Source organism: Gigantopelta aegis, chromosome 6 (assembly GCF_016097555.1).
Source record: "Gigantopelta aegis isolate Gae_Host chromosome 6, Gae_host_genome, whole genome shotgun sequence".
NCBI classification, from domain to species: domain Eukaryota; kingdom Metazoa; phylum Mollusca; class Gastropoda; order Neomphalida; family Peltospiridae; genus Gigantopelta; species Gigantopelta aegis.
The window spans coordinates 85,720,124-85,792,212 of NC_054704.1; the positions used below are offsets into that span (position 1 = coordinate 85,720,124).

At 36.7% G+C, this 72,089-nt stretch overlaps 2 protein-coding genes across 4 annotated transcripts; one reads left to right on the plus strand and one right to left on the minus strand.

Annotated features, from left to right (window-relative positions):
* The first annotated feature begins 5,597 nt into the window (after positions 1-5,597).
* LOC121374761 (protocadherin-9-like) lies at positions 5,598-15,804 on the plus strand. Its single transcript, XM_041501870.1, has 3 exons — positions 5,598-8,159; positions 10,007-10,216; positions 15,118-15,804. Exons 1-3 carry the CDS (start codon positions 5,598-5,600, stop codon positions 15,802-15,804), a joined length of 3,459 nt encoding a protein of 1,152 aa, XP_041357804.1.
* An 11,869-nt stretch (positions 15,805-27,673) lies between these two features.
* LOC121375976 (protocadherin-11 Y-linked-like) lies at positions 27,674-55,521 on the minus strand. 3 transcript variants are annotated; one of them, XM_041503721.1, is made up of 5 exons: positions 55,441-55,521; positions 52,510-55,286; positions 46,186-46,392; positions 35,606-35,638; positions 27,674-28,796 (listed from the first exon to the last, which is right to left on the minus strand). In XM_041503721.1, exons 2-5 carry the CDS (start codon positions 55,081-55,083, stop codon positions 27,849-27,851), a joined length of 3,762 nt encoding a protein of 1,253 aa, XP_041359655.1. In that variant the 5' UTR covers positions 55,084-55,286; positions 55,441-55,521; the 3' UTR covers positions 27,674-27,848. The 3 variants fall into 3 exon arrangements, with proteins under 3 accessions (XP_041359655.1, XP_041359656.1, XP_041359657.1); XM_041503723.1 differs by having other exon boundaries at positions 28,631-28,796; positions 35,623-35,638; XM_041503722.1 differs by lacking the exon at positions 35,606-35,638.
* Positions 55,522-72,089: the final 16,568 nt, after the last annotated feature.

Consider the following 72,089-nt stretch of genomic DNA (forward strand, 5'->3'; position numbering starts at 1 on the left):
ACAGTGTGTGTAGTTTGTATGAATGTCATTTATTCATCACAGTGTGTGTAATTTGTAGGAATGTCATTTATTCATCACAGTGTGTGTAATTTGTATGAATGTCATTTATTCATCACAGTGTGTGTAATTTGTATGTTAATTTGTTCATAAAAACTTGAGCCCACTGAGTTTCAATAGTTGTGAAGTGTTAATGTTGTTTCAGTATTATAGCATGTTTCTCTGTACCAGATTATGGTCCAGGATCAATCCCCGTCGGTGGACCCATTGGGCTATTTCTCGTTCCAGCCAGTGCTCAATAACTGGTGTAACAAAGGCCGTGGTATGTACTATCCTGTCTGTGGGATGGTGTATATAAAAGATCCCTTGCTGCTAATCAAAAAGAGTAGATAATGAAATAGCGACAGCGGGTTTCCTCTCTCAATATCTGTGTGGTCCTTAACCATATGTCTGATGCCATATAGCTGTAAATAAAATGTGTTGAGTGCGTCGTTAAATAAAACATTTCTTTTTTTCTTTGTACCAGATTTATTTAACACTCAGCCTGTGTGATAACAATATTCACAATAATATAACTGGGTTGTGCAGACTGAAAGTGTTATTATATGAAATGTTGTTTCACTGTTTTTGTTTGTTTGTACAAATGAAGTCTGTATCTCACTCAGTCTGTGTTGTGTATTTGTGTAGTGCATCTCTGCTCCGTTAGTCTGCATGTGTAACACCAGTGTTGAGTGTAGACGGAATATCAATAAGAAACAGCTACAAGTAAACACTGGATCCTGCCTGGCGCAGAGTGACATGTTCTAAAACAAACCACATTGTGAGGATTCGGTTTCTTGGTGATTCCAGGCTGGTCTTCTGTACATAGACCATGTTACGCTGATTAGTACAGATTTGAATTAATCACTATGTTAATTGTTTATGTTAATCTGTGTTAATGAGATCAATGGGGGGCTGTCTGGACTTGTGGCAGTAAGATGTTGAAAAGAAAAGGAATGTAAAAATACCTCAGCACATTTTAAATTATGGTTATTTGGTGTTTAACACATAAGAAAGAAAGGAAAGAAATGTTTTATTGAATGATGCAGTTAACACCTTTTTATTTATGTTTATATAGCATCATATTTATGGTTACCACACAGATAATGAGGGAGAAAATCTTCTGCTACAGTTCTATGGGCTACTCGTTTTCAATTAGCAGCAACAGATTTTTAATTTTATGCACCATCCCACAGACAGGATAATACACACCATTGTTGGAGAACTGGTTGGAACAAGAAATATCACAAAGTTACTTCAACACATGGTCTAAATTATGTACATCACAAGGGGGTGGGATGTAGCCCAGTGGTAAAGCATTCACCTGATGTGCAGTCAATCTAGGATCAATCCCATTGGGCTATTTCTAATTCCAGGCAATGCACCTACAGGTATATCTTAAGTCATGGTATGTGCTGTCCTGCCTGTGGGATGGTGCATATAAAAGATCCCTAGCTACTAATGGAAAAATGTAGCGAATTACCTCTCTAAGACTGTTAAAATTACCAAATATATGACATTCAATATCCAATGATTAATTAATCAATGATCAAGAGTCTTTCATTAATTTTTATCTCTTGGTTTTTTCACTGTAAAATTATTAGATCTTAATTTTGCAAAAAAATATACCTGCAGGTTTATTCTTGCTGATAGGTTTCTATTTATTATTGTTCTTTGTATAAAAAATACCTTTCAAGTTGTTGTTTTTTCTTTAAAATACTGTAATAACTAAATCTAGTTTCATAAAAAAATACAGCTGTATTAATTTTGTTGTCTAAAGTTTTTGTACATGAAAAAATACCTTCAGATCATTCCCTCTTTCAATTAATCTAATTTGTTAAACAAAACAAATTTTAACTTTTTATAAATTTTAACTTTTTATAAGTGACAAAACTCACTGCTAACAGCCTTTGGTAAACAAAAATTGGTATATTCCTGTCATGGGGTACTAGTTGAGACGGCTTGCTTAAGGTATTTGCATTGTAGGATCGAACCACCATTCTCTGATTGGGTTTTCCCCATCCCAACCAGTACCCCATGACTGGTATATCAAAGGCTGTGGTATGTGCTGTTCTGTCTGTGGGAATGTGCATGTAAAAGATCCCTTGCTGCTAATGAAAAGAATAGTGGGTTTCCTATCTAAGTCAGAATCACCAAATGTTTGACATTTAATAGCTGATGTCATTAAACAAAAAAAAAATTTGTTTAAAGTTGAGACAGGAGAAAATGCATTGGGGTGGACCCTACAAGCCATCAGACATCAAGCCATCACATCAGCTAAATGCTGCTTTTTTCTATTTTCTTTAACAAATTACACCTTTTAATCAAATTTTGTTTACCCATATTAACCTGTTTATTTGTACAGTAATTTACAAACCATGACTGTGTATACCCCAGATATGATTCGTGTTTATACCTAGAGAGTGTGTGCTATAATCTAGAGCCTATTCCCTACACGGTGCTCGTCTGTGAATGATGTATGTGAAGAAAGATGCAGTAAACTTTCGACTGTCAGTAATTATGAGCTGCCATCTTGGAATTGGCTACTTCATCATTGTGACATTTACGCCTGTCTCGTCTGTAAAACCCGACAGACAGAGAAACAAGCCAGTGTGGAACATCTTGTAGTTACAAGCAGCAGAACCATCAAAGTCAGACACTGTTGTAGTTGGCACTTTCACTGAACTAATAAAAAACTGACATTATTCAGTTAAGCATATGACATGTACATAACATATGAGTACACAGATGCTTGTGTAGGAGTTTTATCAGGGGGGGTCTAGACTGTGGTGACCAAAGTTTATAGAGGGGGGTTGAGTTACACTCCCCCCCCCAATATATTCAAAAAAAGAAAATTTGCTTGAGCAGGCAGGGCCATAGCTAGGATTTTGTGTGTGTAGGGGCAGATGAATTCTTGGAGTGAAAGAGCATGGAATTTGGGGTCCAGGGGAAATACCCCCCCCCCCCCCCCGGGAAATTTGTAAATCTACAGGCTCTGAAATACCATTTTGCAGCCATTGCAGGGAGGTTACATACTTAAAACATCAATATCAATAACCAGTAAGATATTGCCCCCCCCCCCCCCCCCCCCCCCACTAGCTATGGCCCAGGCAGGGAGACATTTTGATCCCTGAAGCCTTCCCCCTGCGTATGTGCCTGGTAGACAAATAAAAAGTATATCTTTATGTCACTGCAGGGGCTACTCCTACAGAATAGGGGCTACTCCTACAGAATAGGGGCAAGGAGATACATGTGATGATCATAAGACCAATCTCCTTTAGTGGACGTATTGTTTTCCCCATTCCATCCAGTGGCTGTATTAAAGGACACATAAAAGACCCTTACTGTTTGGCATGAGTAGCCTATATCCTATATTGCAGCAACAGGTTTCTTCTCCAACTAGATCCAGTGTTACTTTCTTACTGATTAGCAACAAGATGCTGTTATATGTACTTTAACATAGACAGGACAGTGTTCCAGCCAGTGCACCACAACTGATATATCAAAGGCTGTGGTATGTGCTATCCTGACTGCGGTATGGTGCATATAAAAGATCCCTTGCTACTAATGGAAAAATGTAGAGGGTTTCCTCTCTAAGACTATATGTCAAAATATCCAAATGTTTGACATCCAATAGCTGATGATTAGTAAATCATTGTGCTCTAGTGGTGTCATTAAAACAAACAAAAAAACAGACAGGACAGCACACAGTCCTTGTTATATCACTTGTAGAGCACTGTGTACTAATGTTTATGTATTATTTATTTCAACACATGCTGTCTCACTTTATAAGTACTAACAAGTTTTTCAAAAAATAAATTTATTAATTACTTTCATGCTTATATCTAGTTAGGTTTAGGCATGCTACCTTGCACATGGGTACAAATGTCAACTATCTGGGCTGCTAGGAAAGGGGATTAGTGGAGAGAGAGAGAGAGAGAGAGAGAGAGAGAGAGAGAGAGAGGGGGGGACAGAGAGAGAGAGAGAGAGAGAGAGAGAGAGGGACAGAGAGAGAGAGAGAGAGATACAGCACCTACCAGCCTTTTAAGTGCTTAACCACTGCACCAACCTTGAATGTTCCAAGACAATCTCACATTCGATTTCAAGTACAAAAATGTAGTAATAGAGCTCAGTATATTGTAGTATTAATGTGACTTTGAAGTCAATGAGTAAAAATGAATATTATTGATCACCGCTGTATGCGTTGATGAGTTACATAATCATAGGTGAGGATATTGGTGAGTCATTAAGTGGTGCGTATGGATTGTAGCAGCACAAGTAAATACATGTATCAGAGTCACTTGTATGTCTCACTCTGGGCGTATTAGAGGAAAACGCTGCACACTTTTATTGCTTAATAATAAAACTGTTTTGTGTGTCTCGGCAATGAGACAAAGCCACTTGTACAAAGCTGTATACGAGAATATGTTCGGTTTTTTTTGTTTTGTTGGGTGCACCTTTCAGTCACTTAGAAATCAGTCACAGTTGGCTGCTAATTCCCCATACAAATATATCACTCTTACTGTTACATGAAATCAGCTTAGCTTGAATCACGAGAACAGCATGGGAGCGTCTGGCACATTCTCATTCGTCTGGTGGTCTCATGCTCCTCATTTTAAACCTTTTTTATATTCAACAATTACATTAATTTTTACATCTTAAAATTCCATTTTGATTTAATATTACTGTATTTTAGAAACATATTTAATGTCAGTCACAGTTACAATGTAAATATTGTAAATGTAACAAAATATAAAAAAAATTGGATCATGAACATTCAGATGTTTATGTTAATCCCATTATCTGGATAATCTATGTTACCTAGTCTTTACAATGTGGCAATCAGTGCATTTTTACCACACAGAGATTTTTATTTTATTTTACGTTACCGGTATTTCCACCTGGCTTAATGTCTCTGCTTAATTCCGTTTTGTGGGGAGGAGCTGGGTTGGCACTTGTGTGAAATCGATTGTGGGTAAGGGGATCAGTCAGCTGGGTCTGTCGGACAGAAAGGGGAGACTAACAATATACCGGTCAGTTTGTTGAGGCCTGGATTCACGATTCCAGTGTTTTCCTTCCCTTTAGTGGACTTCATGGGATTTAAGTGTGATTTGTTCAAGTGACCATCTCAAAGACGGTCAATATTGTTACAGACACAATACTTCTGAAACACAGGTTTTTATCTCATTACTGACAAAGGTTTCTGAACGGTAAATAAGGAAAGAAGGGATGATCTGAAGGTATTTTTTGTGTGCAAAGACATGTACAAAAACTTTTAGAGAACAAATACATCTGTACTTTTTGTGAAACTAGATTTAATTACTAGTATTACAATATTTAAAAAAAAAAAAAAAAAAAAACTCTTGAAAGGTATTTTTTATGCAAAGAACAATAATAAATAGAAATCTATCAGCAAGAATAAACCTGCAGGTATATTTTTGTTGCAAAATTAAGATGTAATAATTTGACAGTGAAAAAAACAAGAGATAAAAATTAATGAAAGAATCTTGATAATCAACCCTAAAAAGAACAGTATTTTAAAAATAATAATCTACAGAAATATGGAGAGCTATTATTTACTAGCCGTTTTAGTAATCCTAAGATGTGAATATGAAACTGTGAATGCGAAAGACATTTCATACATGATTAAAGAAGAACAGCCTCTGAACACCCTGGTAGGAAACGTTGGTGAGGATCTTCAAACTGTTGATATACTTACATCTGAAAACACCAACAGTCTGAGCTACAGCATCCTGACATCAGGGAACCAGCACGCCAAGCTCTTCAACATCAGCTCCAGCGAGGGACAACTCCGAATAGCCAGGAGAATTGACCGGGAGACTCTCTGTCCTTTCCGGTTGGTCTGTGGTCTTCATCTACAAGTTGCAGTCCACTCCGATGCCTCAGTCTACAGCTTCACGATCAAACTCACCATACAGGACACAAACGACAATGAGCCAACGTTTGGTAACAAGACCATCTCATTACAGATTCCAGAGTCATCACCAATTGGAGCTTCGTTTCCTTTCACTGGAGCCGTGGACAGGGATATTGAAGAAAACTCTTTACACAGTTATGAAATTATCCCTAACAATGCTCCTTTCAGAGTTAATTTCACCAAAAACCTTGATGGGACATCAACAGTTATTCTTTATGTAAAAGAGGAACTAGATAGAGAAACACAAGAAGGATATTATTTGACTTTGTTAGCAAAGGATAACGGTGTACCTCAAAAGAGTGGAACCACAGTGTTGAAAGTGACTGTTCTGGATGCCAATGACAATGCACCACAGTTTACATACTCAGTGTATAATGTGACAATTAAAGAAAACACACCATTAAACACAACATTTATTCGAGTATCGGCACAGGATGTTGATAAAGGAATTAATCGAGAGCTCTTCTACAGACTCAGTAACCATCAGGCTAGAGAAATCATGGAGTATTTTGCCATTGATAAAACAGTGGGTGATATCAGTTTAAAGAAATCATTGCCCAGTGGGTTTAGACGTATTATTGTCGAAGCCAGTGATAAAGGAACCCCTTCAAAATCTTCTCAAACATTTGTGGACATAACCATACTGGACACCAACAACCAACATCCTTCCATTACTGTTAATCTATTTAATGGGATTGAGGTAGCTCATATTTCAGAAGCTAAAAATGTTGGCTATCCATTTGCTCATGTCAAAGTCTTAGACTCTGACACGGGAAGTAATGGCGATGTCCAATGCTACTGTCCAAACATTAATTTTGATTTAAAACAGCTGGGCATCAAAGAATATAAAGTAATTATCGCTAAAAAGCTTGACAGAGAAATTGCCACTCACTACACAGTGGTGATTTTTTGTGAAGATTTAGGGAAACCTAAACTGACTGCAACAGCAAGTATTGAAGTTGAGATAGATGATGAAAACGACAGTGTGCCTTACTTTGTTCAAAAGTCATATTTTCTTAATATCCTAGAAAATGAAGATATTGGGGGTATTGGAATCCAGGTATCAGCCAAAGATAAAGATACTGGTACAAATGCTCAGATTACATATAAATTATCTGATGATGCATGGCCTTACTTCAGACTTGAACCAGGAAGCTCGATAATAAAACCCATTCGACCGTTTGACCGCGAGGAGAAGTCAGAGTACAAGTTCCAGGTTTATGCTATAGATGGAGGTGAGTCTCCAAACACTGCCAGTGCACTGGTTACTGTTATCATAAAAGATGTAAATGATGAACATCCGACATTCAATTCTTCATCATACACATTCTACATCCGTGAAAACGTCCCATCTAAGACTGTAATTGGGACTATTTCAGTGACAGATCAAGACACAGGATTTGGGGGAGTGATTTCACTTCAGCTGGTCACATCTAACACACAGACAGTATTTCCTTTCTTTATCCGTCAAAACGGAACTCTGCTGGCAATGTCGGACATAGATGCTGAGAGGCAAAGTAGATACAACTTCAAAGTTGTGGCTACAGATCAAGGGGAGAAGCCGTTAAGCAGCTCGGTTGATGTCACTGTAATTATTCTGGATGTTAACGACAATAAACCGATTTTTGATTTTCCCAGAAGCTCTAATAACTCGGTGACTGTCTATACACCTCAGACAGCTGGGTTTAGCATCTCTCGGGTGATAGCTCATGACCCAGATATTAGTGATGGGTCTAATCTCCTGTATTCCTTGTTTGATAAGAATAGGTCTTCAGTGTTTGAAATTAATAAAACGTCTGGACATGTATATCTTTTGAAAAACATTGACATTAGTCATGTTGGGTATTATGAATTACTGATAACGGTGATGGATAAACACAGAAATCCATATTATGAAATGGAAATACTGCAAGTTTTTATCAAGTACAAGATCATGGACCCACTGGACTACAGACATGAAGAGTATGTCTTGATAGTTGCCTCCCTTGTTTGTGTCACCCTCGTGGTGGCAGCAGTGGTTCTTGGGGTGCTGTGTTTTCTGTGGAAGCGGGACCAGGACAATGATTCGGACCAGGTGTTGTCTCAGAGTTCAGGAAGTCTTGGAATCCATAATCTTGGGATGGATGCGGACACCTCTAAGAGTGAAGTCAATATGGAGGATTCCCTGGACCAGTTACATGACAAGGTGACTTTTTGTTTTTCGTTTTGAATTTTTGTTGTTGTTATAAGGGCTGTTTCACATCTGATGCGGGTGGAAGGCAATTGTTTTGTACAGTACATCCACAACCCATAAAAGAAACATTTTATTTAAATCAAGTATGCACAGAGAAAATACTACAACAGATCCAATAAAAATTAAATAATTATGGTTCCACCTACACTGTACCTGCCCCAATTTTGGAACTGTCTAAAACAAATCACAAAACAACAATATACATTTTTGCCAGCACAGCACTGAAAAATAATGAAATATTAATGAACATAAAAACTGAGCAAATTTTAGAGAGACTGTATAAAACAGAGACACTCTATTATGCCACTATCATAAAATTCTATATTTAATTATGATTAGTATTGAATACAAATCAACTAAGTTAGCAAAATTTTATGTCATTAATAAATCTCTAATGTAATTTCTAATGTTTTATGGTTTACAGTAATTAACACATAATTATGAAATTAGTATTTAATTATCCCATCAGAAAAGACAAAGATTACATCAACCATCAAAACATCTAAAACTTTCAATTAACTCCTATATACTGGTACAAGCCTGATCCCAGTGTCCAGCTACTTCTTTAACACACCATCTTTTATAGACTGTACAGTTAAAAACAAAGAATTCTAACAAAAAATAGACTGTGAACTTTCAGCCCTGGCACCCTGTCATGTTTACCTAATATGTCTTTATCGATACTATAAAATCCATGGCTGGCATCAACCTTGCAGTCCGTAGTCACGTGTTTGGGTCACAGAACCCTCCTGTCCCATGTTCCGCTGGCAGTTTACACCTGAATCCAGCCCCAGATACCTGATACGGACTAATCCCACATCAAACCTGAATGTCTTGTAAAGATCTCAATTTTGTCATTATGCTGGAAATGTGAAGTTGGTTTTACATTCAACATTAAGAGGTTAGGCCCTCCCCTGTGTGTTCAGAGTCCCATGTAGTTTGTCATCAACTAACTCATGTCCCCCCACAGCTACATAGTTATGTGAATTGTCCTCCAACCCTCGCGTATCGATTGATACAAGTTTTTACAAAAGTATAAACACTGACTGCAAAACAGGAAAGCTACAAAGAAAGATTTATTTTTTTTACTTTCAAGGGTGTGTAAATTGATGAAATAAAAAAAACCCCAATTTTGGGGTATATCAAGGCCAACCACGGTAGCCCCAATAACTGGTCTTTATAAATAGGTGTCCTGTATGTCAAGTTAAACAAATTTAAGTTCTGTGAAGATAAAGTAAGCTTAAAAGACTAGGGGTTTGCAAGGGATGAATGGTTGCAGGAACAAATAAATAGGCAATTAAATGAAAGGACTATTTGTATGACACCTCAGCACATTGTAAGATATAGCTATCTAATGTCTGTGGTGCACAGTAGATCTACAATATAAGAGCAGATGTGGGTAATTAAATTAAAATGTTTTTGAAATGAACAAATATGTGAATAAATGTTTTATAATGTTGTGAAATTTTAAAATATGTACATGGTAGCAAACAATAAATGTATGTTTGCAGCTACATATGAATGAATAAATGAATAAATGAATGAATGAATGAATGAATGAATGAATGAATGAATGAATGAATGAATGAATGAATGAATGAACAAAAGAATGAATTAACTTATAAACAAATGAATGAATGTTGAATACAAACATATATTGGTCATTGGGTTTCAAATGCTTTAGCTCTGAATGACATTCATGTAAGATTTTAAAGCAAAATTTTCACATTATTATCTAATAAAATATATAGATATATATATATACATATGTGTTATTTTTCTCTATTTTCTTAATACAGTCTTTCTGCAATGAGAGTCTGGAGGAGAAGGTGATGTTCCGTGTGGCGATGTCTGATGTGTTGGAGGGGACGGCCACCGCGGACCGCGCCCACCAGAAACTCAACCAGCTGGCATCGTTCAGACTCCACCAGGCCCTCAGAGAGATGAACTCCGACCCAGCGGAGTTACAGGTGTCAACACCCCGGGGTGCAGCCCTACCAAACAGAAAGGTGTGGACACACTGTTTAATTATTAATAACATTTAAGCATCAATGTTTAATCCTTATAATTTTTTATTAAATTATTGAATGAAATACAGTCAAACCTGCATTAAGCTGCCACCAAAGGAGTATTAAAAAGTGGTCTTTCAAGAGATTGGTTGCTTAATGCAGGTCAGTTTATACTATATTAGATGATTTGGGAGACTAAAAATGTGCCTGCTTAACACGGGTGGCTGCTTAATAAACGTGTTCACTATAGCAGGTTTGACTGTAGTCCAGTATAAACTTGACAGCAACATAAACCTTTTCCAGTGGTATACTCTACAGCTGATGTTAACATGTTTCAGACTATTCAATTACTGTAGGTAAAAAAACAAAAAACCTAACTCAGTCTGCTTATGTTATTTGTGTTAGGGTGAGATGACACTAAATAGGATTTGGTGTTAGTAGTTCGGTATCTTCACTACCCTTGGTATCTACTAGCACTAATGACACAGCACAAATGCTAGTATGGTTTGATGCAAATATTTACAGTTTAATTTTCTTCTCTGTTTTTTTAGTTTAGTTTTTCTGGTTATTTATTAAGGTTGAGGTATACCACCATGGGCACATACCTCAGCTATTTGAGCTGTGTGTCCAGGACAGTGGATTAGTGGTTACTGGCAGAGAAGTGTATTGATTGATTCATTCATTTCAACTTATTTTCAAAAACAAAAGCACAGTATTGATAAGTAAAACAGGAATATGTAAATACTCGCTACAATGGACAGATGACGTTCCCAATTAACACAGCTTCTTGAACTGCTCATTTAAACAGCCTCTACCAGGGCCATACCTTGTTCCCTATCCTCCACCTCCTTATCTATCTTTAACTTATTTTCATGCTTATATCCAATTAACACAGCTTCTTGAACTTCTCAATGAAACAGCCTCTACCAGGGCCATACCTTGTTCCCTATCCTCCACCTCCATATCTATCTTTAACTTATTTTCATGCTTATATCCAATTAACACAGCTTCTTGAAGTGCTCAATTAAACAGCCTCTACCAGGGCCATACCTTGTTCCCTATCCTCCACCTCCATATCTATCTTTAACTTATTTTCATGCTTATATCCAATTAAGGTTCAAGCTTGCTATCCTGAGTTTACATCTCAGCTATCTGGGCTGTCTGTTTAGTACAGTGGGTTAGTTGTTAGTTGTTATTGGTTAGTGAGAGAGAAATCGGTGTAGTGGTTTAACACCAACCCATTGAGTCATTAAAACTCGCTTTGGGTGGGAGCGGTACCGGGCTGCGAACCCTGTACCTACCAGCCTAATGTCTGATGGCTTAACCACGACACCACCAAGGCCAATGCAGTGTATTGGACCTAACTGATTCCAGTTTTGTGTCATTAGCAGAAAGTGAACCCACCACCTGAAATCACTTGGCCTTGGCCTTGTAACTCCAATTACAAGCTTATATCAATTTAATGTTCAGGCTCATCTGTTCCGGGTGCACCTTCTGACACTGCTAACGGCTGGATCCCAGACAAAGGCTAATCACAATGGCAGAGATTAATTTGTATCCATTTCTTATTACTTACCTGAAGGTGTATATATTTTTGTCCCTCACAGTTAATTAATTGGATCAGTTTACCGAATCAGAAAATGCCCCAGTGAAACAGCGCTGGCTGTTTTCAATAGGATACCTCCCACCCCGATTTGACCATTTTGTCATTTAATTTATACCCAGCATTTATCATCTGTTTATCCCTCCCACCATTGTACTTGTTAAACACCTGGCCTATAAAACATATACACCTGAATGTGTGTCATGGCTCGGATTAAATTAATGAATCAGTGTTTAATGATACTTCATTATAAACCAAAACACTTGATATTTTGAGGTAAAAGTTTTATTAATTAATTATTACAGCTTATGTTAGAAATAAAATCTTTCATACGTTTGACGTTGCAACAAAAAAACTATACATATATTTGCAATAATGAAAACTGTTAACTTTCTTTTCATAATTCTGTGCATTGACATTATTTTTTCAAAGACAATTTACAAAAAACCCCACCTATTTCACATACATTTTCATTCAACACCAGATGTCTGCATTTTTCAAAACCTTTCTTGTTTTATACTGTAACTAAAAAAAGTAATTTGCTGTAAAACTGGCTATAACTGGGTGAGTTATTCCCCTCCCTATCCTCCTCCCACCAGATGCACAGTAATGAGAGAAGGACACCGGGGGAGGTTTATGGCCCTGGTTTGTGGCCAGTGATAGAGGAATGTACGAAGAGTGATCCTAACCACAGGTACTGACTGTAAAACTAGAATGGGTCATTACTGCGAGAGATTTACATTGTAACCAGGCACGAATAATAGTTCTCGAGCATGTCACAAGAAATTTAACATGACAAGAAAGTCGGAAATATAAAACCAAAGTGGAAAGAGTTGCCAAGGTGTGCTGAATTCCTTGGACCTGGTTTCTGTGCCAGTCAAGGTTATGTTGGTAATAAAGACTGTGTGTAGAAAGAACTGTGTCGCTAGACGGTGTGAGCGAGAACAGTATTGTACTCTTTGATTCAGTGTCAGTAATCAGTATTGGTGATATTACTGATATCAATACCATATTCATATATTGATAACTTGGGATTAAACAGAAATATTATTGTATTGGTAATTACTAGCTAGCATCAATACCATATTCATATGTTGATAACTTGGGATTAAACAGAAATATTATTGTATTGGTGATTACTAGCTAGCATCAATACCATATTCATATTTGTTGATAACTTGTGATTAAACAAATATATTATTAATAGCCCAAACTATCTAATCAAATTGATAATGAAGTCATATCACAGAATTTGCCAGGAAAGACAAGCGGTCACTCCAGCTCTCTGCCACACCTGTGTAGAAAGAACTGTGTTTTGAGAGCATGTGAGTGAGAATAGTATCGTACTCTTTAATTCAGTGTCAGTATTGGTGATTACTAGGATCTATACCATATTCATATAGTAGTATTAATAACTTGGAATTAAACAGAACATTATTAACAGACGAAACTATCTAATGAAACTGATAATGAAGTCATATCACAGAATTTGCCAGGAAAGACAAGCGGTCACTCTAGCTCTCTCCCACACCTGCCTGGAAAGTTTTAGGAGAGAAACAACTTGATCACTGTGCAATAAAAAACTGCAATAAATTCTATTTAAAACTTTATGTGATTGCTCACCTGGCACTACTTAATTTTGCTTGTAGCAAAGACTATCAACATCAGTTTCAAGAAAGTCTAAATATTACAAAAAAGGCAAATGGTACTGAAAATAAAATGAGAACCTATCAAACTTTCCAACATGAAATGTACTTAGAACCCTATTTAACTGATTGTTTAAACACAGATCATAGAAAGGACTTTTCTTAAACAACCACAGTTTAAAAATTGAAACTGGCAGACCATCCATATGTGCAGGTACATTGAAACTGGCAGACCATCCATATGTGCAGGTACATTGAAACTGGCAGACCATCCATATGTGCAGGTACATTGAAACTGGCAGACCATCCATATGTGCAGGTACATTGAAACTGGCAGACCATCCATATGTGCAGGTACATTGAAACTGGCAGACCATCCATATGTGCAGGTACATTGAAACTGGCAGACCATCCATATGTGCAGGTACATTGAAACTGGCAGACCATCCATATGTGCAGGTACATTGAAACTGGCAGACCATCCATATGTGCAGGTACATTGAAACTGGCAGACCATCCATATGTGCAGGTACATTGAAACTGGCAGACCATCCATATGTGCAGGTACATTGAAACTGGCAGACCATCCATATGTGCAGGTACCTTGAAACTGGCAGACCATCCATATGTGCAGGTACATTGAAACTGGCAGACCATCCATATGTGCAGGTACATTGAAACTGGCAGACCATCCATATGTGCAGGTACATTGAAACTGGCAGACCATCCATATGTGCAGGTACATTGAAACTGGCAGACCATCCATATGTGCAGGTACATTGAAACTGGCAGACCATCCATATGTGCAGGTACATTGAAACTGGCAGACCATCCATATGTGCAGGTACATTGAAACTGGCAGACCATCCATATGTGCAGGTACATTGAAACTGGCAGACCATCCATATGTGCAGGTACATTGAAACTGGCAGACCATCCATATGTGCAGGTACATTGAAACTGGCAGACCATCCATATGTGCAGGTACATTGAAACTGGCAGACCATCCATATGTGCAGGTACCTTGAAACTGGCAGACCATCCATATGTGCAGGTACATTGAAACTGGCAGACCATCCATATGTGCAGGTACATTGAAACTGGCAGACCATCCATATGTGCAGGTACATTGAAACTGGCAGACCATCCATATGTGCAGGTACATTGAAACTGGCAGACCATCCATATGTGCAGGTACATTGAAACTGGCAGACCATCCATATGTGCAGGTACATTGAAACTGGCAGACCATCCATATGTGCAGGTACATTGAAACCTGTTTTAGACAGCATGTAGCTCAGTGGTAGAAAACTCACCAAACATTTGGTGGGTCATAATATTGTTCATCAACAGTGGACCCACTAGTCTCTGTCCAGGCTTACCTAGTGTTACGTCACTCACATATAAAAAAAAAACTATGGTATGTGTTGTCCTATCTGTTGAAAAATGCATTAAAAAAAAGATATCTTGCTTCTATTTTTTTTACATTATTAGGCTAGTAATTATCCATGCAAGGTCTAGTTATGTACATCATAGCTACATATGACATTATTATAGCATGTATGATATAAGATATTTATATTTTTCAACATTAATATTCAACCATATATGGATTATAACTCTGTATAACACTGTTAATATTTTATTTACAGCATGGAAACTTCCATGAAGTATCTAGATGGATGAGAGGTTTCCACAGCAACAGCCTGGAAAATATCCGAACCCACATCCACGACGATGACAACAATGATAATGATGATGACATCATCAGGCACAACAATGTGACAACGTACCCACACAGAATAAAGCTGGGTGTGAGAGACATCAGACGCAAGCCACTCGACCCGGCCAGGAGTGACCAGTTCTTCACCCAGACCCTCCCATTTGACCGGCAGAGTCGCGGCCGACAGCAGATGTCTCACATCACCAAGAGCAAGTCAAACGACCTGGTGAGCAGCAAGTGTGTGCCGTTCAGCATAGAGAACGGACCTCAGCCTCAACAGAGGCCAGTGTCCGAGGAAAGTGATTCAGAAACACGTGAAGACTTTCTAGACTCTCTAGCTGCTGCGTCTGCTTCTGCTGTTGGTGCTGGGCAGACAGAGAGTGTTGCCAGTCATATGACATTCTTCAGTAAGCCAATAGTGCCAAGGCTGCCGTTGGAGAAGCTAGACATTTCCATGATGACGGAAAGCGAGGCACCTCCATCGTATCGGTCCACGGTTCCTAGTTCAATCCTCAGCAGCACCACCACCTCGGGCAGTTACAGTATCTCTCTGGAGGACATCAAGCCCAATATCTCAGATATCGTGTTTGCCAGGGTGACAGATGTGTATGTCTGAGTAGTGGTTGACATCAAGCCCAATATCTCAGATAACATGTTTGCCAGGGAGACAGATGTGTATGTCTGAGTAGTGGTTGAAGCCCAATATCTCAGATATCATGTTTGCCAGGGTGACTGATGTGTATGTCTGAGTAGTGGTTGAAGCCTAATATCTCAGATATCATGTTTGCCAGGGTGACAGATGTGTATGTCTGAGTAGTGGTTGACATCAAGCCAAATATCTCAGATATCATGTTTGCCAGGGTGACTAATGTGTATGTCTGAGTAGTGGTTGACATCAAGCCAAATATCTCTGATATCATGTTGGCCAGGGTGACAGATGTGTATGTCTGAGTAGTGGTTGACATCAAGCCAAATATCTCTGATATCATGTTTGCCAGGATGACAGATGTGTATGTCTGAGTAGTGGTTGACATCAAGCCAAATATCTCAGATATCATGTTTGCCAGGGTGACTAATGTGTATGTCTGAGTAGTGGTTGACATCAAGCCAAATATCTCTGATATCATGTTGGCCAGGATGACAGATGTGTATGTCTGAGTAGTGGTTGACATCAAGCCAAATATCTCTGATATCATGTTGGCCAGGGTGACAGATGTGTATGTCTGAGTAGTGGTTAACATCAAGCTCAATATCTCTGATATCATGTTGGCCAGGGTGACAGATGTGTATGTCTGAGTAGTGGTTGACATCAAGCCAAATATCTCTGATATCATGTTTGCTAGGTTGATAGATGTGTATGTCTGAGTAGTGGTTGACATCAAGCCAAATATCGCTGGTATTATGTTTGCCAGGGTCACATATGTGTATGTCTGAGTAGTGGTTGACATCGAGCTCAATATCTCTGATATCATGTTGGCCAGGGTGACAGATGTGTATGTCTGAATAGTGGTTGACATCCACTCCAATATCTCAGATATTGTGTTTGCCAGGGTGACAGATGTGTATGTCTGAATAGTGGTTGATATATGAATAGTTGCAAAATGTAATAAATGCCACTATACACCACTATACACACCCAATCCTAAAAACGTTTTATTCCAAATCACCATAAACGCCACTCCAGTTTCTCTGCAATTTGGGATATATCCTCAGACAATTGTATCACATTTTGCTAAAACTCAATTTGAACTGGTGTTTGTCTACGTGTAAACAGTGTTTGAGTGGTGTTCGCACAATGGTTTTTAACATGGCGTTTATTGCGTTTTGCAATGAAACTCTTCATATGTATTACTGTAGATGTATGACTGAGTTAAAATAATCACCTCTACAATACCTCAGTGGAACATACTGCTGTTCATGGCAGAATTCCCTAGTGATGCTCATATGTGCTTCAAACCAGTGGATATACTACTGGAAGGCAAAGACACTATGTCAGACAAGACAGTTATATGTGATTTATATTTATTTTATATTCTATGTGCTTATATTCAATTAAGGTTCAAGCATGCTGTCCTGGGCACATCCCTCAGCTAACTGGGCTGTCTTTCCTGGACATTTCGTTAATGGTTAGTTGTTAGTGGCTAGTGAGAGAAAAGTTGGTGCAACTGTCTCACACCTTAATGAGCTGTTATATATATAAGCCATTCTCAACTAGAGCCGCTAGTGGGATGTGAACCCAGTACCTATCAACCCTAATATCAAAAATGTAAAGCCGCCAATGGCTTAACCACTACAACACAAAGGTCAGTCATGACTAATGTCTAATGTGTAAATATTTGTACAGTAAAACCTCTCGAGACCGGACCCTCTGTAAACTGGAATTCCCTCAAACCAGATGTTTCACAGAGTTCCTTTTTAAAAACCAGGACAGAACTTAACCTCTGTAAACCAGATCTCTCTTTAAACCAGACATTTGTCTTGGCCACAGGGTGTCCAGTTTAAAGAGGTTTCACTGTACATTATCTGTGAGTACTAGTAACCATCTGTACTGCACCAGTTGTAACAACTACCTTTAATACTGTGTATTGTTCAGTATTTGCATGATTTGCCTTTGGATGCCATTTTTAATTATGTGCTGACATTGATACCCATATGTACATCTTAAACAATATCAGTAAATATACAATACTTTTTCTACTGCAGCACTGTTGTAAATCCACCCATGATGTTTGTGTTTCCATTTGTGCCAAAATAATAATTTGGTATGCGATGATCTCATTTTAAAAATGTATTTGAATGTTATTATTTATTTAATTTAATATTTATACATTATTTATTTAATTATATATATTTCCTGGTGTGTCTTTAATATAATTTATTTGTTAATTTCCTGTCATTAATTTGTCATGATTATTGGTCATCATCATTTTTATAATGTCCATTCATAATACATGTAAGTTTCACATTAAAGTAATGAAATTGACTGAATTCTACTGACCTTTGTTGTTTATTGTATCTTGTATTGTCTTATAATAGTTTGGATCTGTTCATAAAAAAAAAGAGACAAAAGTTTATTTTGTTTTACAACACCCCTAGAGCACATTGATTTATCAATTATCGGCTATTGGATGTCAAACATTTGGTAATTTTGACATATAGTCTTTGAGAGGAAATCTGGTACATGTTTCCATTAGTAGCAAGGGATCTTTTATGATGCACCATCCCACAGACAGGAGGGTGCATACCATGACCTTTTATATACCAGTTGTGATGCACTGGTTGGAACAAGAAATAGTCCAATGGGCCCACTGACGGGGATTGATCCCAGACTGACCGTGCATCAGTCAAAACACTTTACCCCTGGGCTACGTGTCGACCCCTATTCATCAATTATATGGTCTGAATGACAAAGCCATTTTTCTTAATCAAAACTGTATCTCTGCATAAGACAGAGTCAAAAGGGTATACTGGCCAAGTCATAATTGCTTCCATGAATCACTATCAGTTGCCTCATCTATAAGAGGACTGCCAGTCCCCAAATCCTTTACAGGATATTACATCCTTGCACCACTTTAGGAGGACTGCAACTGCCAAAATCATTTATATAATGTTACATCCTTGCACCACCTTAGGAGGACTGCAACTGCCAAAATCATTTACATAATGTTACATCCTTGCACCACCTTAGGAGGACTGCAACTGCCAAAATCATTTACATAATGTTACATCCTTGCACCACCTTAGGAGGACTGCAACTCCCAAAAATCCTTTACAAGATGTTACATCACTGCACCACCTTTAGGAGGATTGCAACTCCCAAGACTGGTTTAGCAATTCAAAACTAGCACAGGACACATATATAGCTGTCATGGCATGTACTCATGAATCACTCTCACAACAGTGGTGTTACTAGGTGTTCACAAGAGGTGAGCATATCCTGCCCACCAGCTGCACCCATCATAACCATAAATTACAGTCATTAAGTTATATTGTTTTTACTAAAACAATGACATGTACAAGATTTTCCAGAAAAAGATGAAAATGCATGATATAACAGTTCAAAATAGAGTCTGATAACCTGAATGTCAAAAACCACTAATGTCTTCAAAATCATATCTCTGCATAGGTGTGACTGCATGTTCCTACAAACCAAACAGTGGACAAACAAGGTAAATAACAAACGTACATACTGAGATGCTGTGGATCATAAGATCAATTCTCCTCAGAGGAAGGAAGGAAGGAAATATTTTATTTAATGACGCAGTCAACACATTTTATTTATGGTTATATGGCGTCAGACATATGGTTAAGGACCACACAGATATTGAGGGAGGAAACCCGCTGTCACCACTTCATGGGCTACTCTTTTCGATTAGCAGCAGGGGATCTTTTATATGCACCATCCCATAGACAGGATATCACATATCACGGCCTTTGATGTACCAGTCGTGGTGCACTGGCTGGAGCGAGAAATAGCCCAATGGGCCCACTGACGCGGATCGATCCTAAACCAACCGCACATCGAGCGAGTGCTCTACCACTGGGCTACGTCTCACCCCATCTCCTCAGAGGATATGTTGGATTATTTCATATTCCAACACCAATATATTAAAGGTTGTATGTGCTTTCCTGTCTGTAAAAACATGTTGTCTAAAAATCCTTAAGACATTTTTTATATACATCTTATAACAATCGAGTCCTTCGGGTAGGAAGGTCTTATTAAACGACACACTCAACACAATTTAATTATGGTTACAGCATAATACATACCACAGATTTTGTGTAACACCAGTCGTGGTACACTGGCTGGAATGAGAAATGGCCCTGATGGGGGTCGATATCTTAGTCAGACTGCACACTTGGTGAGCACTTTACCAATGGGGTATATCCTGCCCCCTCTGTAGTAGTTAATGGAAAAGTGTATATTAAAAAATTCAGCAAGAAAGTTAGTTTGTGCTGTTTAATGACACCACTAGAGCATATTGATTAATCAATCATATTTTTAATGTCAAATGTTTGGTAATTCTGACATTTAAGGTCGACGACAGTCACTTTTTGCACCCTTGTTTGGCTTCGTACACAATAAATATAGCATATTTCGTAAAAAGGTACAATTTTTTAATGACAAGATTTTCTTCAAACACATTTAGGTGCATTAGTAATGTTCAAACAAAACATTTTCAATAGCAATTTTGCATTAAAATTTGTCCAGCATTCTTAAAACGGAAACGTCATGTACCCAGTATACTCAATTTATGGTTATTGAAAGGAGATGCAAAGTGATGTCATTGGAATACTGACGTCATTCAAATTCAAAGTTAGCTATATTATTACAATGCTTTGCCACATTAAAATAAAAACAGGTCTATTAACCTTGATCCCTGTCAAATTTCTATAACAAGCAGACAACGCTGTTTACAGGTTGGTATTTTTTATTTTCATAATTCTGGAAAAATATTAACTTTAAGTTTTGAAATAAATAAAAAGTACCTTTTGTCAAATATATCATATCGAAATATTAACGTTGGATATGTTTTATTTATGCGTACGAAGCCAAGATAAGGGAAAAGTGACTGTTGTCAACCTTAGTTTTAGAGGAAGCCCACTAATTTTTCCATTAGCAGCAAAGGATCTCTTATATGCATTTTTCTTGACAAGATAGCACATACCATGACCTTTGATATATGAGTCATAGGGCACTGACTGGAATAGGAAAAAAATTCAATTGATCTGCTCAGGTGGTTTGATCCCATGACCCATGCACCTGGAATGAGCACTCTACCAACTGAACTAAATCATGCTATATAGATTGAGTAGGAGAAGCTTGTATGGTAAGGTAGGTTTACTCTCAGTTTCATTTTAGTGTCAAATATACATGATACACACCATCTATACCTATAGTTTTAAAATATGCTCAGGTGTATGTCTACCATTAAATAAACATTCTTGTGGTCTTTAAAGGCAGATTTTTTATCTGCACCAGATATTAACAGATCCAAGGTAAACCATGTACAGTACAGTTTCATTACATTCATCTTTTACTTATCACAGTACATGTATACTAAAACTTTCCCACCAGTATAATGATTATGATTGAGTAACAAGATTAGTAGTATAAACCTTCAGAACAAAATAGGCCAGAATAATTCACATCCATGTCCATGAGTGTACATGTACCTCACACTATCTACATAAGAAGCTAATCTCGTGGAATCATGCATGTAATGCAGATCTTAATGTTCTTTATCAAAGCACATGTTTTATCAAAGTCCATTAAAACATAAAACTGTTAATCTAATAAAACAAATCTTCAACTTAAGGTGATTTGGTGTAATGGGGTGAGAATAAGTTGAGCTGAGCTTCTAACGGGTTTATTCTAAAACTATAGAAACTACAGGCCACACAGAGTAGGTGATAGATACAGTATCATTCTCAGAAATTTAAACATTTATTATATAACATTTAGTGAAATATCTTAAAATATCAGTGAAATAAAAGTGTTTCACTCTAAAATGTGTTATCCTCACTGTAGAAAGTGTTATCTTCACTGTAAGAAAGCGGGAAATATTTTACTGCTGGCATTTAAAAAAGTAAAGGTAAATTGCCAAAAATTATATAATAAATAGAAAATTTCATGTTTTTGGTCAAATATTATTTATTTCTCATCTCCTAAAGTTTGCAATCATATCACACTCGTTGCGCAAGCATGACTCGTAAGATATGATTGCAAACTTCACTCTTTGAGATATAAATCATATTTGACCCCAAAAAATTAAATATCCTCTATGTAATTCTCATAACGGGTTTATTCTAAAAATATAGAACTACATGACACACAAAAGTAGGCGACAGATCCAGTATTATTCCCACATATTTAAACATGTGTATTTTTTCTAATGGGTTTACTACTATTACCAGAATTCTAAAACTATAGAAACTACAGGCCACACAGAGTAGGTGATAGATCCAGTATTACATGAGAGATTTAAACATGCACTTCTGCAGTGTCAATAACCAGTTACCTTAACCGACGCTCTTATCTATTGTCTGGGAATAAAAGGTAATAACCATATTGTCATGATATGCATACTGCTCACAGTGAAATAAGTAGATTTAGGACCTGGATAATGCAGTATGTTTGAATGCACAAGCTTATTGGGTTTTCTTTTCTGAATGGATAATGAACGGCTTGTGATTATCAGCCAAATGCAATGGTATACGTTTAAGTAACCACCTTTTTATGCTCATTCATGAAAGATAATAATTAGGTAACTGCATGGCTGATTAAATTCCATTTAGTTTAAGTTCTTTACTCATGTAGCTCACAGTTGTAATTTATGCAATAGCCACCTTAAAATGTGCATTGTATATGTAAAAAAAAAAATTTAATTGTTCATAAGATAGTTATATATAGTAAATATATTTCACTTCCCATTTAATTCACAAAGTGCAGTTCAAACAATCCAATATTTTGTTATACCGGTAACTGCAGGTCTGTGGTCTTTCTTTTCTTACGATTTCTCCTCACCCAGTCTTTTTGTGTTTATATTTAACTGCATGTAGGTCTGTTAACGTGTACATGTCATAATATACTATATTACTCCATCTGTTTGTAAATGTTTGGAAAAGCCTTGAGATATGGATTCATTTAAAAAAAAAAGTGTTTTGTTTAATGACAACATTAGAGCAACTGATTTATTAATCATTAGCTATTGGATGTCAAACATTTGGTAATTATTTTACTTATAGTTTTAATATAGAAAACCTGCTACATTTTTCCATTCGCAGCAAAGGATCTTTCATATGCAGACAGAACAGCACATACCAAGGCCTTTGATATACCAGTCATGGGGGCACTTGTTTGGATGGGAACAAATCCAGAGAGGTGGTTCGATCCTATAATGCAAGCACCTCAGCCAAGCTCTCTACCATCTGAGCTAGATATCACCCATCAAATAATGTCTCCACTGAGGTGATTCGATCCCATGAAACAAGCACCTCAAGTGAGCACTCTACCAACTGAGCTAGATATCACCCATCAAAGAATGGATCCACTGAGGTGATTCGATCCCATGATACAAGCACCTAGGTCAAGCACTCTACTAACTGAGCTAGATCCAAGAATGGATCCACTGAGGTGATTTGATCCCATGATACAAGCACCTAGGTCGAGCACTCTACCAACTGAGCTAGATCCAAGTATGGATCCACTGAGGTGATTCGATCCCAAGATACAAGCACCTAGGTCGAGCACTCTACCAACTGAGCTAGATCCAAGAATGGATCCACTGAGGTGATTTGATCCCGTGATACAAGCACCTAGGTCGAGCACTCTACCAACTGAGCTAGATCCAAGAATGGATCCACTGAGGTGATTCGATCCCAAGATATAAGCACCTAGGTCGAGCACTCTACCAACTGAGCTAGATCCAAGAATGGATCCACTGAGGTGATTTGATCCCATGATACAAGCACCTAGGTCGAGCACTCTACCAACTGAGCTAGATCCAAGAATGGATCCACTGAGGTGATTTGATCCCGTGATACAAGCACCTAGGTCGAGCACTCTACCAACTGAGCTAGATCCAAGAATGGATCCACTGAGGTGATTCGATCCCAAGATACAAGCACCTAGGTCGAGCACTCTACCAACTGAGCTAGATCCAAGAATGGATCCACTGAGGTGATTTGATCCCATGATACAAGCACCTAGGTCGAGCACTCTACCAACTGAGCTAGATCCAAGAATGGATCCACTGAGGTGATTCGATCCCATGATACAAGCACCTCAAGCGAGCACTTTACCATCTGAGTTAGATATCACCCATCAAATAATGACTCCACTGAGGTGATTCGATCCCATGATACAAGCACCTCAAGCGAGCACTTTACCATCTGAGTTAGATATCACCCATCAAATAATGACTCCACTGAGGTGATTCGATCCCATGATACAAGCACCTCAAGCGAGCACTTTACCATCTGAGTTAGATATCACCCATCAAATAATGACTCCACTGAGGTGATTCGATCCCATGATACAAGTACCTCAAGCGAGCACTTTACCATCTGAGTTAGATATCACCCATCAAATAATGACTCCACTGAGGTGATTCGATCCCAAGATACAAGCACCTCAAGCGAGCACTTTACCATCTGAGTTAGATATCACCCATCAAATAATGACTCCACTGAGGTGATTCGATCCCATGATACAAGCACCTCAGGCAAGTGCTCTACCGACTGAGCTAGATCCAAGAACGACTCCACTGAGGTGATTCGATCCCAAGATACAATCACCTCAAGCGAGCACTTTACCATCTGAGTTAGATATCACCCATCAAATAATGACTCCACTGAGGTGATTCAATCCCATGATATAAGCACCTCAGGCAAGTGCTCTACCGACTGAACTAGATCCAAGAACTACTCCACTGAGGTGATTCGATCCCAAGATACAATCACCTCAAGCGAGCACTTTACCATCTGAGTTAGATATCACCCATCAAATAATGACTCCACTGAGGTGATTCGATCCCATGATACAAGCACTTCAAGCGAGCACTTTACCATCTGAGTTAGATATCACCCATCAAATAATGACTCCACTGAGGTGATTCGATCCCAAGATACAAGCACCTCAAGCGAGCACTTTACCATCTGAGTTAGATATCACCCATCAAATAATGACTCCACTGAGGTGATTCGATCCCATGATACAAGCACCTCAAGCGAGCACTTTACCATCTGAGTTAGATATCACCCATCAAATAATGACTCCACTGAGGTGATTCGATCCCAAGATACAAGCACCTCAAGCGAGCACTTTACCATCTGAGTTAGATATCACCCATCAAATAATGACTCCACTGAGGTGATTCAATCCCATGATATAAGCACCTCAGGCAAGTGCTCTACCGACTGAGCTAGATCCAAGAACGACTCCACTGAGGTGATTCGATCCCAAGATACAAGCACCTCAAGCGAGCACTTTACCATCTGAGTTAGATATCACCCATCAAATAATGACTCCACTGAGGTGATTCGATCCCATGATACAAGCACCTCAAGCGAGCACTTTACCATCTGAGTTAGATATCACCCATCAAATAATGACTCCACTGAGGTGATTCGATCCCAAGATACAAGCACTTCAGGCAAGTACTCTACCAACTGAGCTAGATCCTGTCCATCAAAGAATGGATCCACTGAGGTGATTCGATCCCATGATACAAGCACCTCAGCCGAGAGCTCTACCAACTGAGCTAGATCTCACCCATCAAAGAATGGATCCACCGAGGTGATTCGATCCCATGATACAAGCACTTCAAGCGAGCACTTTACCATCTGAGTTAGATATCACCCATCAAATAATGACTCCACTGAGGTGATTCGATCCCAAGATACAAGCACCTCAAGCGAGCACTTTACCATCTGAGTTAGATATCACCCATCAAATAATGACTCCACTGAGGTGATTCAATCCCATGATATAAGCACCTCAGGCAAGTGCTCTACCGACTGAGCTAGATCCAAGAACGACTCCACTGAGGTGATTCGATCCCAAGATACAAGCACCTCAAGCGAGCACTTTACCATCTGAGTTAGATATCACCCATCAAATAATGACTCCACTGAGGTGATTCGATCCCATGATACAAGCACCTCAAGCGAGCACTTTACCATCTGAGTTAGATATCACCCATCAAATAATGACTCCACTGAGGTGATTCGATCCCATGATACAAGCACCTCAAGCGAGCACTTTACCATCTGAGTTAGATATCACCCATCAAATAATGACTCCACTGAGGTGATTCGATCCCAAGATACAAGCACTTCAGGCAAGTACTCTACCAACTGAGCTAGATCCTGTCCATCAAAGAATGGATCCACTGAGGTGATTCGATCCCATGATACAAGCACCTCAGCCGAGAGCTCTACCAACTGAGCTAGATCTCACCCATCAAAGAATGGATCCACCGAGGTGATTCGATCCCAAGGTACAAGCACCGTAGCCGAGAGCTCTACCAACTGAGCTAGATTCCACCCATCAAAGAATGGATCCACTGAGGTGATTTGATCCCAAGATACAAGCACCTCAGTCGAGCGCTCTACCAACTGAGCTAGATCTCACCCATCAAAGAATGACTCCACTGAGGTGATTTGATCCCATGATACAAGCACCTCAGGTGAGCACTCTACCAACTGAGCTAGATCCTGCCCCTATCAATTTTTATACTAAAATATACTATTTAAACCAAATAATAAAAAACAATGAATATTTCAAATTCCATATGATTTATTTACACAACAAAAACAATTATTATACACTTCAACAGCAATGAATCGATGAGTATTAGCATGGCATAAAACATCTGTGACATTGTGTTAAGGTACAATGTAAGTTTGTATCCCTGGATTTCTTAATGATAAATATGTTTACAATTTACAAATGTACAAATGTACAAAAATATACATCTTATTCAAAAAGACAGTTTAAGTTATTATTTGTATGTGCAACCATGATAATACTTTTGTGACCAGCAGTGTTTTGAGACAAGTAAAATCAAGTTTGCTTGAGATCAGAAATGATTTATTTTTAATAACTTAATTCATTCGTTGACTCCATTCTAGCATAAATAAAATGAAGAAAATAAAATTTCAAAAACCAACCCTCCATACTGTAAAACGGTACCAGTTTTGACTTCCTTGCCACTGTGTTTTTCTCTGACCTGTTTGTTAAACTGGAAACACTTTATGACAGATATTAAGCTATATATTTGTACTGAACTTGACAAAAACAGATTTCACAGAGCTAAATTTATTAAAATGACATGACTAGCAATGGTAAGATAAGGCAACAAAATCATCATTCAGCAAAATATATACATCAACCAGTATTTTACTGGAATAATGACTTTTTCTCTTGTTTTCATGTTCATAATCAAAAATATCATTCACAATTTTTTTAAAGTGCTTACATCACAGTTAGTTATGTATGACTAGTACACTTTATAATAAAATACATTTTGATTAGCATATACAGAACATAATATAAAAATACATTAGTAAGAGTCAATAAAACATTATTGACTTCAAAGATGCCCAAAACAATACAATAAGTCCCTGTTTTGAAATAAATTCTCTTTTTGTCTGATGCATGCTTTTTATCAAGATATTAAAAAAAACAATTAACAAAAAAGAAGAACTGTTTCATTACATATAAAAGGTATTTTTAAATGATAATAAAATGTACTATTTTAATACAGTTTTAACAACACTTAAAATTTATAATCAAATGTCTAATCGAAAATTATTATAAATGCTTTATGTTAAAATATTTTTTAAAAACATAACAAACAAAAAAGAAGAAAAAACTTTCATTACTTATATAAAACTTTAAAATGTATATTTAAATGATAAGAAAATGTACTATTTTAGTACATTTTAACAACACTTAAACAAAATAATTCTTAATAAATTAATAATAATAAATATTTCAAAAAATGTATTCATTTCAATTGACTTTGTAATACAATGTAGATGCAATTACCTAAGAATAACTGTTAATTGACGTAATACATTTGGGTAAAACAATTATACGCCCTATGAAAGTGTATAATATATATAATGTATAATAAATTTCTATAAAACACATCACACATACACATCTGTTACTGCTGCAAATGCCATATCAGATAACTCGACAAACTTGGTGTCATCTGATAAAATACTGTAACTTCCTGAAGTTGTCGTGTCATCACCTTCGAACAGATTGTCAGTACGATGGGGGTTCCGGGCAGGAGATTTTTGCAATGGTTGTTTGTATGCTGGAAATCCCTCCCCAGATGTTGGCAGCACTGGCACACCTAGTCTTTTGTATGAAGGCTTTTGATTGTGAGCCTGTGTATTTTGGTCCCTGTTCTTGTCAAGTCCACTTAAATGCGATGGTGGTTGTGACGACCCATTTTTTCGATGTGTTGACCCATTCCTTGCATGCAGTGACCCATTCCGTGAATGTGATGCCCCATTCCAAGGATGTGATGGTCCACTGTGTGGATATGATGACCTATCATTGGGATGTGTTGACGTATTCTGTGGATGTGATGGTCCACTGTGTGGATACGATGACCTATCATTGGGATGTGTTGACCCAATCTCTGGATGTGATGACTCACTCCAAGGATGTGATGACCTATTGTGTGGATGCCTTGACCCACTGCTTGGATGTGTTAACCCATTGTTTGGATGTGCTGACCCATTCTGATGCTGCATCGGTCCGTTCTGGACATTGTATGGCAAGCACTGATCAGCAGGTCCACGTGGTCCATCTCTCTGGTCAGCATACAAACCGTTCAAGCTCTGCTGTGACTTGCTGTTGTACAAATACGGGACGTTCTGCTGCTGTGGGGTGTAGGTCCGGTGACGCAGTGGGTTTGTGATGGCACCGACGCCCAGCTTGATTCTGCGGGGCGATGTCGGAGCCTGATCTGGGAAGAGGACCTCATCATCACTGCCATGACCACTGTCTCCGGTTATCGTCTCCCCAGAGCTGTTGCTATGGTAATCGTCAGCTGGCTTTTGTCCATCTTTTGAGTGAATTTCCTGAAAAACATAAACGAATGAACTATGAAGTTAATATTACATTACCGGGTATATATTTACAAAAAGAGGTGAAAATGGAATTTCAAAGAATAGTTTTTGTTGAATTCTAAAACGAGTCTTAAGCTATATGTGTTTATACTTGTACATAACAATAATACTAGTAAGCAACATGCAATTGAACACATGTATTTGGGTACAGGAAATATAATTTAAACTATACTGCACTGCAATGAAATTAAGTATTCATGTAGTAATATTTGTATTATTATTATTATTTTCTTTTATGAATATTATGCCATAAATTTATTCATATTACATATGAATGAATGTTTAACAACACCCCTGCACAAAATACATATAGGCCATTGGGTGTCAGAAAAGGTAAGTACATGGAACTATTATTTACATTAAGAATAAAATGTATTTAATTATGTAAAACCACAGTACAAAGAGTTGTGGGGAAAAGTACAATACAATACAAATATCATGGTAAGTATATTTTAATACTTTGTATAGAAATCAAAGTGTTTTAATTTGTTTTATTAATTCTGGGTGGGCATATTATATTACATACAGGCAAACAACATTTTGGAATATTTAACTCAATGCATCACATTATTACTCAATTTAAAAATAAATATACCATATTTGTGGTTTAAAAAAATATTAATTTCAATTTGCAGAAGTAAAATAAAAATATTAAGAACAAAATACATGTATTACTTTATAATATGATTAGCTGAAAAACAAAGTGTAAATAAAACAATGATACTCTTAAGGATAGCTATTCTTACAGTTATGGCCATTTTGCAGAAAATGATACACATTCAGTGAAGTATTTAAATTAATAAATATTTATGCCACTCAAAGACTTTGTAAGAAATTGCAAATAATATTATTATATAACTTTACTGAACAGTTACAATTAATATAACAGTTTGAACTTTCACCACTTTCCAACTATTATTTACACATTCATTAACATACCAAGACTAAACTGTGTTGTGTAAATAACCCCTACTGCTCAGTAAAATAATACATAAGAGAAATTTAAAAATTGTTGTGTAAATATAAACAGTAATCTCCAGTGCATTGGATCCCCTGTTTAAATGTGTCAAACATTCTTCCCACCAAGTGATGTAGCTCACTAAAGGCGTGCAATTGGTGAGGCGTGGTGTCGGTGCTAAGTGACCAAGTGCTGCCCTCTACAGTGCACGAAGAAACAAATCACTTGAATCATAAACCGTTGATTACTCCATGACACTGACAAATCGCCCGCATGCTTCCCCTCTTAGCCCACACTTAAAGAAGCCGTTGGAGACTTAATGGCAATTAAAAGCGGTGAATATGGCCTCGGTGGAAACCAAACAACACCAGTTTGGTATCGGATTGTCTTAAGATGATTGTCATGTTGTAAGGTTCAGCGGTGTTACCGTGAAAACAAACCAGTTTGAATTTCAAACATCAGAGTCAGTTCATGACCCTCATTTACAGATTGCGTCTGTTTACCTTTTTGTTAAGCCATTCCCTTTTTAATGAAGATAATTATTTACTTCACAAACAAAAGCTTATTGGTTCACAAATATAAGGCTATCGGGTAACTGGTGTAATTTTTGGAATAATCTTTTAATTAGAGACACAAGATTGTGTGTACAGACATCTTATTTTAAACACCGGGAGGATCGTTTCACTTTTTTTTTAATTATTTATAAATGTGCATGCACTGTCAGAAGATTGGTGGATTTTTTCAATGTATGTGCAGCTATGACACAAGCAGCAGTAATCTCTCATGCTAAATTAGCAACATTAGAATACAGTCTAACCAGCTCAAACAGACACCTCCATTAAACTGTCCTGTCTGTCGGGAAAGTGAATACAAAAAATCCTTTGCTGTTAATTGATAAAATATAGTGGATTTCCTTTCTAAGACTATATGTCAAAATTACCAAATATTTGAAAACCAATAGTCAATGATTATAAATCAATGTGTTCTAGTGGTGTTGTTAAACAAAACCAACTTTAATTGACTTTAACTTTCAACATGAAATGTCAGAATAATAAAATTGCTGGAGTTTACAAAGTGTTGAGTTGCCATAGAACAAAACATCTCTTTTCTTTCCAACACTGGTATTAATTAATCTGTACTAAGCAACCACATGTTGTAAATGAATGAATAAATTAATTTTCAGTGACACCCCAGCATGAAAAATACACTGGCTATTGGGTTTCACCGTAGACTGGTGATTAAGACTGTGCTGACTGTAAGTAACATGGAAATTACAGCTGGCCAATCCATCATTAAATTTAACAAACTTTATAATACATCAGGTAGACTAAATATTCCATAACATGATATACAATAAATATTACATGAATTACAGGTATTACTATTTTTAATGGCATGGCAAAGTTAAGCATAAACATCATTAGACATTTCATTAATACAAGACAGTGTTGTCAAACATTTGCTCTACTCTGTCTACTTGCAGAGTGATCGCCACGGCAACACAAACACACTGCAAAGGAGCCTCTTGCGCCATGGTAATTATTAGTTCACAGAGTTGTTAATCAAAGTTAAATTTAAACTAGTTCAATGCAAATTGGACATCCACTGACCCAGCTTTGATTACCCGCTTTACCGACTTCGACCTAGACTGTGAAAATATAACAACAGTCTGAAGAATGTCAAACACAGACTGGCCGTTACATAACGCAACACAGGTAACTTTCAGAAAAGTTGAAGTTTGAAATAAACAGCCTCAGTGGTCAACCCCCTGCAGTTGCCCATGACAATAATTATTATAGGCAATGCATTGGAGATTGCCACAGAGTTTCTAATTCTCCGAAGCACTTTTTGAACATGGACTATATTTGATTTTGTTTTTCCTGTCATGTTTTTTCCTGTGGAGATTTTCTTAATTGCAGGGGTTGGTGGTGTAGTGGTTAAAGCATCAAGCTGATGTTAGTACACACTGCATTCACATCCCGGTCCTGGCTCCCACCCAGAGTGAATTTAACAACTTAATGGGTAGGTGTAAGGCAACTACACCGACTTCTATATCACTAACCACTAACAGACAGCCCAGATAGCCAAGTTATGTGCCAAGGACAGTGTGCTTGCACCTTAATTGGATATAAGCACAAAAATAAGTATAAAATGAAATGACATGAAAAGTTTGGAACAGTGTACCTTACAGTGAGTAAATCAAACCTCATTAAGGAAGCATTGTAATTATCATAAGCACAATGATTTTAAAGGGACATTCCTGAGTTTGCTGCAATTCTTGCGATGTTATCGACTAATAAAATGTTTCTACGATTAAACTTACATATTAAATATATTTTCTGGTTTAGAATATTAGTGGCTGTATATTAAACATATTTCGGATCATTCTAATATTTGTACTAGGTTAATTTTCATTTTATTTCCTAAGAAATATTTGTTCACATGTACGATATTATTTGAAGACAAAATCTAGTTTGGTCTTCTTACAAATATTAAGACGACCAGAAACACATTGACACTGATATTTTAAACAAGAAAATATATTCAGTATATAAGTTTAATTGTAGAAATATTTTGTTAGTCGATAACTCAGCAAACTCAGGAATGTCCCTTTAATCAGTATGAAATATTAATCTTTTGAACTCAAGGCCATAATAAATTAAATACTAGATTTTTTTTTTTACATTTTCAAGTGACTGAAAATACTGCAGATTGAGCATGTTTAAAGCACACAAAATGTGTTGGTGGGGGGGGGGGGGGGGGGAGGGGGCAATAACAAAAATGGGTGCTGGTCTTTATTCTTAGGGTGGGCAGGATTAAAAATTTAGGATTTGTTTTATTATGGCCTGAAGACAGAGTAATGTAAGCAAAATTAAATGTGCAGAATAACAGATGCATTGTTTCAAGTTTTAAATGTGGAGAACAAAACTGTACACTTAAAAAAAGTGTGACAAGGAATGATTATGAACAAACAGTTTAATGTTTGTTTTCTTTAATGACACCACTAGAGCACACTGATTTATTGATCATTGAATATCAAACATTTGATAATGTTTTACTTGTAGTCTTAGAAGAAATCTGCTACATTTTCCCATTAGTAAAACATACAGGACAGCACATACCACAGCCTTTGATATACCAGTTGTGTTGCCCTGGTTGGGATGGGGGAAAAAAACAAATCAGAGAATGGGTCCATTGAAGTGGTTTGATCTTGAGGCTGAATTTCCATGTCAAACAGGACCACAGTTCCCAGAGCACATCCTGCAATTCTGCCCCATCTACAATGAAGCCAGGATAAAGTACTGGCCGAATGGAGCAACACTGGCTGTCAGGCTTTGGGGTTCCAAAGACGACTTGACAGAGACAGTGTTTTTTATCACCACAACCGGACTCCAAATCTAAAGCATGATCAACTATAGTTTGAACGCAGAAGAAGAAGATCCTCGGGTGACTGAGCTAGATCTTGCCATGTTTATGAATAAAGCGCAGAAGAAGATCCTTGGGTGACTGAGCTAGATCTCGCCATGTTTATGAATAAAGCACAGAAGAAGAAGAACCTCGGGTGACTGAGCTAGATCTCGCCATGTTTATGAATAAAGCGCAGAAGAAGAAGATCCTCGGGTGACTGAGCTAGATCTCGCCATGTTTATGAATAAAGCGCAGAAGAAGAAGATCCTCGGGTGACTGAGCTAGATCTCGCCATGTTTATGAATAAAGCGCAGAAGGAGAAGATCCTCGGGTGACTGAGCTAGATCTCGCCATGTTTATGAATAAAGCGCAGAAGCAGAAGATCCTCGGGTGACTGAGCTAGATCTCGCCATGTTTATGAATAAAGCGCAGAAGGAGAAGATCCTCGGGTGACTGAGCTAGATCTCGCCATGTTTATGAATAAAGCGCAGAAGGAGAAGATCCTCGGGTGACTGAGCTAGATCTCGCCATGTTTATGAATAAAGCGCAGAAGAAGAAGATCCTCGGGTGACTGAGCTAGATCTCGCCATGTTTATGAATAAAGCGCAGAAGCAGAAGATCCTCAGGTGACTGAGCTAGATCTCGCCATGTTTATGAATAAAGCACAGAAGGAGAAGATCCTCGGGTGACTGAGCTAGATCTCGCCATGTTTATGAATAAAGCACAGAAGGAGAAGATCCTCGGGTGACTGAGCTAGATCTCGCCATGTTTATGAATAAAGCACAGAAGGAGAAGATCCTCGGGTGACTGAGCTAGATCTCGCCATGTTTATGAATAAAGCGCAGAAGCAGAAGATCCTCAGGTGACTGAGCTAGATCTCGCCATGTTTATGAATAAAGCACAGAAGGAGAAGATCCTCGGGTGACTGAGCTAGATCTCGCCATGTTTATGAATAAAGCACAGAAGGAGAAGATCCTCGGGTGACTGAGCTAGATCTCGCCATGTTTATGAATAAAGCGCAGAAGAAGAAGATCCTTGGGTGACTGAGCTGGATCTCGCCATGTTTATGAATAAAGCGCAGAAGAAGAAGATCCTCGGGTGACTGAGCTAGATCTCGCCATGTTTATGAATAAAGCACAGAAGGAGAAGATCCTCGGGTGACTGAGCTAGATCTCGCCATGTTTATGAATAAAGCGCAGAAGAAGAAGATCCTTGGGTGACTGAGCTGGATCTCGCCATGTTTATGAATAAAGCGCAGAAGAAGAAGATCCTTGGGTGACTGAGCTGGATCTCGCCATGTTTATGAATAAAGCACAGAAGCAGAAGATCCTCGGGTGACTGAGCTGGATCTCGCCATGTTTATGAATAAAGCGCAGAAGAAGAAGATCCTCGGGTGACTGAGCTAGATCTCGCCATGTTTATGAATAAAGCGCAGAAGAAGAAGATCCTCGGGTGACTGAGCTAGATCTCGCCATGTTTATGAATAAAGCACAGAAGGAGAAGATCCTCGGGTGACTGAGCTAGATCTCGCCATGTTTATGAATAAAGCGCAGAAGAAGAAGATCCTTGGGTGACTGAGCTGGATCTCGCCATGTTTATGAATAAAGCGCAGAAGAAGAAGATCCTTGGGTGACTGAGCTGGATCTCGCCATGTTTATGAATAAAGCACAGAAGCAGAAGATCCTCGGGTGACTGAGCTGGATCTCGCCATGTTTATGAATAAAGCGCAGAAGAAGAAGATCCTCGGGTGACTGAGCTAGATCTCGCCATGTTTATGAATAAAGCGCAGAAGAAGAAGATCCTCGGGTGACTGAGCTAGATCTCGCCATGTTTATGAATAAATCAAATACAAAAACATTCATACTGCTCTTGGGGCAGGACATAGCCTAGTGGTAAAGCGTTCACCTGATGTGCTGTCAATCTAGAATCAATCCCCTTCAGTGGGTCTATTTTCTTGTTCCAACCAGTGCACCACGACTGGTATATCAAAGGCCATGGTATGTGTTATCTTGTCTGTAGGATGGTGCTTATAAAAGATCCCTTGCTACTAATTTAAAAATGTAGAGGGTTTTCTCTCTAAGACTACCGGTATATGTCAAAATTATCAAATGTTTGACATCAAATAGCTGATGATTAATAAATCAATGTGCTCTAGTGGTGTCATTAAATAAAACAAACATTAAAAGTCATATAGCTCTTTTTAAGACAGCTTAAGAGATCACATTTCTTGAAGTAGCACAGTGAATTGTGATAAAACTGTGTACATATGTATGTAGTGGTATGTATATTTAATGTTACAACACAAAACAACACAAAACAACACAAAACAAAACAAATCAAAACAAGATAATGATAATGATCAAAAGAGAAGTCAGCAATAAAAATCTATACTAACCATGTGTTGAAACTCACCAGAAAAATAAATCATCTGATGCAGAAGATAATAATATTTTATTAATTCATAAAAACAAAATATCTTCAAATAATTTTTGTGTACACTAGCTGCTAGATTCTATATGTACTTATTATGTAAAATACTTACTTGTTTGTTTGCACAATACATTATTTTACAACCATAATATTAAAGTCACTGACCCCAGTTTCAATCCGGAAAAATGGACACTAAGTTTAGTTAATTTACAAAACATAAGACATTTGGATAGAACAGAGTGAAACAAAGTGTCTGTGACATTGAAACAGGGAAATACCATTAAAACTAGACTAAAATTCCACTCCATAACCATTACTTCTCAGATAAATAGAGTGAAACAAAGTGTCTGTGACATTGAGACAGGGAAATACCATTAAAACTAGACTAAAATTCCACTCCATAACCATTACTTCTCAGATAAATAGAGTGAAACAAAGTGTCTGTGACATTGAAACATGGAAATACCATTAAAACTAGACTAAAATTCCACTCCATAACCATTACTTCTCAGATGCATGGGTATTTTTAAAAATATGACAAATGCATTTTGTGATATTAAAAACACCAGGATGACTAGAAACACTTCTAATATACAGAAATGGATAATCTAAACGATAAAATCTAAGTAAAATATGATTTGAGTTATCAAAAATGGCTCTAATAGGAAAAACTATGCCTTAATGTTTAAAAACTAGGGTTTGTCACTTTAAAATAACTGAAAAACTATGAATATCCTTAAAGGAACTCTAATCTGCCATCAGTTTAATATATCTACCATCAAATTTTCATTATATCAGTTGTTAGTAATTCAACATGAACAATTTAACTTGTAACATCACCTTAATCTCAGCTTTCTATTCTATATGTAAGAGACCGGCCTCGGTGGCGTCGTGGCAGGCCATCGGTCTACAGGCTGGTAGGTACTGGGTTTGGATCCCAGTCGAGGCATGGGATTTTTAATCGAGATACCGACTCCAAACCCTGAGTGAGTGCTCCGCAAGGCTCAATGGGTAGGTGTAAACCACTTGCACCGACCAGTGATCCATAATTGGTTCAACAAAGGCCATGGTTTGTGCTATCCTGCCTGTGGGAAGCGCAAATAAAAGATCCATTGCTGCCTGTCATAAAAAGAGTAGCCTATGTGGCAACAGCGGGTTTCCTCTAAAAACAGTGTCAGAATGACCATATGTTTGACGTCCAATAGCCGATGATAAGATAAAAAATCAATGTGCTCTAGCGGCGTCGTTAAATAAAACAAACTTTACTATATGTAAGACTGTATTTGATAAATTAAAAAACAAAACAAAACATCTGACGACAGATATATCTGACTAAATTGCAATTAGTTGAACATTCTTAAGCACGAACCCACATGGTCTACACAATCTGCATATTAAGTAATCACCTGGTACCAAAAATAACATGTTGTTTATTACAGATGGAGTTCTATATATTTAAAAAATAACTTGTCTGTCAAGAGGTCTGTATAAGAGAGTATCAGATTTGGTTCATGTCAACAAACACTGTAATTAAATTCCTCCATGATGCCATTTCAATCATCAGCTGTAATCAACTTGAGACTGGCTGAAATGGGCAGACAATTAACCTTGAATGACATGCAATCATCACTGATTGTTTCGGGTAATCTGCTTAAGGTCACAAACTGGAAACAGACACCGGATACATTTGTCTTATTAACACAATCAGCAATAGAGTGAAAGTTTAATATATAGTTGTATGTTGATAGTGATAATACACACATTTATAAAAAAAAACCTTTATTTGTTTATCGACACCACTAGAGCTCATTGATTTATTAATCATCGGCTATTGGATGTCCAACATTTGATAATTTTGACATATAGTTTTAGAGAGGAAACCCACTACATTTTTCCATTAGTAGCAAGGGATCTGTCGCATAAAAATATTATATCTATGAGCATTTTTCACAAATTTGAAAAATTTCATTTTAGGACATTTACCAGTAGTTTTCAAAATTATCTGATGGAATATGCCCCTTTAATAATCCTTTTGATTTTAATATTCCTGGGCTATCACCATTATCCCTATCATCCAGCACACCCCTCCCCATATTCACTTGCTCCCTCATGTCTGCAAGGTTTTATTTCTAAAATTTTACTTGACACCCTTGACTTTGTCTTTGGAAAGTTTAGCTTCATTTTACCAAAACAAAAAGGGGGAATTTTCAGTTTTATTTCAAAAACATCAAATTAAGCTAAGTTATAATTTAAAACAGTAATACTATATATATTCTTGTATTTATTCAAATTAATATATTTATGTTACATTTTGAAATGTTATGGGTGAGGGGAGGGCATTTGTCAAGTGTTACATATCATTTTCTAAATATATCTTTACATAATAATTAAAAAAAAATTATTATTTACATTCAGATTAGGAATTTTGTATTCCAAAATTGGGAATAAAAAGCAACATGTCCTTTGGTGAATGGTGTGGAATGATGTTGATTATCAGTCTACAAACATCAGTGATAAAAGCCTGGCCTGAAACACTAAAATGAGGACACAACTCTATATGATTTTCCCATCAACAATGAATTTCTCCACATGCACTTCTTGGTACAACAGACTTTGAAATGGAAAGAGAACTTTTATCAGAGTTTCCAGCAGACCTAGCTGATTGATTCTGGGATGAGAGAGTTGGTTTGCTGTGCTGTCTCTATATTAGATGGTGTTGACAGTTGATGAAGGGGATAACATGGCTACTGGTGTAATGGGATCCCAGCATGGCATGTCTACATCACAGAATTAGCACACATTCCACAGATGTACAGCATGTCAGCCATCTTTCTGGATAATCAGTTCAGTATGGGTATGATGACATCACAGTGGGCTGTCTTTGTATCACAGAGAATATCTTTTGTTAATATCGAGATCAATGTGCTGCCTACAGAGTAGATGGTTTGATATCAGATGACATTACATGTACTTCCCTTGAAGGAAATGATGTAAAAATGTGTAACCATATAGACAGATGGGGAAAAGATATAGATGTTTTAATATTATATGACATTTCAATATTAATGAACTGTGTAAAACTATGTGAAACATACAGACCAAAAGGAAAGTGGTACAGATGTTTTAATATTAGATGGCATGTATATACAACAAAACTATGCATAACATACAGAATTTTCAAGTTTGCTTTCCCTGCTTTTCTGTGCAATTCTCCTATATTGTTGAAAAGTTAAATTTTTTAAACTAAATAATTTCAAATGTACATGTATGCATCCATTCATGTATATGATGAATACTTGCAATGATTAAATAACAAACAAGTTATTTTATTTAATTTTGATCGATTCCAACACTAGGCTACCATCAGCTACATACATAAAGTGAACTATACACAGTTGTATACTTCAAAAACTCATGCACAAATGTCTGCATTGATATGAACATGAGGCATATTGGTTGGAATGGGAAATTGTGTACTGAAAAATAGGACAATGTTGAAAGGGCTATGCAACTGCTATTTTTAGGAAGTGCATTTACTTTTAACATCCATGGACAAAAATCAACATCTAGGCTGACCACAACAATGTTGAGTTATCTATTGTTATGTCAAAGCACCACCTCACATTGGTGTTATATAAATGACACAGTTATTGTTTGGTACCAAAACTGATGGGCAACTTCGGACCAATGGGTTACTTAAATACTACAGCAATCAACCAAACTGTAGTAATCAACGAAACATTTAAAAAGGCATTTTCAGGGCTTTAGATTGTACAGAAGCTGAGGCAATAAAGGCATTTTCGGGGCTTTAGATTGTACAGAAGCTGAGGCAATAAAGGCATTTTCGGGGCTTTAGATTGTACAGAAGCTGAGGCAATAAAGGCATTTTCAGGGCTTTAGATTGTACAGAAGCTGAGGCAATAAAGGCATTTTCAGGGCTTTAGATTGTACAGAAGCTGAGGCAATAAAGGCATTTTCAGGGCTTTAGATTGTACAGAAGCTGAGGCAATAAAGGCATTTTCAGGGCTTTAGATTGTACAGAAGCTGAGGCAATAAAGGCATTTTCAGGGCTTTAGATTGTACAGAAGCTGAGGCAATAAAGGCATTTTCAGGGCTTTAGATTGTACAGAAGCTGAGGCAATAAAGGCATTTTCAGGGCTTTAGATTGTACAGAAGCTGAGGCAATAAAGGCATTTTCAGGGCTTTAGATTGTACAGAAGCTGAGGCAATAAAGGCATTTTCAGGGCTTTAGATTGTACAGAAGCTGAGGCAATAAAGGCATTTTCAGGGCTTTAGATTGTACAGAAGCTGAGGCAATAAAGGCATTTTCAGGGCTTTAGATTGTACAGAAGCTGAGGCAATAAAGCATTTTCAGGGCTTTATATTGTACAGAAGCTGAGGCAATAAAGGGTGGCCCAAAATAAGGAAAGAAAGAAAGACATGTTTTATTTAACGGCGCACTCAACACATTTCATTTACGGTTATATGGCATCAGACATATGGTTAAAGACCACTCAGATATAGAGAGAGGAAACCCGCTGTCGCCACTTCATGGGCTACTCTTTCCGATTAGCAGCAAGGGATCTTTTATATGCACCATCTCACAGACAGGGTAGTACATATCATGGCCTTTGATATACCAGTCGTAGTGCACTGGCTGGAACGAGAAATAGCCCAATGGGCCCACTGACAGGGATCGATCCCACACTGACCGCGCATCGAGTGAATGCTGTACCACCAAAATAAGGAAGCCCAAATTAGGTACAAACATGTTAACCTCAAAACATTTCACCTCAAAATCAATGGAATGTTAAGCTGTAATTAGATTAAAGTAACTTGAAATGCATTTCTGAATATGTACCTCTCTTTACCGGCTATTATTAACAGTACTGCACTAAAAAGGCCTCTGGACCAAGTAAAAAGTTTGGTTTTAAGAGGTATCTGGTTTAGAGAGGTTCTCTTCCGTACAGATATTTAAAAAGGGACTGTGAAAAAAATCCAGTTTTGAGGGAATTCTGGTTTACAAAGGGTCATGTTTTGAGAGGTTTCACTGTACATGTATTTCCTAAACCGGACTTTCTTAAGCTGCTACAACAAGTACTGACATGACATGTATTTCCTAAACCAGACTTTCTTAAGCTGCTACAACAAGTATTGACATGACAAGTATTTCCTAAACCAGACTTTCTTAAGCTGCTACAACAAGTACTGACATGACATGTATTTCTTAAACCGGACTTTCTTAAGCTGCTACAACAAGTACTGACATGACATGTATTTCCTAAACCGGACTTTCTTAAGCTGCTACAACAAGTACTGACATGACATGTATTTCCTAAACCGGACTTTCTTAAGCTGCTACAACAAGTACTGACATGACATGTATTTCCTAAACCGGACTTTCTTAAGCTGCTACAACAAGTACTGAAATGACATGTATTTCCTAAACCGGACTTTCTTAAGCTGCTACAACAAGTACTGACATGACATGTATTTCCTAAACCGGACTTTCTTAAGCTGCTACAACAAGTACTGAAATGACATGTATTTCCTAAACCAGACTTTCTTAAGCTGCTACAACAAGTACTGACATGAGAAGTGGTGGTGTGGTATCTCAAAAGACAAAATCCTTGCATGCAAATAATTGACACACTGTTGAAACAGAGCATATCACCTTTCAGACCAGTAAGACCCCAACACAACCTAACGGAGTCCTATCTACCATGCAATAAAGAACACCCTAATGACTTTAAATTAATATGTCAAGACTTCACAAAGCGTGAAATCCAGGGCACTGAAGTTGATACTTCAAGTTCCTCCGAGGTCACACACAATCACACGATGTGACTCTCAAATGTCTCTAATGGCTGGTTCTTTGAACAATTTGTGTATTCTTCCTCAGTCTAACATCTGAAGCGAGTATCAAGATAGTCATCAGGGGGCTATGGGTATAATAAACCCAGTGTGTTCCTGTGTCTCATCCATGGCAGATACTGTAAGTAGGTTTCAGGTGTAACAGAAAATAAAGAGTGCTGGAAACAAAGACCTGACAAAGTTGACAATGTTGGGCTAATCGGTTCATATAAATCAAGATATGCTGATAATGTCATTTGTTATTTTAAAAAAAAAAGAACAACCAGTTAATTGAACTTATACTAAGCCTCGTATTGAGTTATAATGAAATGTGAGGATAACCATGTATTAACAGAACATATATACCATAATTATAGACAGATGAATAGGTGTACACAAAGTACTGGCCACCATGCATTAACCAAACAGGTCTCACAGTATTCCATGTATTAACAAAACATGTATAAATACAGACCGATAATTAGGTCTTCATGAGCTACAATTCGGCAAACTAAATCAAAATTAAGCATTAGCTCCCCTTTTCTCTTTCAATGAACTGTTCCAAAATTACTTCAAGAAAGCGTAATTTCTACCTTTTTGACATAATCCTAAGGGATATTCCAAATTCAATAGCACCCCAAATGCACCCTGCCTGCTACCGACCCCGGTTGGGGTGATGGTACTCTCTTGTACTTGCCAGCGTGGGTGGTTCTTCTTCTCCCACCCACCCCAAATCCTTTTCCTGTCCTGGATGGAGGCTTGGGCTGGGCTAACACCTGCACCAATGACAGGCATGCACTACAACAGCTTGCTCTGAATGTGCACGTAAAACCCTATGACCTGACTTGATAGGTGTACACAAATTTCAGGCCACCATGCATTAATAAACAAAGACCTAATTAAAATATCGTCGACTGGCATAAAAAGTGGGGGGGGGATATGTGCCCCCCCCCCCACTTTTCAGATATTTTGCTTTATATTTGCTTTATAATAGGGTAAAAGTGTGTAAATATAAAAGTGTGCCCCCCACACACACACCTTTTGGCACCTTCCTACACCACTGTTGTCCTTTCAAGTCTTTTTGCATTGCACTGCAAGATCACAAAATTGCAAGAGAGTTTAGTGAATTCAGCCTTAGGTCTCAATGTGTTAATCAGAGTTTAACCTCATCTAACCAGAACAGATGCAAGAACAGATAGATGAGTGGATGGACTTAATTAACAGCAATCCAACCTTAATTGAACAATTCTAATAATAAACAAAGTAGTTAGCTTGTTTTAAACTACTCCCCTAAGACTAGTTCAAGGAGTAAATTTTAGCTCTGCTTAGCATGTGAATTTATCAGTATGGTAATACATGTATCTTAAATGGCTCAGCTAAATCTAAAGTTTGTTTTGTTTAACGACACCACTAGAGCACATTAATTAATTAATCATGGGCTATTCGATGTCAAACATTTGGTAATTCTGACTTGTAGTCATCAAAGGAAACCCACTACATTTTTCCTTATGCAGCAAGAGATCTTTTATATGCACTTTCCCACAGACAGGAAAGCACATACCACGGCCTTTGACCAGTTGTGTTTTTTTGCACTGGTTGGAATGAGAAAAAACAACAATTAGTTGAATGGATCCACCGAGGTGGTTCGATCCTGCGACGCAAGCACTTCAAGTGAGAACTCAACTGACTGAGCTAATTCCCGACCCCAGCTTAATCTAAGTTAGGGGAGCAATTAATAACACTGTATTCAGGTCTTACAAACTAAACCAAGGAAAGGAATGCTTGGTTTTAGGGTATTTCAACACATCTTAAACTACAGCTATTTGCTATCAAACATGATTATTTTAATACTTGGTATACAAAGTGATATTTGATATACCTCATGGGGTACAGGTTGGAATGGGAAGAAACCATGATAGAATATTGCACCTTCTCTACCACTGAGCTACATCTCTCCCACTCTAACAACACAACGTATAAACCCCAGCCTGCACTGAGGTGTGTAACCTCAACAAAGAACAACAGGTAATAAAAAAGATAAGGTAGCCACCTAAATCTTGAATCTAATTAAGTGTGTAATAGCCAGATTACAGTTTATACCACCAACTGCGCTTATCAGTGACCTTGGTAAATACAAGCTTTGGTAAATCACATCAGTGAAGACACTTTCCCAGCCATAAAACACCATTAACACTGAATCGAACTTTCAATGTAAATAAAATTATTGCTGTAATCTCATAATTAATTGTCAATGCACATACTGTTATTACTGCATTGTGTCTGTAAACTGTCTAAAGACTGATTTCAGTTTCAAGTTTGAAAACAGTCAGACTAACTTCATTATGCTAGGAAATCAGCATGCTTTGTCCCACAGAGAAAGCTAGAATTTACTGTGTTTAATTGAACATTGGTGAATTCAATAAAAGAAAAAGACAGATGGATGGATGGACAGATGGAAAGACAGAGAGGGAGATAGGAAGGAGATGTGGAAAGAGGTGGAGGGAGAGGAGAGGAGAGAGAGAGAGAGAGAGAGAGAGAGAGAGAGGGGAGAGAGAGAGAGAGAGAGAGAGAGAGAGAGAGAGAGAGAGAGAGAGAGAGAGAGAGAGAGAGAGAGACGGACAAAGTGAGAGAGGAAGAGAGAGAACAAAAGAGAAAAGACAGACAGACAGACAGACAGAGAATATGACACCTTGACATGTATTTTTGATGAGTGGTTAGAAATTTCGGAATATGTGGTATAAAAAATGTATTATACTGAATTACTGCCCTAGCTTCATTTGAAAATATGATGCAGAAATCTTCTAATACTATTTTGTATAACACTGGGTTTAAAAAAACAGAAAGAAGTAGAGTACAGTAGTGATTTCTCATACATTGTTGACAATGTGTTTGGGTGTTGTTACGCACAGTAAATATTACATGCTGTACATTGATGTGTAACACACAACTGAGACTGAAGGTCGTGTCCCCCAATACTCAATAAACAACTGACTGTGACTTTTGCTCCTCACATAGTGATAGGTTAACGTTTGGCAATACCGGCAAACCCAGTTCAATTGTTTCCTTGAAATAGTTTTTATTTGTTTTTGTTTAATGACACCATTAGAGCACATTGATTTATTAAACATTGGCTATTGAATATCAAACATTTGGTAATTTTGACATATTGTCTTAGACAGGAAACCTGCTACATTTTTTCATTAGTAGCAAGGGATCTTTTATATCCACAATCCCACAGACAGAATAGCACACATCACGTCCTATACCAGTCGTGGTGCACTGGCTGAAATGAGAAAGAGCCTAATGGGCCCACTGATGGGGATCGATCCCAAACCGACCGTGCATCAAGCGAGCGCTTTACCACTGGGCTACATCCAACCCCCTTGAAATAGCGGCAGTAGATAATTCAACATGAATGTTAACACCAACATTGATGACAAAAAAACCCAAACAGAAACATCCAAACTGATAAAACATTAAAAATGTACCAAATATTTAAATAATTAATAAATAGTGTTTTCTTCTATATGGAAACTTTTCACATTATGAATTTACATATGTTGTTTTGATTAATTTTAACTGCAGTTTCAAACCATGTTATTGTATTGTAAGTAACTTAGATGTATCTGTACATAGTTTGTGAGTTACTATAACAATGCACGAGAAAAACAAGTCATTGGCTAGCATTTGTAATTAATAATGGCATAATATATGGTTAGCAACTGTTTAATTATTAAAAACTACTAGTTAGCAGTTGTTTAATTATTAAAAGGTCAGTGCTAATGATACTATTCATTTAGAAGAAAATTATTTCATGAATTGACTGTAGTAACATAGCAGATTAAAAAACAATTTTGTTAATAAAAACAAAGAATACACATTTTAATCTGGTTTTGCACATTCAGACCACAGGGAATAATTGTTTTAAAAATATGTCTGCATTACTTAAGTCATTTAGAATGTCCTTAAAAAGAGTTTGTCTGAACCACTCTACCGATATTAACAGATGATCAATTGTTTTAAAATTATAACTGATGTATTTTGAAAAGAAAGAAAATACTAATTATAGCTGAAAAACAAATTAAATGGTTCCTTTACAAAATGTACAAGTGGATTTTCATGCTAATATCTACTGTAAATTCAAGTATGCTGTCCTGGGCATATACTTCTGCTGTCTGCGTGGGATTAATGTCCATAACATGGGTTAAGTACCTGTGCATTTAGTGTTTTAGACCTCCCCACTGAATCATAAAAATTCCCTGTGGGTTGGAGCAAGTATTGGAATGCAATGTCAACACCTACCAACTTTAAGCCTGATGAATTAACCATGGTGCCACCAAGATCAATAACAATTTTGTCATAATGTTGAATTTAAATGGACAACAAATTCCACTGTACAAAATAATTCACCATCCATAACCAATTTCGTTTTAATGTTGAATTTACATTCTACTGGACAAAACAACTCACCATCTATAACAATTCTAACCTACTAAATGTTTTAATCCTATTTCACCTCACATTGTTCTACTGTAAAAAAAACCCCACCAAAAATCCAATAATCAGTAATCACTTAGAGCATGCAAAGCCATTAACACCCTAACAACTTGTCCAGCACTACACATTATACACATACAAACATCGACACTTTACAACCATCAATAAAATATTAAAAACCAATGGGTCTCTCACCTTTCCTTCCGCGGCCAACACCTGCTGCGTTTGTAGTGGAGATATCCGGTGAGAGTTTATATGCTGCAACGCCTGGTGCAGCCTGAAGGAAGCGAGCTGATTCTGTCTTTGATGATCACGATCAGCCATGATGGTGTCCTCCTGGCCTGGGGTGGACAGGTCCACTTTGAAAATCTCCTTCTCCTCCGGGGCTCCTTCTAACACAGGCTGCAGGCAAAGGAGAAAGTTCACAACATTAAAGTGCTGGGAAATATTTTTATGATTGCTGATAAAAATCTGTTTATTGATGTGCTGGTTTTGAGGAAAGATTGTTACATAAAGAACAAAGGGATGCCTCATTGCAAATGGTCACTGCTCATGGTATCTTATAAACATCTTGATAGTTTAAGTCTGTTGACAAAGGTTTATGGTCACATACACATTTATTGGGAATAGTGGAATGCCAGAAAAATACTTTACACACAGCAAAAGATTTATTTATTCTTTGTAAACTGTTTTGATATGTTGGTTAAAATCTACAAATATTTAACTAAATCATAAAGTGTAAAAGGTTAAAATGATAAATTATTTAGTTTTTGAATGCCTGAAGACACACAGATAAAAACATCCATACATTGCTAGATGTATACTCAGGATTAACATAATTAAAAATTGTATTACATTTGCTAATTTTGAAGTAGCCACATATACCGGCCTCGGTGGCGTCGTGGTTAGGCCATGGGTCTACAGGCTGGTAGGTACTGGGTTCTGATCCCAGTCAAGGCATGGGATTTTTAATCCAGATACCGACTCCAAACCCTGAGTGAGTGCTCCGCAAGGCTCAATGGGTAGGTGTAAACCACTTGCACCGACCAGTGATCCATAACTGGTTCAACAAAGGCCATGGTTTGTGCTATCCTGCCTGTGGGAAGCGCAAATAAAAGATCCCTTGCTGCTAATCAGAAAGAGTAGCCCATGTAGTGGTGACAGCGGGTTTTCTCTCAAAATCTGTGTAGTCCTTAACCATGTGTCTGATGCCATATAACCGTAAATAAAATGTGTTGAGTGCGTCATTAAATAAAACATTTCTTTTCTTTTTTTTCTTTTTGAAAGAAAGAAAGAAGTGTTTTATTTAACGACACACTCAACACATTTTATTTACGGTTATATGGCATCAGACATATGGTTAAGGACCATTTTCTTTTTGAAGTAACCACATTTTGTGATCAACTAATATTACATGAAAAGTCTAATACTGGCAATAAACTATCAAAGTAGATTAATTTTAAAATAGTTTGAACAAAATCTTAATACTAGGATTGCTCTCAAGACTGGACCCTCTTTAAACTGGAATTCCTTAAAAACTGAATGTCTTACAGTCTCGTTCTTAAAAGCAGGACAGAACTTAACCTCTCTAAACTGGATACCTCTTAAAACCAGACATTTGTCTTATCCCCAAGGGTGTCCGGTTTAGAGGGGTTTCACTATAGTTACTTTGCACCTACAAGACAATTAGTTTAAATAGGTATTTAAAGACTATAAAAACAGACTTCTTTTTTGTTAGTCAAAGAAAATTTTTATTTTGACATTATATTCAACCTTTCCTAAGTTTACCGGTAGTAGGACAAATTCTATACTAAAATTATTTTATTGATGTATTTGAATATTGAATGCCTAGCTAAAACTGTTAATTTAAAGTATGTGAAGCTAAGTTATATAAACTGAAAAACTGCATGACAACTGGTAGTGAATCATCAAATAAAAAACATAACAAACATTAATCAAACATGCTACACTTGATAACTTTTATACCATATTACAACCATCTAAGGCACAAAAAACTGTCCTCCTGAACATGCCTTATGTTGATACTGTATATGAAAGAAAGAAAATGTTTTATTTAACGACACATTCAACACATTTTATTTACGGTTATATGGCGTCAGACATATGGTTAAGGACCACACAAATATTGAGAGGAAATCCTATGTTGCCACTTTTTGCTTAGTAGCAAGGGATCTTTTATATGCACCATCCCATAAACAGGATAGCACATACCACAGCCTTTGATATACCAGTTGTGGTGCACTGGTTGGAGCAAGAAATGGCCAGGAATCGATCCCAAACCGACTGTGCATCAAACGAGCACTTTACAACTGGGCTACATCTCACCCACTACTGTATATGAAGACGACATTCTCATAATGAATTATATTGGGAACATTTGATTGTCTTATGAACAGATTAGACTGTTTAATTAAGGTAACTGTCATGAAATAAATCATATTACATTCATACTGAATGGTACATGTAGATGGCATTTGATTCTATTAAAACGTGTACAAACTGAAAATCATTTTAAATGTCATTTTATATCACAGGCCTAGATTAAATGGAATTTTAAAAAAATGCATGTTAATTTTCACCTGTATATTTTTTTAATTAAAATTTACATTATTTCTTTAATTACTAGTCCTTATTTATTAACTTGTTAATCTGTGTAATCATAGAACCTTCCATTTTAAGTCAAATAATTACTGTGTACAGAATAATATTTATATGAAGAAATAATTATGATATATAAATACTGCTTTGTAATTAATTTGTCTCATTAACATTTATACCAGTTTGTGTATACCATTAATCATCACTCTCCATGTCAGACCTTACATTTTAAGGTGTGCGGGTGCGATCGCACTCGTACAGCGCATGTAATTTCAATCTGACAAGCGTGAAAAACAGCGCACGTTACACTCAACAAATGGCGCATATAAAATAGATGGGTATATTTATTTCCACTGTTTACAAAAATCAACAGTTTTCATAGCTCATTTAGCTGATAGGAAGGTCCTTTTATTAAAACAATAAAAATTAAAAACATGGCAGTGGCTTCCATGCAGTCGTTAAACTGGTATTTCTCTTTGATTAACAAATCAGGAAATCACGGTTAATAAACAATTTTGTAGACGTACCAGTCAAAATCCAATCGGAGCTACACTGTTCGTTTTATTTATTTTGGACAGTGATTTTTCACTCGCCTTAGCATATTGAGGTGTGCGATTTTCCACTTGCCTATAATTTTCAAAAACCAAGGACTGCCATACACTTGAGTGTTCATATTTGTCAGGCAAATTGATTTTCTACTGTTATTTTCTAATTCTAATATTGGTTTTTCTTATTGCCACAGATCATTACTAATGTACATACATGTGTATATATGCATACCTATAAAACAAATATATTTCATCTTTATAAAATGTTTGATGTTCAAATTTGACTTTCATATTCAATTCATTTGTACAATAATTTTCTGTTTCTAACATTGATTTGTCTGCTACAATTTATGACTACATGTCAGGGCTAACACTGGAACACATTTTGGTTCAGCCAATTTTAAGATATGTAAATGTATGTCGAGTATTTCCTTGAAAATTATTAAAGTGTGGTTAATTTAACGAATATTTTCTTAGCAAAAATTTAAATGTTGTAGCCACTTTAAATAAAAAATTAGCAATTGGCTAATTTGGCTATGTAGAGGGTGAACCCTACATGTATACAAAAAAAAGAAAAGAAAAGAAGTTTGTTTTGTTTAACGAGACCACTAGCGCACAATGATTTGCATGTATACAAATAACAAATGTTTAAGATTTTTTTATCTCCATGAAAACTATTGTTGTTTAAATCTGTCCGGTCGTAAACAGCCTTGCATGTTCAATTGATTTGCCACAATAATTTAGTCTGCTTCACACACAGCACTTCCTCTCGCAGTGTCGGATCGATTCCTGGGGGTCAGGTACACAACACGGCCACGCTGGCATGGGGTCCACTGTTTGCCCCTCACAAACTTCCGTGGGCCTAGAAACCACAGAGGAGGGTTTTACTTTTCAATGCAGAGTGCTAAAGCTTGTAGAAAATTTAAATATAATGGCAGGATAAAGAGATTTGCGATTTGATGTAGTTTGTTGAGGGATTTCCACATAGTATCAGGTAGCAGAGTATCCGCTTGTTTTTTTTAGCACCGACAAGAGAAAATTGTCTGCAAGTGTAAAAATGGGATTATTGATTTATCAGCGAGAAGGGTCATTAAAATACTAAAACATTTAACCAGTTTAGTTCATACATTGATCATTGGTATCACATTAAAGCAAGTGTAATGTTTAGTATTTAACGATACTGTCAAATTAAATTGCAATTGTCAAGTTCAGTTTGACAGCAAATCAACAGACAAGGTTAGAGAAAAGTCTTAGCTTGTAGTGATATCAAACTATAGTCTTTCTCACAGGGAACGCCTTTTTTCATACTATGGAATTTACTACAAGTTATTTATTTCTGAGCCGACTGATTTCTAAATTGCACACAAAAATAGTAAAAAAGAATTGTTATTTTCAAAACACTTTTACTTTTCTTCTTGTGTCAAACCAAACTGAAATTATTAATAAAAACATTTTTTGTAGGAGGATGGGATGGACTATATAGGAGAAATATTTTCTTAATATTTTATATTGGTTTAATACATTGGTGAAATACATTGTGAACTATAAAAGATATCCATTGCATTATGCACATTATAATAAATTACCAGCTAAAAAGTAAATTCATATCAATCATTTTTTAATTATACGTTTTTTGAAATTCAGTTTTAATAATAAATAATTATACTTATATAGCTTAAATTATATACTATAGTGTTAATTACAGAATATTAATTAATTTTCAGAAAAAAAGATATTAACATGCAAGGAATTGAATATTTATTTAACAACACCCAAGATGACACATTTTAAAAAGTTAGGTTCAAGTATTGATCATTTGTATTAAATTAATTAATTCATTTATTTCAACTTATTTCGTCCTTATATCCAATTATAGTTCAAGCATGCTGTCCTGGGCACACACCTCAGCTATCTGGGCTGTCTGTCTAGCACAGTGGGTTAGTGGTTAGATGTTAGTGAGAGAGAAGTTGGTGTAGTGGTCTTACACCTACCCTTAAGTTGTTAAAACTTGGTGGGAGCCCGTACTGGGCTGCGACCAGTCTTATGTCCGATGGCTTAACCATGACACCACCGAGGCCAGTATAAAATTAAAACAAGTGTAATGTATGGTTAGAAATAGTCTGATGTAGTCTAATGACCAGTACTGTTAAACTAAATTGTCAAGTTTAGTTTGATGGCAAATCAAGTTTTAAAGTTTGGTGTCTAACATGATTATTGCAACACTTGGTCTACATAATGAAATAGGAAACCTGCTATCATCACATAGATCACTCTTAATGATTAGCAGCAAACAATCTTTTACCCATTATAGACAAGATAGAATATACAATGGTTTCTGATGTATCGATCAGCAAACATATTGCAATGGTACAAAAACAACAACAATGGATTCATAATCATTGAATAGGAAACCTGCTGTCACCACGTGGGCTACTCTCCATGATTAGCAGCAAGCAATCTTTTATATGTACATTACCCATTATAGATGGGATGGAATATAACATGGTTTCTGGTGCATCAGTCATGGGACTTATTGCGATGGTGAAAAAACAACAATGGGTTCATTAAGAGTGATGGGGAGATATGCTGGGTTTGAATGATATAAAACATTAAAAGTACTTACAAACTTCATTATTTGCCTAATGGCAATGTCACACAATATGTGTGTCTCATATGAGAATACATGTCACTGATTGCGTAGCATCCAATGAAATCATAGTGTTTGTCTTGTCACAGTTTCAAGACTATTCTCGAGGCTGTTCTAGTACAAAACACTTGTATCATGTGACATCGCCATAAGAAGCAAATTCAAATGTTTATAAACCAGCTGAACTGAAATTAAACTGAATCTGAACTGATTTTGAAATGAATCATACAAATATTAATGTGTCATATATATATTATATATACAGTGAAAACCGGACACCCTCGGAACCAAGTCTGGTTATAAGAGGTATCTGGTTTATAAAGGTTCTCTTCTGTACAGATATTTAAAAAGGGACTATGAACAATGTCTGGTTTTGAGGAAATTCAGGTTTACAGAGGGTCCAGTTTTGAGAGGTTTCACTGTGTGTATATATATATATATATATATATATATATATATATATATATATATATATATATATATATATATATATATTATATATTTTACCTTGTCTATGGAATCATTTATATATTTTTTAATTAACTTAATGAATGTGACCTGAATCATACACACATTAATGTGTCATATCTTACCGTGTATGTAAGGAATGATTTAAATGTTTTTAAACCAGCAGAACTCCGTAACATTAACCTAAATCTCAACAGAACTTGTACACACATGATAAACATGTAGATCTATTCTTACCTTGTCTATGGAGTCATTTAGTTGCTGCTCCTTGACACATTTGCCAATGGTCAAATCATGGCCGCTGCTGGATTTGCCTTCACTGGTAGTTGAGTTAGAAGAGAAAGAGTCTTTGAAAGCTTTGTCTTTATCACACTTCCTAATGTAACACAGAACAACAAGCACCGAAGCTGCGATCACCACCGTGGCACAGACCAGAGCGATGACGATGACCACGTTCTGATCACTGCCTTCAGGAGAACTTTCACCAGTCTTGTACTGGAGGAAAACCTTCAGCACAGTCGTGTTAAACAGTGACCGGTCGCTCTTGTCCAGTGCAGTCACCAGCAACTCATAGTACCCAATGTGAGAACCATCGACATCTCGTGATAAATAGATCTGTCCAGAGGTTTCGTTGATTTTGAATATCCTAGACAGGTTTCTGTCCAATAAAGAATATAGCACTCCTTCTGCATCAATGTCTGGATCATTTGCTCGAACCCACGATATGATGGTCTTGGCTGTTTTAGGTACGTGGACAGTTATGCTGTAGTTATCACTGTTTGGAAACATAAACACTGGCTTGTTGTCATTCTCATCCACAATGATTACCTTGACGTTAGCCATGCCACTGAGTGGGGAACCTGGCCCGGTGGCATGGTCAGTTGCAATCACTTTGAAACTGTAGACATTCTTTGCCTCTGCATCAATGCTTTCAGTAGTGATGATGGTTCCATTCTGAAGAATGGTAAATGGGAGAGAATGATATTTGAATGATGGAGAGAGGATAAAAGAGAATTCACCACCTAATCCAGTGTCCATGTCAACCGCAGAAACATTTCCAACAGCTGTATTAATGGGGCAGTTTTCCACGATGTAGAATATGTAAGAGTTCTGAGAGAATGATGGTCGTTCATCATTTATATCAAGGATGTTGACGGTGACCTTAGCACTAGCAGTGAGCGGTGGTTTGCCACCATCTACTGCAATGACAAAGAAGCTGTAGTAAGACATGTTTTCACGGTCAAAGCTTTTTGATGCTTTGATCATGAAGGTGCCAGGTTGTATGAAGAAATAGGGTTGAGCATTTTCTGAGAGTGTGTAAGTGATTTGAGAATTGATTCCAATGTCTTTGTCTGTTGCCGCCACCTGAAGCACTGTATCATTGACAGCATTATTTTCAGGGATGCTGACGTCATACCACTTCTGAAGAAACCTAGGGGCATTGTCATTCTCGTCATCTATCTCAACATCAAACACTGCGCTGGCATTTAACTTTTCAACTCCAGAGTCTTCACAGAATATAGCCACAGTGTATTTAGGTATGGTCTCTCTATCCAGTCGTTTCGCCACCACTACTTTATATTCATTGACATCCATCTGTTTCAAGTCAAAGTCGGCCGTCTGGCTGTAACATTTCACATTTCCCTTGTTTCCAGTGTCTGGATCTATTACTTTAACATGGGCAAAAGCATAGCCTATGTGTTTCGATTCTGAGACATGAGCTGTTGAAAATCCATTAAACAAGTTTACAATAATGGATGGGCGTTGATTGTTAGTGTCCAGTATTGTTATTTCAACTTCTGCTTGTGATGATTTTGTTGGTGATCCTCTGTCGGTTGCCTCCACTATAACTCTCATCTGACCACTGGGCAAGGCTTTTTTAATTTTCAAATCCCCCGTCTGCTCATCAATCTCGAAATGCTGTTTTATTTGGTACGGCTGGCGGCTGCTTAGTCGATAAAGAATTTTCTTGTTCGTTCCAATATCTCTGTCTGTAGCTTTAACTGTGAAAAAGACAGTGTGTAACAATGTGTTTTCCTTCACTGTCACATTGTAAATGGACTGTGTGAATTGTGGGGCATTATCATTGACATCTAAGATGGAAATATTAACCAACATAGATCCACTTCTCTGTGGAGATCCATTATCTTTGGCTACCAACGTTAGCAAATATGAATCTGTTCTTTCTCTGTCTAGTGCACTTTTAACAATAATGCTCACGGTTGAGGTTCCATCTAAATTCTTTGTAAAACTCACTCCAAAAGGCACATTTTGGGGAAGAATCTCATAACTCTGTAGAGAATTTTTATCAGTATCATTATCGACAGCTCCATCAAATGGAAATGAGACGCCAGTTTGCGAAGACTCGGGAATTTCCAAAAACTCTGATTCTTGAGTAAAAGTTGGACTGTTATCATTTGTATCTAGAACAACAATCTTGATCTTGTAGCTGTAAAATGAGCTAGAATGGACGGCTACTTCCAGAAAGAGTTCACACTTTGACGTGAACAGACACAGCGCCTCTCTATCCACCCTTGCTGCCGTGTACAGGTTCCCGTCTTTCGAACTGATATTGAAGAGTTTCGCATGAGCGTTGCCGGCTTGTAAAATACTGTATGTTAGAGTGTTCACATTGTCCGAACTGACAATGTTTTTGAGAGATGAATTTTGTCGAATATTACCAATAAATGTGTTAAGTTTTAGCTCTTCATGAATAGTGTAAATCACGTCTTGTGCAGAAGCCAATTTGAAAATGGTGACCAGAATTACAAACAGCAACATTTTATGACATCTCATCATATTTTTGTCCATTCACTTTTGAAAAAGAAAGAAATAATATTATAAAAATTAAAAGAAAATGGTGATAAGCACAGTTTTTAACTTTTGCTGCTTTAAGTTTTATATTTCATTTTTCCATTTTTCTTCATGTATCGTCTTCAACACCTGTCGTTTGCTCGTTAAACCTTATTAAATTCTCCATCCTTCACTAATCATCTGCCAAACACCGTTTCCACCTGCAACACACAAAATTCACAATCAGTTGTGGACTTTTAGATTTAACACAACACTGAGAAAAAATTAAATCATAAATTCTCCACTCTTATTTCATCTGACTGAAAATATTGACAGACTTAAAGGTGGACACTTGACAAATGAAGAGTTAATTACCTGCTAGTCCCAGGAAAGATAAGAAAACATTGTAATATGAGCGACAAGCTTGAGTACACACAATTGTACAACTGTTCCTCGCCTGTTGTAGTCCAGCCTTTCTGAGCTGGTGTGGGCCCAACACACTCAGTACTCAACAATAGATAACTCCTCCCACTGCCTCAAAGCGGCCAATGGCAGACAATGCCAGACACATGTTTATCTCAAGAAAGAAACTCTGCATGGGACCCCGTTATTTTAATAGACATCTTTAATAGTCTATGCCTTTATCAGATTGATGGCTAAATGCGGGTGTTTGATGGAGATATCAAGCTCCATTAGAGGTCTCTGTGAAGGAAATACCAGCGTTATAAATGTAAACTGCAATGTTGCCTAATTGTTGAAGCAAGGGCACGGCTAGAACTGTTTGTCAACACACATTTAGACATGTGTTGACAGGGAAACGTATGAATGGGATAACTTACATTCACACTTTTCTCCTGTTTGTATTCTTACATGCATTGCTTACTTTACACAAGGGGACAGTAAACATCTCTGTTGTTATTATTACACAAGTGTTGGTTTAATCAGTGTAAGCCTGTTAACGGGAATTTAGAACCAGAGGAACCATAAAAATATACATCATGTTAAATATGCATTAAAAGTTCAATTAATTTCTATTGCAAATGTATAACATACATGTGTGAAAATATGTTTCAGTTAATATTCCAAGCTACAACAATATATTTACATGCACTAATTTGTTACTGCAATGTCACGTACAGAATGGAAATGAGATCTAGAATAAAAACAAATTGGAATTAAATGCTTCATTGATATAAACTTCTTAAATGTGAAAATAAAAAAGTTTTAAAAATGTGTGATATAACATTAATGATTAGTCTAATTATATAATACAAAAATAAATCAGTTTATTAAATGAAAAATTAAGAAAATGCATGAAAAAATTAATTTAATTAAACATTACATCAACAAAAGAAAGAAAAATGTGTTTTATTTAACCATTTAATTATGATTACATGGCATTGGACATATTGTGAAGAACCACAGAAGTTTGTTTTGTGTTTAACGACACCACTAAAGCATATTGATTTATTAATCATTGGCTATTGGATGTCAAACATTTGGTAATTTTTTACTTATAGTCATAGAGAGGAAACCCGCTAAATTTTTCCATTAATAACAAGGGATCTTTTATATGCACTATCCCACAAACAGGATAGTACAAACTACAGACTTTATTACACCAGTCGTGGCGCACTGGCTGGAATGAGAAATAGCCCAAAGGCCCACCGACAGGGATCGATCCTAAACTGACCACGCATCAAGCAATTGCTTTACCACTGGACTACATCCCGCCCCTCATCATTTTAACAAGTATTTTCACAGAGATCCACTGGCACATCTATCACATAATTGTCAGTGGCAGCTAGAGAACTTTTAGTTTGTGAGAAATGGAGGTAAATGTAATAGTCAACACAACCGTGTTATAACCACTGCTACTGGGGAAAATAACGCCTACATATCAGTGTATCTCACCTTCGTCAAGGTGGGGCGGGATGTAGCCCAGTGGTAAAGCATTCACTTGATGCGCGGTCGGTTTGGGATCGATCCCCGTCGGTGGACCCATTGTGCTATTTCTCGCTTTAGCCAGTGCACCACTACTGGTACATCAAAGGCTGTGGTATGTGCTATCCTGTCTATGGGATGGTGCATATAAAAGATCCCTTGCTGCAAATTGAAAAGTGTAGCCCATAAAGTGGTGACAGTGGATCTCCTCTCTCAATATCTATGTGGTCCTTAACCATATGTCCGACGCCAAATAACCGTAAATGAAATGTGTTGAGTGCGTTGTTAAATACAACATTTCCTTCCTTCCTTCCCAGTCATTACCCAGTAGTAAAGTAAACCTGGGTTTGTTAAAAGTCAGCACAAATCCTAGGTGCTGAAGTTAGGTAACTCTGAGTCTGGTCGGTATATGGATGGTAGACCATCTGTAAACTCCAAGTAGTGTAGACATTACCTGGGCCTATTGACTGGAAAATGTTCCATACATGTACATGTATGTATAGCAGCTAGCAGTGGGTTAATTTCCTTTCCAATATGTATTACTATTATGTTTATCTGGGTTCTTATTCTTTTTTCTTCTCTTTGGTGTTTTTTGTTTTTTTGTATATGTATTTTGAGCTACTATAAATACCAGTATGTCCAGAAACATATTAGATTTTCCAAATATGATAATTTAAAAATTTGTAATATATAGAGGCTATTCATGTTTTTTGTCAAATATGATTTATATCTCACTGAGTGAAGTTTCCAATCATATCTCATGAGTCGCGCTTGCACGAGTGTGATATGATTGCAAACTTTGCAAGATGAGATATAAATCATATTTGAAAAAAACCATGAAATTTTCTATTTATTATACATGTATAACTTTTGGCAATTTACCTTTATTTTTAAAATGCCAGCAGCAAAATAGTTCCGGCTTTCTTACAGTGAAGATAACACTTTCTACAGTGCCGATAACACATTTTAAGAGTGAAATAGTGAAATTTTCACTCTAAAATGTGTTATCGTCACTGAGTAACTGATAACACTTTTATTTCAGTGATATTTTAAGATATTTCACTAAATGTTATACATTATGTATTTATATATTTATTATGTATAATAAAAAAACTTTCTTTATTTGATAAATTGACAGGCTTCACCATGAAAGAAATTGAGGGGAGTGATAACTTGTTACCCTAACTTAGATTATGGGGAGACATTTAAAATATTACCACATTAGGGAAGTCATGGAGTGTGACAGTGAGGTCAGAATTGAAGGAATTAATATTTATAAATCTTTTGTGAAAAGGAAACTCTATTTTACATGTATGAATATCATATTCACTACTGAATATATTATAATATTTTTTTTCTTTCTTTCTTTTTAATTTTATTTTCAAATTAAGATTAAAGAATGCAGTAATGGTTTTACACCTCCCCATTAAATGGATATAAACATCAAAAATAAATTAACTTCCTTAACAAATCTTAACAGAAAATTTATTCTTTCTTTGATAAAATGAGAATTGAGGAAGTTAATTTTTGTAAATCTTTTCTTAAAAGGAAATAATATTTTATCAAATTCACTACTGTCTAAACTGTAATAATTGTTTCTTTCTTTCTTTTTAACTTTATTTTAAAGGGACATTCCTGAGTTTGCTGCAACTTTTAAGATGTTATCGACTAACAGAGACTTTTTGATGACTGTAATTACATATCAAATATATTTTTTTGCATAAAATATTAGTGGCTGTATATTAAACGTGTTTCTGATCGTTCTAATATTTGCACTAGGTTAAATTTCATTTTATTTCCTAAAAAAGATTTTTTCGTACATATGAAATTATTTGAAGACAAAATCCAGTTTGGGCTTCTTACAAATATTAAGACGACCAGAAACACATTGAATATACAAACACTGATATTTTAAATGAGAAAATATACTTAGGATATAAGTTTAATCTTACAAATATTTTATTAGTCGGAAACATCTTACAATGCAGCAAACTTGGGAATGTCCTTTTAATGCTTAAATCAAATTAACATTCACACATGCTGTGTAGTGGCCGTATACACTTTCCCATTAATTAAGTTGCTGAAACTCAGTCTGGATGGGAGCTGGTACCGAGGTGTAAACATTAAGTCTGGTGGCATAACCACAACATCACTAAAGTCAATATTGTGACGATTAAAATTATTTACAACATACCTAGTGAACAAACGTTATTAGTAAATCCAGCATTGTGTGTGTATATGTGCAATCAGTTAACACGTTTTTACTTTAAAACAAACATACAGCTTCCAGGAAAGACCAAAATGAACCATAACAAGCAAGAGATATTAATAGGCAGAACCAATTAAATGTAGTTACATTTCCCATTACTTCTCACTTGAAGAAAAAACTAAGACATATGCTGATTGGCCGTATGAGCGGACTGACAAAACCTGATTGGCCGTGAGAGTGAATAGGTCAGACAACACAAGTAACAACAAGGCGCCATCTGGTGGAACCATCCTGCAAATTGTACTCGCATGTTGAAGCATGTTTTTAAAGAGTAAACCTGGCGTTTGACAAATTGTCCCTGTCAGTACAGATAGATGTGAACAACAACCTTACAGAGTTCAGCCATAAACTGATCTAGAGCCAATGTGCAAAATTATCCTCAAACAAATGTCTGCGAGTATATCTGTGCAAACAATTAATGTTTAAAAATGTACATTATAAAGTGAGTTGTAAAAAAAAATGCTGATGCCTGCAAAACAAGAAGCACATATTTCTACTTGGAATGTTAAAAATGTTATAGATGTTTACAATTTTAACCATATGGAGTTTTTAGTTTTGATGTTGTTATTGTCTAATTTAGGGCATGCACATGTCATTTCAAATTAATACTTTCTATTTTTGGAAAATTTAATTAATTAATTAATTTTATTGTTGTTGTTGTTGTTGTTGTTTTGTGTAAATTCCCACCCCCTAAGATTTTACTTTTAGCATTTGATTGTAAACTGACAAAAAGGTACACATGTTAAATTTCCCACAAAGTCACCTCCGTTAACTGCAACCTATACAAATTAAAATTGTATTATGAATCAGCAAATGAATGAATGAATCAATCAATCAATCAATGAATGAATCAATGAATCCACCAATGAACCAATCAATGAATCAATCAATGAATCAATGACACAATGAATCAAGCAAGCAAGCAATCAATAAAGATGATGGCATGAAAAATCCATTGGCTATTGGATTTCAAACAAAATAAGTGTCTGAAATTATGAATTCAATATAATATCTACAATAAAACACACTGTAAAGGGATGAGTAAAACATAAAACATCACATGTAATATATACATATCGTTTTGGGACAGTAATCATCAATTCTCATCCAAATTCTACTTAAATGGTTTGATTGTATCAGAAAATAACATTATAAACCTAGAACAATACATTAGTGCATTTTAAGTTAAATAATGTACAACTGACATATCAAAGGCCATGTTATAGGAGATCTCTTTGTGGAAAAGTCCATATCAAACAGCAATTTCTGCTAATCTGTAAAACAAAAAGGCTATATCATAACAGTAGGTTTATTCTCTAAATCTTAAGACCAATCACCATATGCTAAATAATACCCAACAGCCTTATTTTCAAAATTGTTGGTGAATTAATCATCAAACAAGCATTCCTTTCCTTTTTAAATTATTACTGGCATAATTAGAAACAACTCATGAAGAAAGTAACCTTCAACAGCCACTTACATTAGCAACATTTTCAGGAGAGTAAAAGTCATGCATTTCTTTAATACCTCTCATTTTCTCTCCTCCTAAAAGTGTACCTCAAAAACATTGATTTGTAAGGAATGCTTTTATCAACATGGTTTGTTTGTTTTAAAACGAGCACCGACATTAAGCCCCTCCTGTCAGCATCCAATCTTCAAGCTCAAGAAAATATTCATAATTGTAAATGGCTCCTAATGCTAGGCTCAGACTGTTAACTGCCAGCAGAAAGTTGGCCAATTTGACGGTTGAATTGTAATATCCCCAGCTTCTGACTCAGATTAACAAATAATTGTTTATATGACGAGAATCGAGTTGTAAGAGCACTCAGACTAGCAACTAGACAGTTGTAGAGCAGTTTTTGTTTAATGACACCACTAGAGCACAATGATATATTTATCATCAGCCATTGGATGTCAAATGAGACAGTTGTAGAGAAGTTGTGACAGCAGAATGTTGGCCAACTTTCTGCTGGCAGTTGGTAGTCTGCATACACAATATTAACTGTCCAAACTTTAAAAAAATGGATTTAAAAACCCCCAACAGATTTCAAGGACTGATTTGGACTGTGAAAAGAGGCATCTCCAATTGTCAAAAACCTTTGTGTATGGTTATGAATATCTATAATAATCTATCTATACTGTGAAAAACATTAAACAATTGACGGCCATTTGTGGTTTTTACATGTCTGTGTGAAGCATAATGTTCCTGCCCACACAGACAAACTTGCTATTGTCTGCTGCTCTGGTTCACACTTAATGGTTTCACAAACACTCGCTACAGTGTGCTAGTTATGAACCAACCTAAACAAGAACACCATTAACAATGTGTTAATGTGGCAACTTTTTCACATTAAAAAGTAATAACAGTACAACCAGGTGAAAGTAAACAGCATTCAACCAAATACATGGTTCTTTACACTGTGTTTTAATTCAACTCTTGAATTTTTATATCATTTCATTTATGCAGTTACTTTAGTTTGACACCCAATAACTGATGTATTATTTGTGCTGGGGTGTCATTCAACATTCATTCATTCATTCATTCATTCATTCAAACAATTTAGTGTCTATGTGTATGGGTGTATTTCACAGTGTCCTCAGAAGAAATTGGGGATGAGATTCACATTTATTTGTATGTGATAAATTTAAATAATAGATTAATATATTTAAACAAAGTTTATACTGTTCAGCTTAACATTCTTAAATTCAAACCCTTGTTTGATTTTTAAAATGCTGGCATGCCTATTTATTAATATTATAAACAAAACGTGTTCCTCCTGAATTTATTATATAATATTGTTATATATTTTTGGCCGAATTTACGAAGCCTGTTTTTCTTAAATACATGTGTTTAAGCATTGTAAATGTATGTAGTTACATGCATGCAAGACATAAACAGGTGTTTAAGCATTGTAAATGTATGTAGTTACACGCGTGTAAGACATAAACAGGTGTTTAAGCATTGTAAATGTATGTAGTTACACACGTGTAAGACATAAACAGGTGTTTAAGCATTGTAAATGTATGTAGTTACACACGTGTAAGACATAAACAGGTGTTTAAGCATTGTAAATGTATGTAGTTACACACATGTAAGAGATAAACAGGCTTTGTACTTTTGTAATGTCTTGTCATTTTGATTGCTTACTTTTTTGTAAACTTATGTCTCTGAAGGGCGACCTTGAGATTAATAAAGTTCTGTTCTATCACTGAAGAACAAATGTGTTGATGCTGAACCTAATTTTTATTACCTCTGTATTTATAATTTCTCATGGTATGTATTGTCCTGTTTGTACAGATACTTTTCTGCTAAAGGAAAAAATATAGCGGGTCTCCTCAAAGACACAAAATGACATCACATTGATATCCTGGCACCAAAATTGCCATATAAACGAGACTTTGCTGCAGGTTTCTTTTTTCTCTATAGACTACATGTTGAAACTATGGTAGACACATATAACAATGTGCTGGGGTGTTATTAAAATACATGTATATATTATTTTGTTTCTTCATTATTATTAATTAGGGGTGGGATGTAGCCCAGTGGTAATGCGCTAACCATGACTGGCATATCAAAGGCCGTGGTATGTACTACCCTGTCTGTGGGATGGTGCATATAAAAGATCCCTTGCTGCTAATCGTAAAGAATAGCCCATGAAGTGGCGACAGCGGGTTTCCTCTGTCAATATCTGTGTGGTCCTTAACCATATGTCTGACGCCATATAACCGTAAATAAAATGTGTTGAGTGCATCGTTAAATAAAACATTTCCTTCCTTCTTTATTATTAATTACATGCAGCAAATTCTAGTTGGTGTACAAGATGGATTGTGGTTGCAGTAGTTTTTTGTTTTAGTTTTTTTTCTCTTCCAGACCAGATTTTACAATTACCATGTACAATACACTATAGTCACTGACTAAACTCTGTGCTGAAATATTGTTAAGGTTGCACACCAATATTAATTACTCCATGCAGTTCAATACAAATTAAAATATATTAAAGTCAAAATATATTCTGTGAAAATACAACAACATTGAGAGAGCTATGTGACTACTAGTTTTAGAGAGAACTCTATCTTGACAACTATCTTACAAAAAAAAATCAACATAAAAAGAAAGACATGTTTTATTTAACGAAAGAAAGAAATGTTTTATTTAACAACGCACTCAACACATTTTATTTATGGTTATATGGCATCAGACATATGGTTAAGGACCACATAGATGATATTGAGAGAAGAAACCCGCTGTTGCAACTTCATGGGATACTCTTTTCAATTAGCAGCAAGGGTTCTTTTATATGCACCATCCCACAGACAGGGTAGTACATACCATGGCCTTTGATATACCAGTCATGGTGCACTGGCTGGAACGAGAAATAGCTCAATGGGCCCACCAGTGGGGATCAATCCCAGACCGACTGTGCATCGAGCGAGCACTTTACAATGGGCTATGTCCCGCCCCCTAAAAACAAGAAATCAACATAGGCCGACCACAATATATTTCAGTTAACCACCCTCATGTTAGAGCACCACCTCATACTGCTGTTATGACAGTATACCACCAGTTTACTTTACACCATGTTCTAATGTTTTGATCAGTTCACAATATATTTCAGTTAACCACCCTCATGTTAGAGCACCACCTCATACTGCTGTTATGACAGTATACCACCAGTTTACTTTACACCATGTTATGACAGTATACCACCAGTTTACTTTACACCATGTTCTAATGTTTTGATCAGTTCACAATATATTTCAGTTAACCACCCTCATGTTAGAGCACCACCTCATACTGCTGTTATGACAGTATACCACTGGTTTACTTTACACCATGTTCTAATGTTTTGATCAGTTCACAATATTGCGTGCACTTTGTTTAAAACAAAATCAAACAAAAGATGTTACAACTGATAAAATGTATTGATTTTCCCTGACAAGGAAATGTTATATGTTTGTAAATATTTTAAACAAACAGAATTATTACAATATTAATCTGTTCAATAGATTTCCTATAAAATTAACCTTACCTGGACCAATACAAAGTACAATACATTAGGTATGAACCAGAAACAAAATACACATGACATGTAAGTGAACAAAAACATATTATTTTTCATTTGTTTGCATATCTTAAAGGGAAGCAGTCACGGGTTTCTGGCATGCTTCTTCAGTTGCATTACAATAAATGAAAACGTTTTTTTTTTAAAGATAATGCATAACTTTACTACAGTACTTGATTTTATAACTTTTATCAGACTATATAAATGAAAAATAATAATAGTATGTCATAAACAAATGGAGTGCTATAAAATAGCAGCCAGGCATATAATATTTACTGTGCGTAACAATGTACAAGAAATCACTACTGTACTGCACCTTTGGTATACCAGTCATGGATCACTGATTAGTGGAATTGAGTGAACAAACCATAGCACCTCAGGTAATTAGAACTTCACAAATGAACTAAACCCCACCCTTTATCCCAATTGAAGACAAAAACAAACTTGGGGCCATTTTTCATGTTTCAAGTGTGTTTTATGACACAATACGAGGACAAAGTGCATAAAATGAATGCAAACCATGCATCTTATAAGGAAGTAGGCCAGACACAGCCCAGTGGTAAAGCGCTTACTTGATGTGCGGTCACTCTAGGATCAATCCCCATCATGGAGCACTGGCTGGAACATGAAATAGTCCAATGGGCTCACCAACAGAGACTGTTAAACTGACCACCATCATTAGCACTGGTCCCACCCTACAGCTCATATGAAAAAAACTGCTACCGATAACCATGGAATTAATGTTTTGTATGCATCCATTTTCCACGTCCTTGTCTGTATTGAGACAGAAACCACATACATGAAAAACAGGCCTTTAAAGTGAACTAAACACTTCTACCTACTATCCAAACGTACTACAAAATTCACTGATTGTATTTTTTTAAGCGACCGTGGAGGACTCTTCAGATGACTGACACAAACTAACAGTTAAATTGCTCCCATCTACCAAGACGACCGCCGACAATAGGGTCTGTAATCCACCTATTGAGGAGAAGGGTGGGTCCAGTGGCTGTGTGTGTGATCAGGGTCTGGGTTATCACACGGTGATGAAGACCACATTAAGCAGGTGTTAATGGGGAGGAAGTGCGTCTTTGATCACGGACAATCGGTTTACTTTATTCTGTTTCACTTTATTTCATGAAGGAGATACAAAGTAAATGGTGCACCAAAGCTGGTTATTTACCTAGTGGAAATCACACACAGCCAGTCATGTCCAGCATTGTGTAATCAACAGGCCACGCCATATTGTCATGAGGAGTGCAGACATTTAAAGTCTTCCGTATCCATGGTTTCAGTAATGGATGTCAAATATCTAAGTGCTTCAGTTTGATTTTTTATTTGTCGTCATCATAATACTTTCTGTGGTTGGCAAGTTTGTTTCTGAGCAACTTGGAAGTAAATAAGTGGAGCAAGATTTTGTGAGAAAATAGTGCTTTTAATTTGTCTTTCTTTGTGTTCAGTTGAACTCAGTTCACAACAGACACACAAAACACTCTACTCATGTATCCAATAGCTGATGTATAGGTTTTAGTTTTTTTGCTGGAGTGTTGTTAAACATCCATTCATATAATTCTTTACCAATGTAAATGGTAATGTAAGGCTGTGATGTTATATATTTTTTTAAATGTTTTATATATTTGTGTGCTAATGTCTGGCTTATATTGAGTGATTAAGCTGCAAACCTTAAGGACAGTAGGTACAGGGTTCACATCCCAGTTCTGGCTTCCACCCAGAATGAGTTAAATGAATGACTCGGTAGAAAGTGTAAGCCTACCACATGGACTTCTCTCTAACTAGGGGCAGGACGTAGGCCAGTGGTAAAATGTTTGCTTGATGCACGGTCGGTCTAGGATCGATCCCCGTCGGTGGACCCATTGGGCTATTTTTTGTTCCAACTAGTGCTCCACAACTCGTGTAGCAAAGGCCATGGTATGTACTATCCTGTCTGTGGGATGGTGCATATACAAGATCCCTTACTGTTAACTGAAAAGAGAAGCCCATGAATTGGTGACCGTGGGTTATCGCTCTCAATATCTGTGTGGTCCTTAACCATATGTATGATGCATAAATAAAATGAGTTGAGCGCATCATTAAATAAAAACATTTCTTCCTTCTTCTCTCTTAACTATTAACTACTTCCTAGACAAACAGCTGAAAACATAAGTGGATATAACCATGAAAATCAACCAAACTAAACGAGTGAATGAATGAATGAATGAATGAAAAAATCAATCAATTAATCACTGCGTGATTATGTTATATTTCTAATGTGATGTTGATAATGATTAATGAACTATGCTTACCCAAGACTAGGCTATCTTGGACACACATAAACCAAACTGTCCATGAAGATCTACCCTTTTCATGCTAAGGTTCAAGCACACTGTCATGGGCATGCAATTAAGTGGCCTTGGCTAGCTGTCTGCCTGTATTGGGAGGTTAATGGGTTGGTGTATGTGAGATGTCACACACATTACTCTTACTAATTAGGAGCAGGGAAGATATCTTTTTGGCTACATACCACAGCCTTAACTGTGCTAGTCATGGCACTCTGATAATGTCTGCAGCACTCCGTGGGTTCCAGGTTGACACCTACAGAACTAACCGAACCCAGCATTTCTCCATTCCTGTACCATTTCTCTATTACTGTATAACATGGAACTGCAGTCTCAACATGGTACAGCTTGCAGAAGTATGGATGGATGGATGGATGGATGGATGGATGGATGGATGGATGGATGGATGGATGGAAGGTGCATGGATGGGTGGATGGATGGTGGATGGATGGATGAATGGGTGGATGGATGAATGAATGAATGAATGGATGGATGGATGGATGGATGGATGGATGGATGCATGATGGATGGATGGATGGATGGATGATGGATGGATGGATGAATGAATGGTACATGGATGGATGGATGAAAGGTGCATGGATGGATGGATGGATGGATGAGTGAATGGATGGATGAATGGATGGATGGATGAATAGTAACACCACTTTCTTCTGCATGCAAAAACATGCATTTTAACAAGTACTGGTTCCTTTGGTGGCCTGTGTGGACAGATCACGGTGACCCTGATTACTGAATGTCTATTGCTGACATCTGTTTCACTACAATCTCATGTCTTGTTTGAAGTTATCTCTGTGACGTATTCCTCAACCGTATATCACCACTGTGAGTGTGATAAACAATCTGTATCACTCACACAGCAACCGGCTAACTTTAGTACCACTGAATCTATCACCAAACTGCAACCACAATCAATATTATTTTAGTGGTGCACAATGCATAATTAACCTCAAAATGTCTATTTAACTGATTGGAATCAAGGGGAGACAAGTAATGGGTTGTTTATGGTGTGAAACAATGGGAGGCTGTCGGTTGAGACTTACACTAACTGCCCACACGTTATTGTTGTCAGTGCATTAGAACGACACTTGCGTGTTTCCGCTTCGTGCAAAATGTTAGACAGCAGCAATCAGGGGTAGAATACCGCTCATAGCCGTTGTCACGGAGATCAGCTGATGCGCATGTTTACAGCATACTACAGTTAAAACATTGTGATCTTTATTGCATCCCCAGAGAAGTTTAGTGTATTTTGACACCTGAAAGTGGATACAAGTATTTATTGGTTCTGTCACAGTGAACGTAATTTAAAGTTTTGTTTCCATATTTACAAAGAGAAACACATTACAACTTTGAGATGTTATCATCGTAAGCAATTACACCTGATGACAGCTTTTGAAACCATGCTTGTTATAAAACATGTTTTCTGTTTCATCAAGCAAAGAAAACATTGAATAATAATTTAAAAAACAAGCTACCAAAACAGACATACTTTTTATGCAGCCCGGTCTGTTATTCTAACCATAAACTGCAATTAATATGCTTACATCCAAATGGTTCACTCACATTTTGTAAGCACAAACATTGGCATTACCACAGAAACTGTCAAAAAGCCAGGAGGGTGTTGAGATGGAAGAGATAACATTATTTTGTGCTCGAATATATATACCTCAAGATCCCATAGCGGTTGAGTGATCTATTCTTGCACAAAATAAACAAGTACAACAAATAGGAAGTAAAAACAACGTATGTGATGTTCTGTGTTTATTATGTATCTTCTTTTGTTTTCAAATGTTTTTACCAAAAAGCTTTTTAATTTAACGTCAAAAGATGTGATATTACTAAACTTTCTTAAATCTATGATCAATACAAGTACTATCATGGATTTTCTTAATGTTAAGAATCATACTTTGTAGCATTTAAACATTTGTATGTCATATTATATGATGTAAAAATGAAAACAGAATTTCCCATTAAAAAAAAAAAAAAAAAAAAAAAAAAAGTTCCAGTCCAGAATGCACATACAATATAAATTTATCACAGTTTGAAAATATCTTTAACACTGTAATAAGATTAAATAGGTATGTAGTAAATTTATTACTCTAAGGAATGAATGAATGAATGAATGAATGAATGAATGAATGAATGAATGAATGAATGTTTAACGACACCCCAGCATGAAAAATACATCGGCTATTGGGTGTCAAACTATGGTAATGCAAACAAATAAGATGATGATCAACATCAATATAAAAATTCAAGATTTAAATAAAAACAGTGTAAAGAACTGTACAAAAATACAAATATTACAGATAGATACTGACTTTTACTCAAAATTTCAATTTGTGCTGTACTGGCCATTCTCAAAGAGAATGTTACACCCCTGTACCACGGCGAGGTTACAGCACGCGCTTAGGAACTAAAAAATAAGCCGCCTATAATTACTGGCATTAGTTAATTTTTTCTTTCAAGGTTTATGTTAGTAAGAACTTACTTTACTTTATTAGCGTGCCTATATCCAAAAGAGGTTCAAGCATGCAAGAACTAAATTTATCTGTCTGTCCGTCTGTCCGTCTCAAACAGAGTTTTCCGGACCTTTTATTTTTTTACAATACCTTAAGATATTCAACTGAAATTTTGTATATAGCTTTATCATGTACAATTACAGATCAAGTTTGACTTGGTGATTTACTAATTGTTTTCAGAGTTATAGCCCTTGAACTTCGGAGATATGGAAATGTGTTGTGCCCGGTTGGTTACAAGTATTGCTTTAGCAATACTCTCAGTATGCTTGTTATTAGCAATGTGATAATTAGTCAAACTGAGGTTTTATATAGAATCTTACCCAAAAATGTTTTTTAGCTGTGTAATAAATTGATCAAGAAACATATTTAATAAGTTCACATGTGGTGAATAGCAATGTCATTAACCCTGATAGGGTGTGTGGTCATTAACCCTGATAGGGTGTGTGGTCATTAACCCTGATAGGGTGTGTGGTCATTAACCCTGATAGGGTGTGTGGTCATTAACCCTGATAGGGTGTGTCATTAACCTGTCATTAACCCTGATAGGGTGTGTGGTCATTAACCCTGATAGGGTGTGTGGTCATTAACCCTGATAGGGTGTGTGGTCATTAACCCTGATAGGGTGTCATTAACCCTGTGGGTGTGTGGTCATTAACCCTGATAGGGTGTGTGGTCATTAACCCTGATAGGGTGTGTGGTCATTAACCCTGATAGGGTGTGTGGTCATTAACCCTGATAGGGTGTGTGGTCATTAACCCTGATAGGGTGTGTGGTCATTAACCCTGATAGGGTGTGTGGTCATTAACCCTGATAGGGTGTGTGGTCATTAACCCTGATAGGGTGTGTGGTCATTAACCCTGATAGGGTGTGTGGTCATTAACCCTGATAGGGTGTGTGGTCATTAACCCTGATAGGGTGTGTGGTCATTAACCCTGATAGGGTGTGTGGTCATTAACCCTGATAGGGTGTGTGGTCATTAACCCTGATAGGGTGTGTGGTCATTAACCCTGATAGGGTGTGTGGTCATTAACCCTGATAGGGTGTGTGGTCATTAACCCTGATAGGGTGTGGGTGGTCATTAACCCTGATAGGGTGTGTGGTCATTAACCCTGATAGGGTGTGTGGTCATTAACCCTGATAGGGTGTGTGGTCATTAACCCTGATAGGGTGTGTGGGCAGGAAGTTAGGCAGGCTAGTGATAGAGGAAATTTGCTTTGAGCAGCGAAGGTTTTTGACCCCCTCTGCACCAAAGTTAAAGCTTGTTTTGTTTAACAACACCACTAGAGCACATTGATTTATTAATCATCGGCTACTGGATGTCAAACATTTGGTAATTTTGACATATAGTCTTGGAGAGGAAACCCACTACATTTTTCCATTAGTAGCAAAGGATCTTTTATATGCACCATCCCACAGACAGGATAGCCATAGCCTTTGATATACCAGTTGTAGTGCACTGGCTGGAACGAGAACCATCTGTATCAGTGCCTGCTTGTAACATACAGCTGCTGAATTTGAGTTTTACAAATTCATAATAAAACATATTTCTTAAATTCAACAGCAATTGGTTGTTTGTAAATAACAGTTAACAGTGACAGTACAATCCTGCAGGCACCAATCACTGCCCCAGGTAAACAGGTGATCAAACAATGAGAGGTGTTGGGTCTGTAAACACCTACAGGTTAAACTGCAACTGATCAACAATCCTTATTCCTTAATTACTCAAAGATTTTATTGACACCAACAAGACGGATATTTTGAAAACATGTCCAGCTCCGGCCATCATCAACACCCACTAAATACTTGCAACAGTTTAGCAGGGATGGTGACCTTTGATCTTTGAGAGAGTCTTCACATACTTGTCATCAGGTGTTCAGGTTAACATCCAGTAAATTAACTGCTAGTTCTTGGTTCAACAATTACAGATGTTGCATAAAGATGTTTCTACAGGTGTGTGTGTGTGTGTGTGTGTGTGTGTGTGTGTGTGTGTGTGTGTGTGTGTGTGTGTGTGTCTAGTTTTGTGTAGGAGTGTTTGTGTTGTGAGAGCATGTTGTGAGTAGGTGTATGTGTTTTTTGTGTATGTGTGTGTAGTTTTGTGTAGGTGTATTTGTGTTGTGTGAGCATGTTATGAGTGTAGGTGTGTATGTTTTGTGTGTGTGTCTAGTTTTGTGTAGGTGTATTTGTGTTGTGTGAGCATGTTGTGAGTGTAGGTGTGTATGTTTTGTGTGTGTGTCTAGTTTTGTGTAGGTGTATTTGTGTTGTGTGAGCATGTTGTGAGTGTAGGTGTATGTGTTGTATGTGTGTGTGTGTGTGCATGTGTGTGTGTCTAGTTGTGTATAGCTATGTTTGTGTTGTGTGAGCATGTTGTGAGTGTAGGAGTATGTTTTGTGTGTGTGTGTGTTTGTGTGAGTGTGTGTTGTGTGTGTGTGTGTCTGTCAATTTTGTGTGTGTGTGTGTGTGTGTGTGTATGTATATGTGTGTATGTGTTTTGTGTGTGTGTGTGTGTGTGTGCATATGTGAGTGTGAGTGTGTGCATGCGTATGTGTGTCTCTTTCTATGTGTGTATGTTTGTATGTATGTGTGACTATATTTTAAAATAAAGATAAATATTTATTAATAACAGAAGAAATTAGTAGTTGTTTTCAATTTACAGACAAAACAACACAAATATATTCATATGTAACTGAATATAAATAACACAAATATATTCATATGTAACTGAATATAAATAACACAAATATATTCATATGTAACTGAAAAAACAACACAAATATGGTACAGTACTGAAAACATAAAAGAGAAAAATAACAATAACACAAGGTAATTACCACCAGAATACATACCAATGTGAGCAATTGCTTTATTTATACAA

Coding starts and splice junctions, on each gene's coding strand:
- LOC121374761 (XM_041501870.1), top strand. CDS start 5,598: ATGGAGAGCTATTATTTACTAGCCGTTTTAGTAATCCTAAGATGTGAA. Junction 8,160..10,006: donor TGGACCAGTTACATGACAAG/GTGACTTTTTGT, acceptor TTCTTAATACAG/TCTTTCTGCAATGAGAGTCT. Junction 10,217..15,117: donor CAGCCCTACCAAACAGAAAG/GTGTGGACACAC, acceptor TTTTATTTACAG/CATGGAAACTTCCATGAAGT.
- LOC121375976 (XM_041503721.1), bottom strand. CDS start 55,083: ATGGACAAAAATATGATGAGATGTCATAAAATGTTGCTGTTTGTAATT. Junction 46,393..52,509: donor TAAATGACTCCATAGACAAG/GTAAGAATAGAT, acceptor CTTTGCCTGCAG/CCTGTGTTAGAAGGAGCCCC. Junction 28,797..35,605: donor CTGGTGAGTTTCAACACATG/GTTAGTATAGAT, acceptor TATGTTTTTCAG/GAAATTCACTCAAAAGATGG.